The following is a 71,566-nucleotide window of genomic DNA, read 5'->3' as shown; positions in this document are numbered from 1 at the left end:
AGCAGCTTATGTGATTTAAACTAAGGTAGAAGATCATGCCCTTTCACTTACTCTTCTTGTCTTCCAGTATGACCCCCGCTTTGGAGATGCGTTCTGGAACAGCACAAAGTATTCCATGATGACCTATGTTTTTAATATAATGACTAGCTGGGCTATTGTCTGTAATGTGTGGTACCTGCCACCAATGGTCAAAGAGGTACTTATGCTTTTGTATGTTTTGAAAATGCTCATAAAATTTTGTCTGGGAGAAAGTCTGCACTATTACCCACGATCTATTGGCATTATGTTTGCGAATCTTTATTGACCATTTAATGGACAAAGGCCAGAAAGCAACACTGTTGTCTTAAAAGTGAACATAGATTTATGTGGGTTATCTCCAAGCAAAAATTACTCTTGCAGAGATTCAGACATTTCTGCATCATGCTCCCTATTGCTCACAAACAGCTTCTTTACTTGGGTGCTGCTGCCTTGCTTTCCTCTGCTCCCAGAGACTAGAAAAGATGTTAAAATGTGGTTTTATGCTGCTCCTTGGCACAGACCTCCCTTTTTTAGTCCAGAAGTGATATATAGATTCAAGCCTTCTCTTCATTCCATACTGGGGTGCTTCTGCCTTTTGTGTCCCCCCTCTACCTTCACCTGCACAGCTTCTTCCCACTTCCTTGTTTCTCAGCCCTGCAGAATACCCAGCTAATCCTTTGCCCATTGGCTTTACCCCACAACTTGGCACAGCTGCTCAGCCCGCTGCCCCTGGATACCAACCTGATGCGATGAAGTGGCCAAGGCCTTTGCTCCAGCCATGCCCCTGTTTGGTACGGCCTACACCAGTCTCTGCTCAGCCCTAGTCTTGGCAGGGAAGCTGCTGTGGTGCATGTATCTTCAGTCCTCTGCCGTTTGGGCAAACAGACTCCTGTGAACTCAGTAATTCACTGACCCTGGATGCACCAGACCCCAACCCTATTCAAGGCACCCTGTCTCCTCCAAGGTGATCCCATCAGTGTGTTCCCACCTTCATACTGATACTGAAGTACTGGGAGCAGGTGCATCCGCTACTCTGGCCAAACCTGTGACCTCATGCTGTGTGTTGTTTGAGATTACCCCAGAAACCACAGAGCCTCCCACTTTGTTCTTTTCGGCATGGAATGGTGGCAAACCAGGAGGCGTTTCCCCAGGACCAACTGGAACTGCCCTGCAGGTCACATCTGGCTTGGCATAAACCCAAGTGCCTGCTGCCTGACAAAAAGTATCTCTTTAAGTAAGACATGGAAGAAAATGTTTAAGTTGCAAAGTAAATAATTAATTTTATTTTTATTTTTTCTAGGAAGAAGAAGATGCTGTTCACTTTGCCAGCAGAGTCAAGGCTGTCATTGCTGCTCAAGGAGGAATGTCTGTGCTGCCTTGGTAAGAAGTAACACCTTCGAGGTTGGGTTTAAAGCATATTTAGGTATTCTGTATTCTGAAATGTTAGCCTGGAATCTTTTAAAACTTCTTCCAGACTTGCTTTGCTTGGACTGTAGTACATCACCCTTGCTGACTCTGAGTCAGAAAATGTTACTTTATTCCTACAACAGTTCCACTAGAATAAATAAGCTGCTATAGTATAAAAAGAGAAATGGAGCTGACAGGTGGATCTAGCCGGCAGGTAGTATTTGGTGAAAATAAATTATTTGTCTGTTAACTGCTGGATTAAAGGAAAGGCATTGTTTGTGTTGTGTGGTATGTCTTGACAGTACAGATCATTTAGTGTTGTATTGCAAAAGCCAACATTTAGGGTCAAAACTGCTTTGACTCTGTGGTCTAAATATTGTAATGTTTTTCTGCCTTAACCCTGAAGTGAGCTCAAGGCTGTTTCTTTTCTGTATCTTTCAGGGATGGGGGATTGAAAAGGAAAAAGGTCAAAGAGTCTTTCAAGGAAGAGCAACAGAAAAAATATTGCCAAATAGTAATAGAAAGTGGATCTGTGGGAAACAGAAATGTTTGTTAAATGATATTTATTTTATCTCAATTTCCCATGACTTCTCTCCACCAGAAAATGGGCTATTTTTTATACTACATTTGACATACTTCTGTTCCTGTAAGATATTTTGTATATGACACAGCAGGGGAAACCATAAAGAGATAGTATTTTGTATTAAATAAGGATATAATTCTATAAATAGGAAGATTTACAATATACTAATAAAATTCACTTTGAGTGATAAGAATTGGCAATAAAATTACTTAGGTTCATTAAAACACCATTTAAAAAAAATAAAAATCTTTGACTTACCCTGAAAACTTAAATGGCAACTTCTTAACTCATAAAATACCTCTGTTGTTCTAGCCTCTATCAATGACTTGGACTAGCAGTTTTCATGTGAGGCACAGTCACTGTGTTGTTGTGGAGATATATCTCCTGACGTTAGAAGACATTAAGCAGTTCACCAAAATATATTTTCTGAATTGCAAGTTGGAGAGGAAGTGTTGGATGCTGGAGAGAGAGGCAGTCGCTGACTTTCCCCTCCACGTCACAAGACCAGGGATGGCAATGTAGAAAGTTTTCCAGGGTCCCACAGATGAACAGCAGAACAACATCCAGGGCAGCGCATCCCTGATGCCTGGGTGTGTGATGCTGGGATAAATTAGTCACAGACAAGTACAATGTTGTAGAAGAATATATCATATTTTAAAATTATATTGTGTCTTCTGATTTTGCTATATCCCTTTCCATGTCTGTTTGTGTGCTTTACACAAATTAAAGAAATACTATGATGTGACCTTTGTTGTAATTATTTCTGGATAGCCACCTACTTGTCCTACTGCTACTGATTTGCTTTCTGACAAGCCCACCCTCCAGAAATAAATAGATCAAGTGCACTTAAGCAATTTGAGATGGAAATATTTCCATCACCTATAGTATTTCTTTGTATAAAATATTTGCTCTCCTGTTAAGTAGCTCCCACATGGAAGAATCTGGCAGAGATGGAGGACCCATTGTGGTGAGCACAAATACACCCTGCAGAAAGACACGTGCACAGGCACAGCACTACCCAGCCCTGGAGAGCCTAGAAAACAAATATTCAGCGGAGGGGCTAACAGGGGGGGTGATAACTGCCCTGAGGCTGCATGGCACAGAAGTAGCACAGAACTGAGCTCTCCAGTGGCCTGGCATATCATCCCTGGGTTTAGTTGCTACAGGTATGTGAGTTCTCTTGGTGGATCAGTCAGTCCAAATTTTGGTGTCATAGATAAGCAATCAGAGAAACTGCACTTTTAAAAAGCCATTGACCACCCAGGTATGGAGAGTGCTGGCAGTATGTATACAGAGGAAAGCTGCTTCAGGCTGTCCTGTTGGGAAAGACGTCTGCTTGCTCTCCACTGTAGTAAACTGTGCTTCCATGTCTGAAGCTGTTGATTCACTTTCTCAGTATAAAAAATCTGAAGAAAGCGACAGACTATCCTGATACCTGTTAAAGCTCTTTAGTGTGCCAGAGTTTAAAACTGGGACTTTTTCCTTCTGTGTGACTGATGTCTGAGAGTCACTAACAGACACTGCAGTTGTATGTGATGGGTTAAGACAAGTGTTGGGAGCATTCTTCCCATGCTACTGTGTGCCTTCTTCCTGCTCAGAGGCAAAAGGGGGGACAGAACAGGCAAAAGGAGGCCAGAGACAGGAAAAGATGGGGAGATAAAGAAGAACTGTTGGAATAGCAATTTTCTCCTTTGGGGTCTGCTTCTGTAAGAGATGATGTGCCTTTTTTTCCTGTCCTGCAATGCTTCCTCAGCTCACCAAGAGGAGAAGAGCCCTTGGATGTGTGATCCTCGCTATGGCTAGCACTCCTAGTCTTTGAGAATTACATGTCATCTGTTGAGCTGTGGCAGGAGTGGTGGGGTTGTCTGTATTTGCTGTTTTTTGGCTGTCTTGACAAAAGAAGCTAAAAACTCTAAAGTAGGTACTTACATATAGAATATGGAACTTTAAAGCAAATGATGAACCCAAGAACTTGTCAATGACAAGTGATGTGTGCTTTGTTAGCTGCCAGTAAAAATGCCAACGAGGCTTGAAGTAGAGACTACTTTGTTTTGCCCTGCTTTGAAGAAATGTTCCTGATTTTTGGTGGTGCTTTCTTTACCTACCTTCCATCTCCCCCTTTCCTTTCTTTTGATATTCTGTATTTCATTTGGATTTATCAGCAGTGGCCTTGGCAATGGGTTTTAATCACAATTGTACGTTGCCCTTAGAGTGCTGAGGTTGTGGAGGAATAAATTGTTTTCACAAAGGACACCACAGATAAGTGTGTTCTCCTCCCCCAGCGGGAGGGCATGGTAACAGTGAAAAGAACACATTCTCATGATAACACGTGAGTGGGAAGCTTGTAAGCTGCAACTTAAAAGAACTGACATTTGTGTTACTGTTCCTCTTTGCTTATCTTCTACTGGCCTTGCAGGAACCAGGCTTCTAAACTGTTTGAGCTCCTTTTTAACTCTGTACCTTTGCAGGATCAAATGTAGCACAGTCTTAGCTTATTGGTTGGCACAAATAAGCATTAGATGGAAGAGAAATGTGTATTTCGGTGACTCAGGCACTCAAAAAACCCCCCTAAATCACCCATCCCACCCCCCCAAAAGCCCAAACCACCCCTCAAAACCACAACCCACAAACAAAACAACAACAAAAAAAAACCCCAAACAAACCAAAAAAACACCACAAAACCTACCAAGCAAAAAACTACCTCTAAACCTTAAAAAAAAAGCTGTTGGTATAGAAAATGTTTTTTCTTTTTCTGTAGTTGTGCAAGCTCCATAGACAAGATATATCATTGTCTTGCAGAAGCCTGTGGCTCTTCCTAAAGAGCACAACTGTCCTCTATTGTTTACCATTTAAGGTATTTGCCCTTCAACTCCTTACCTAATGAGCCTTGCACTTTTAATTGACTGGGTGGCTGCTTCTCTGAAAAAAAATGAGGGCCTTCTGATATAGCTAATCAGTGTAGGGAAGACTTACTTTGTAAAACATAGCCTTGCCTGTAATTTGGTGCTGCTGGCTAATACCTATGTATGAAGCATCCAAGTGACGCTAACTGTTGCTGTGGCCACAGTTGATGTTGTTAACGAAACTGAAACAAACCAAAGCAGTCCTAGGTGCATTCAACCTGAACTTCTGAGGTGCCTAAGACAGTGGGCCATGAGTTGAAAATAAATGTTTGTTGAAATGAGTGAATAACATTAATCTCTGGACTAAGAGGAGGTTATTCGGACATTACAACTATTCATGTTTAAAATATATTGTGCTGCTCTCCTAAAAGGGTAATGTGAAACAGGTTGTAACTATGCAGTGTTAAAAAAGTGTAAGGGGAGTTTCTGTGTAAATGACAATCATTGCTGTAATGTACTTGAGCCAGGTTTTTAGACAGGTTCTCTAAATGTCCTAGGCCTCAAGAACTTATGTGACTCAAATACAAGATGGGACCACAAGGTTGGAGGTCTCTCTTTATAAATATATGTATTATTTTCTGTGCATATATATCATAGAACCATAGAATGGTTTGGGTTGTAAGGGACCTTAAAAGATCATCTAGTTCCAACCCCCCTGCCATGGACAGGGACATCCTCCACTAAACCAGGTTGCCCAAAGCCTCATCCAACCTGGCCCTGAACACTTCCAGGGAGGGGGCATCCACAACCTCTCTGGGCAACCTGTTCCAGTGTCTCACCACCCTCACAGTAAACAATTGCTTTCTAACATCTGATCTAAATCCACTCTCAGTTTAAACCCACTACCCCTTGTCCTATCACTCCATGCCCTTGTAAACAGTCCCTCTCTAGCTTTTTTGTAGGCCCCCTTTATGTACTGAAAGGCTGCTATAAGGTGTCCCCCAAGCCTTCTCTTCTCCAGTGCTTGGGATTGTCCTGACCCCTGTGCAGGACCTTGCACCTGACCTTGTTGAACTTCATGCTGTTCATCCGGGCCCACCCCTCAAGCTTGTCAAGGTCCCTCTGGATGGCATCCCTTCCCTCCAGCATGTCGACCGCACCACCCAGCTTGGTGTCATCAGCAAACTTGCTGAGGGTGCACTTGATCCCACTCTCCGTGTCACTGCCACAGATACTACACAGTGCTGGTCACAATACCGACCCCAGAGGAACACCATTCATCACTGGTCTCTACTTGGACATTGAGCTGTTGACAGCAACTCTTTGAGTGCGACCACCCCACCAATTCCTTATCCACTGAGTGGTCCATCTGTCAAATCCATGTCTCTCCAATTTAGACGCAAGGATGTCGTGCAGGACAGCCTTTGCACAAGTCCAGGTAGATGATGTCAGTTGCACTTCCCTTATCCACCAATGCTGTAACCCCATCTTAGAAGGCCACCAAGTCTATCAGGCACGATTTATACTTAGCAAAACCACTTTCTAGGTATATAAAGGGATGCCTGAGCACCTACTATTAGGAGCATTGTGTGGATGTGACAAATGTGAGTTATAACAATAGAAATGTTATGGATTATTAGAGGAAATAGTGGTAAGAAGATGTAGTGATAAGTTCTCACATAAGTGAGAACTGAATCGGAGTTTGCTAAAACATCTAATAATCTCTCACTGTAATGCACCTATATGTTAGGATTGACTGCTATAGCTAAAATTCTTCATTTTCTTGACTCCAAATGTCTTTTTCTACAGCTGTGTCTTATCTTCGGGAACATCTGAAACACTCTCCTCTCTCTGACTTCCGCTGACCATTATTCTGCTCGCCATTTTTGGGAGACGCCAGCCTTTGTACGGCCATATATTACAAGAAATGTGCAACGGTTGCCATCTAGTGGCGTCTAGTTAGTGGTTGCAAACTCCCTTGCATAGTTTCTACGTTTCCCTTAATGCAGAGTTGCCCTAAATTCCGATGAATGAGCCTGTTACCTCTCCTACATTTCGAGTAAACCATGAAAACGTAGAAATAACTCTGCATACCCCAAATAACAGATCTTTGATTATCGGTCATGGTGTTCTAAGTTTCAGCAGCGCGTGTCGTGTGGAGTTTCCCTAGGCTGTCTCTTCCTTGTGATAAACCCCAGATATGGGTCTTAACCGCTGAGTTTTTATTTGTATTTTAAAATTCAGTAGAGGTTACAAGCCTGGGATGTTACTGAAGGCAGTACGACACTTGCGTTTGCTGTGATGAGTTTCTTCAATACCTTGATACTGTTTGCTCCTGATCTGGGACTGGGGACATTTTCAGAATAATAAGAGAGATGTTCTTAATTTGTTTTCTACCAGCACGTGCTTCTTTGTGCTGTAGTGAGAACAGTGACCAGTTAGCGCTGAATTTGATGACCCAGCATTTTACTGAAACTCCTCCTTGTGCAGCCTGCCCTGAATGAAAGCGTGGAAAGCAGCCTGGGCAGCTCTTCACCTGGTGTTTGTTTTTAGCCTCAAGACACTCTAAGGAACATATTTTGGCTATCTGTGCAGTCGGAGGCCTGATTTCAAGTGGGCCAGTGGAGATAGGTCACATATGCATTATGGATGGGAGCTCTGGGTCTTCTAGCCTCTCTGCAGGATTTGCTTTTGGAAACGTTTGTGCTGAGGTGAAATACCCATTGCTCAGGCTCTTTTGAGCATGTTTCCCAGCTGTGGCACAGATTGTGGAGATGACCTGTGAGGGGTTCACAGGTTCATTTGGTTTTGGAAAAATAGGCTTAGAAGTTAGTGAACGTACAGTAAAGACAGAGGCCTTCCTGGCTCTTTTCTTTTCTATTGTTGTTGTACGGACAGGAAGGACCTTAGCTTTGTAGCCGTTTCTCCTCTCCCCTCCTTCTCCTTCTCTATTTATTATTCTGTTTAACGATGGCTCCTCAATTAGTGTACCACACTCCTTTGTGAGCAGGGTTCATCGTGATCAATTGTCATCAAGGCTAGCGTTTAGTACATCCAATCAATTATGTTCTATATAATGGCCGTGGTATTGACTGATTTCTAATTTTACAGTATGTTGAGCCCTGTTGAACTCTTTTAATATGATAATTGCTTTACTAATCAGTAGTCATGATTTGTGTGCAACTGCGGATTATTGACATCAGTTGATATCCCTTGGTATTTGTATCTGACTATACAAAAGATGTATGTGGTGAAACTTTTAATATCCACACGTTTGGGGAAAATATTACATCCTGCATATCAGGCTTTTTAGAAACAAGTTATTAGATAATTTAGAAAGGTATATTTCTTCTTTTTCTGAAGACGACTGATTTTTCTGACTGATTTCTAATTTTACAGTATGTTGAGCCCTGCTGAACTCTTTTAATATAATTGCTTTACTAATCAGTAGTCATGATTTGTGTGCAATTGTGGATTATTGACATCCGTTGATATCCTTTTGGTATTTGTATTTGACTATACAAAAGATGTATGTGGTGAAACACATTTAATATCTACACGGTTGGGGAAAATACTATATCCTGGCATGTTAGACTTTTTAGAAAAAGGTTATTAGATAATTTAGAAAGGTATATTTCTTTTTATATGGGATAGCTATTAAATACTACCTTTTAAGTTTATAAAGATATCTATTAAACAGCTTATTTTATAACTACATCATAAGCATTCATTTGTTCATACATTAAATACTGTGTTTATCAATTATATAATAAAAAAAATGGTCATCCTACATTGCTACAGGAACGCCTCCTTTACTCATATAGTTTATAACTTTACATAACATGTAAGTGTGTACGCACATTCAATAAAATAAACTGTATGTTATACTTCAAACAACTGCTTCATTTGTCTTGTGTTTTATTAATATAATTTGACAAAATACACCTACAAGGGATTGTACGGAGATATATCTATATTAAAAATACATTTATGTTAGATTTGAGCTGAGGTTGATTTCCTATCCAGATGCTGTCATACATATTTGGGCTTTAAAGTTATTCTTTGCATGCTGCACCCTCACCCTCTGCCTTGTAGGTGCGACACTGGAATCTGGTGGGTGCATCAAGTGCATACGTTACACTGCACAGCCTGCGTAGTGTGTCAAACGGAGACGGGTGGCTCTCACTGTGGAACCAGGAGGTGGCAGCGCTGTATGTGTGTCTGACACTGCCATGCGGACTAGAACGTTATTAATGCTCTTTTGGGAAGTACAAGCCTTGATATCACTTAAGAAAAAATAAAATGAAAAGGTAAGTTAATTTACTGGATATTGGCGTGTTTTGTCTTTCCTTAAAATACTGGCATGAACAGAAAAGTACAGTATCATTTTAAGTGGTAATTTTGTTATATTGGAAGCTCAATTCATTAAAGAGATCATGAAGTTCCGGAGTAATACACATATATATTTTTCTTTCATTGTTTGTTCTCTCCAAATGCAGCAGAAAGGCAGGCTGCCAGGCCTCAGGTCATGGTGGACAGTAAAAGAAGGTGCCATCCTTGTGGCATGCTCATTGTGTTGATGCCGCAGATTATCGCGTGTCTGCTGGGTTGTCTGTAGCACTTTTGCTCTGAAGATAGTGTCTACATCTCCTCCTGTGCTTGATGCATAGAACTGCTCAGATACTCACAAAACCCCTTCCACATTAACACAGTGGTGAAGGTTTCTAGGTGGTTTGATCAGTTGAGCGCAGATGCTTTTAAGGTCATGAAAGGAAGACTGTTGCTGAATTGCCTTCTGATGCTCCTTTACTGCTACTGAACCAAGCTTTAAGTATGCACTTAAATATTTTGTTGTATAAAGGCTTGCATATTTAGCAACTTGCAGGAAAAAGCACTGAGGCGTCTCACTGAAAAATGTGCAAGCGTATTGCTTGCTAGAAAGGTCTCAAGGTCCTGTTTCCAAGACTAACAAGGAGTCTCAGCTGTTATGCTCCAAGTGATAAAATCCTGCTGTAGATGGGAGGCCAAATGACCACAAAGCCTGTGCTTAGGGTATCCAAATGAAAAGCAGTGGATGCTGAACATTTGCTCCTGGGATTTATTAATATGACCATTGCATTACAGAAGATCCCTCTCCTCCCTCTTCTCCTTCCAGCATTAAAGACTCAGTTTCTCACCGAGTCACCTCAGCATAGGCACTTCTAAGACACTCAAGGTTGTGTGGGACATGTGTACAGTTTCTGCAGCCTGCAGTTGTCTCCACCACAGTGTGTTTCCTGTTAGCCGTTCTAGCCAGAATCCCCTCCATTTCTGCTCCCCTCTGTTAATGTCCTTCTCAGGTGTTCACACGTTCCCCTCGTAAGGAGAAAGTAAGCTCAGAGCTTTTAACTGAGTTTTAATTGTAGCTGGGTTGCCGAACTCCTAGAAACCTAAATTTCTAAATTATGGAAGTTACATTTTTTGAGGTGGGGCATGCCTGGGAGCTGTGTTTATGAAGCATATAACGCTTATGAGCCCTCATCCTTGCTGGAGACAACACACAAGGCTGCAGCTCCATCAATACACACTGCTAGGCTTAAACGGTACATAGAAGCCAGGCTACTTTTATTTTCAGTGTAATAAGAATTGGAGGTCCCTGACAGCAGAAGGTAAAATTCCACTTAGGTCCCCAGACACAAAGTGAAGCTGAAAACATCTGACTCCTGGTACAAAGGGTATCACTTTTTACAGTGAGTTATAGCAAATACAGTGGTAGAGACAAAGCATGACCTGCCTGCAGGCAGAAGACAGAGTGCGTGCAGAATTCCCCCGAGTGGTTTGCTGGCTACCTGCCATTCTTCAACAGCAGAAGACAAAAGGGAGTACTAGCATAACTACCCTGACCCTATTTATTTCCAATAAAAATACAGATATTTACATGAGATAAAACTGTTTGATATTCTGAAGCTGCCTGGCTCCAGTGACAGGAGACAAATGGAAAGCTACTTTTTATTAGATCTGACCTACCAGAAGCCAATAATGCATGCAATAATTTAGCAAAGGGAGAATGTGAGGGCCATATGAGGTGACAACGTCCAGGCTCTCTTCCCAAGCTGGTTCAACAAAATTTCCCTCATCCTGGAAAGCAAGTCTGCAACCGTGTTCCACACTGCCAAAACTCGATACGCTCTGATAATGAAGCGGAATAAAACAAGTGTAGCCAAAGGAACATAAAAATAAATTGTTCAGAAAAGCAGTGTAGTAAGACTGATGAGAATTTTACACATGCTTTTTCTCAGTCTTTGATTCAATCCAACCCCCTGTTAAAATCATGCATTACATTACATAGCTGTGCATATTAATGCAATAAATGTAAACGTATTCTTACTACAGACAGAAAAATACATTAGTAGTGTTTATAGAACAGAAATTATGAATCTTGATAACTTCTCACAAAGTTATGAATCAAACCAAAACATTTGGGATCCATTTGGAGCACCTGGTTTAGATAAACTTGAAGCATATTATTTCAACTGAAGCTTTTTTGGTATGCACTGTACTTTGTGAAATAAACCGAAAAATAAGGATATATGAAAATGTTTTATTTCAAGTTTATCAACTCTGATATATTGTCATGGGATGTTTCTTTCTCATGGTTTGCACTTTTTACTGGAAAATACTCCACTAGAAAGCATGACTACATGTAGCCTTTGTACATAAAATAGGCCTTCAAAAAAATGAAAGCATGGAAAATTGTTAAAACTAGCACTCTTTCTGTTCGACAGTGGAATCACGCTGTCTTACCTGTGCTGAAAGTATGGTCCCAGTGCTGGAAAGAAAAAAGTCCTCCTCTCTTAGAAAAACAGGCTCACTGGTAAAAGTGAGGCAGAGAAGTTCTATGTTCTCACAGGCTATAGAGCAAACAAATAAAATGTAATGATGGAATTAATTTGAAACTACTTTATCAGTAGATAGGTGATCAGTGGTTAACAGCTACACCTTTTTAAAAGACAAAGGCCATTTGGCAAAGAGACCAATCTTTTTTTTTTTTTTTTTTAAATAAGTCAACAGTTTTTGCAGTTAACAGCCAGCTGTTATTTGATAGGAGTGCAAGATATGTGCAAAGGATGAACTTCAGCATGTTCATGATAGGACTTTGCCAGCAGCTCTATCATTAGGAGGAGGCTGTCAGGTTAGCAGGCATGTTTCCTCCCTGCTGTCCCAGCCACAGAAGGTGGTTCTTTAAGCAACTCAAGAACAGAATTGATTTTTTTCCCAGTTAACATTAACGGCTTTGTGAATTATTCATGTAAGCGTGGAGGGGAAACCTGCATGCAATAAGAGTTTCTGTGAGTCCTGCCTCTGTCCTGCTTCTCTTCAGCTGATACAGAATGGCTGTGCCTAAAAGTGACTCCCATCAAAACACCTTTTTGCCAGCATTTTTTCCCCACTGGTGTGTAATGACAGCAGGGATCAAACCAGTCGCCTTTCCCTGCTCTAGAACACAAAAGTTGTAAGAAACTGCTCATTTCCTACTATTTGTTTATGGAGCCTGCGGACAGCAGCAGTAGGTCCAATTGCCAGGCTATTGTGGCAGAAAAGCAATGCCTTCATTCCATGTGATGAATGGTATGAGTAGAGGTCTCCAGAATTTTCTTTTGATGCTTCAGGGACACTGATGGATTTCAGCCCTCTGAGACTCAGGAATTTGTCATATGCCGCCAAGTTTGACATACACTATGCTGAGTCAAGACTTTTTTGCATTTTACTAAAACAAAGGTTAACAATCACGTGGACTAAGTCAAACAAATTCTTTATTTTCTGTTTTCAAGTTTTTGTCAAAAAACACAAAAAGTTTTGCCTTGCACAAGATTATCTGTATGGCAATTCTTGCTTCAGATGGCAATTTTAGATGTTACTATCTAAATGAAGATACTGAAATGTAATGGAGATGAAATCTGTACAACACGTTACTCCGAACACTGTACTGTTTTCCTCAGGAGCTAGACAGCATCCACTGTTGCTACCTGTGCTACATCTGTCCTTTGGATGGGGACTTATGCTCCTCAATGCCAGGTGAAAACAAACAAACCAACCAAGCCTTTGGCCTCTGCCATTTGCACCCCAGATGAAAATTCATGAGCAAGTACTAAATGTCCCATATCACTTTCTGCTTTTGAAGCAACAAACCAAATACAAATTTAAAATAAGCTACCCATGGGTGTATGTGTTGTGAATATCACCTAGTTTGGAAAGTAATGTTCTTTTGATTTATTTCTGTTCCAGACTTCAGGCACTCTTAATTGACTTGGATCCACACACCCCTGTAACGTTTGAAAATCACTTGCAGTACAGCTCTTTGGAGTAGAGACTCTTGCATTAATGTGTGTACAGCACTGACAATCTACTGCCTTCAGTCCTAACTGGGCCTGTCAGGCATGATCACAAACAAACACTTAGAGGGATGAAAACACTGAAGTGCTGGTTGGCAATCTCAGATCTAGCTGGACGATTGTTTCTGTGGTTGTTGTGCCCAGAAGCTTCATCAGGGATCATTCTGTCTCTGCCTCAGAGAAATTACCTCACTAGATAAGGCAAAGAGTGGGAGGAGAGGTGAGATGCCGAGAGCAGAGGCTTGTCCAAGATGACGCAGTGATGGATCCAAAAATAGGAGCCAGAATCCAACGCCCTTGTCCACATGACTCTCCTGGAAATAGCTCTTAAGGCCTTGGAGTCTAATTCAGGGTTTTCCTGGGAACCCAAGCACTCGGCTCTTACATACATTTCTCACTTCTCGAATATGGAGAGGGAAATGAAATGTTCCTTTTCTAGGAAACGCCTATGAAAGATGCATGTGGACATTAGATTGAAGGCCTTTTTCCTGGAGGAAAATGTTCTTCCCTTCCCCAGGATGCTTCGGCAAGGCTGCCATCCCTCTTCTACTTCAGCCTCTTTCTGCTAACACCACTTTCTTGGTATAGATTGTGTCATGCCAAGTGCTATGTGACTGCTGTGCACGGGCCCGGGCAGATAAATCTTTTTCTAGCTGTTTTCCACAAAGTTTTGTTTCTTTTGGCGTGTGCCTAGTGCCTGGCTGGGTGCTCTTGGGGCCGGTCCCTCAGTGAATTCCTCTTCCCAGCTCAAGGCACGACACACAACACAGACGGACCAGGCACACTGCTGGCTGAAGCACAGACCTTGTCTCTTAATTTTTTAGCTGCCCTTATCTACTTTACTGTGCGTAGACCCAGGAACTTTCCCTTTTCTCTGTTACTTCCTGAGCTGCTATTTTTGGGCTTCCTATGGCTTTCCTGCCCACACACTGCCACGAAGCACAAGGTGGGCCGTGGCAGTGCTGCTGCCCTCCCGTCTGGCTCCACAAGAGCCGTTTTTCCAACACGAGTTTTCAGTGTGGATGTGGCCTGTTTTTTGCTGCTTATCGTCCCTCACGCATCACCTCCCAAAGCGAAGCCCCAACTCCCTAGCCCTGCACTTCCAGACGGATGTGTTCGGTAAGGAGCACCCTCTGTTCCCCTTTACAGGAAGATACGCGCTGTAGGAACATCCACTTAAAGAAAATGCCTATAGTTCCCTTCAGCTTCATGCAGGGGCGGGGCGGCGTTGCCACCCCCGCCGCTGCCCTTGCCCGGCCCCAGGCGGGCGGGGCAGGGCGGGTCGGGGGCGGCCGCGGGGCTTTAGGGCGGCGGGTGGCAGCGCCCGCCTTCTCAGTGGCGGCGGCGTCGGTCGCGGCGTCGGGCGCTGCCCGCGATGGAGGACCTGGGGTTGGCGGTGGCGCGGGTGGGCGCGGTGTGGCTGGCGCTGGTGTTCGCCTTCATTGTGCTGCCCTCGGCGCTGGGCGTCTCGCTGGGCATCTCTGAGGCCTACATGCGGGTCCTGGTGAAGACGCTGGAGGTAGGCGGGGGCCGCCGTCCCCTCAGTCCGGCGACCTACCTCACACACCGGGTCGCGCCGTGGGGGGAGTGGGGGCGGCCCGCGGGGCTTGTGCCGCCGCCCCCGGGGACTCCGAAATGGCACCCTTGGTGAGGTGTCGCTCGGGATCGGCGTGGGGCGAGGGGCAACCTGGGGAAGGGGGGGGGGGGGGCTGGGCCTGTCTCCCCTTCCCCCCGGCCCGGACTGCTTCTCTCCGGCGGCGCCTCTCCGCCTAGTGGCGCCGGCGCATTTGTGCCTCGTCGTGAGGAGACCTGGCGGGCCCCGCCGGCCGGGCACGGCTCCCTCCGGCCGTAGGACACGTAACTACTTCGCTGCCGCTGCCTCTAGCCGTGCCCTGGGCGGTGGCGTCCCCCGGCGCAGGCAGGAAGGCCCCGCGGGCAGGTGTGAGGGGATGGGGACGGCCTTTCCCGCCCGTGAGGCCCTGCCCAGGTCTGGGGAGTCCAGAGAAGCGTCTGTCCCCTCGATCCGCCTTGGGGAGTGAGGGCTGAGGAGGAGAGGGGGTAGGTTACGCCCTGTCTGGCATCACCTGTGTCTGTTTGGAGTTCAAGCCCTTAGGCAGGAACCTAAATCCGTATGCATGTAGTGGTTGTGCAGACTCTGGTGTGTGCTCCTTGAACCTGCAGGAGCATGAAATAAACCTTGTCACCTAAGGCTGTACCATGTCCTGGGCGCGGTTGTCTCTGTGTGGTGTCAGCTGTTCCCCACCTGAGAGAAACAGTGCTGGGTCATGCTCTTGGAGGGTATGGCAGCATGCCCAGTGCCTGCAGCAGCAAGTGCTAAGCGTGCTGATGCTCAGAGACACAGACTCCCATCCAAGTCGAGTGTGTCCAGCACCTCTGTTGCTATCTTCCCACAGAGTCGCTGGCACAGTGAGTTTCTTGCAAAGGAACTGTGTTCTGGATGGGCATAGTTCATATGTGTGTGAAAAGGCTTCCTCTGAAGCTCATAGTGGTGAGGAAGAGTGTTTTAAAATGGCTGGTGGAAATGATCCGGTTTAAATCTTTATTGTGCTTTTGCCAAGGAGGAGGGGAACCCAAACCAACAAAACATAAGGAGGAAGAGTCAAATGATGCAAGGCACAGTCTGTGGCAATGCGATATACATCATTATGTGACTATGGAAAGTAGATTTTGTCTAATTTCATCTTTCTTTGAGGTTTTCAGTCAAACCTTGCTCATGTACTTCATTGCCTTCAAGATACTTGGTGTTCATCTAGAAAAAAAAACACACCAGCCACCTAATAAAAATTGCATCTGTTAAATGCATCTTAAGTTAAAATGTTTTAATACTTTTGGTGAGAATGAACCTACTTGAAGTACTTTCTGGGGCCCCGAATGGCGTGGGAATAACTGTTAAGGGTAGAAGACACAGTTGTTAACTGAAAAAAAAATTTTGGATAGCAGAAGCTGAGGAGGCAAAGGTCACACTGGCCTGAGGGAGCAATCCAGATGGCCTAGTAAGATAGTTGTGTTTAGATGAATTGCCTTCACCTGTGATTAACCACAATTTATGTTCTTTATTCTTAGATCATTAATCATTATTTTTTAGTGTCATCAAATGTTGCGACAAGAGGTGACCCAAAATATCTTGGGTAGAAGTATGAAGAAGCAGCTGATTGTATATATTGATGATGGTGACTTGTAAGAGCTCTTCTGATGCCTAAGGGTGGAAATAATGACTCATCTTTGGCATGAAATACTTTCTGGAATTACATGCCATTCATTATGTTAAAAATATATGATATTAATACATAATTATATTGTACATAAATATTGTATAGAAAAATATTGTATGTATATATATAAAAGAAAAGCCAGTGACAATTTGGGAAGTGTTCTGAGGAGAAGAGTCTGGTAAGTTGGACTTGCTGCAGGAGATTGAAGAAGCTCAATCCACCTAGGTAATCCACTTATCTCAGTTTGGCTTTGCTTTGCCTGTGAATTATTTATGCCCTCAGAATACCTCCATGGGGAGAATCCCTGAAAGAAAGTGTTTTGTTGTGAAGTGTCTCCTGTTCCTTGGCTCACAAGTCTGTCTTGGTTAGCAGCCTGACAGAGGCAGGCTGATAGTCTGCCAGCCGGTTCCAAGCAGTGCCTGCAGGAGCCCCTGAAGATACATCTTGCCACACCTGACTTTTCCCTGCCAAAAATCATGGTAACAATAGAAAGTGCTAAATACATAGCTGCTGGCCTTGTGCAGTTGCCCAGCGGTCTGAAACTTCTGGTCTGTTGAACTGAGTATGCAGGCTTTCTTCTGAGAAGCAGTATGTTTTGTGACTGTGTTGAGTCAGAGGATGCTGCAGTCTCGATGGCTGAGACCTTTTCCAGCACAGTGATTAACTTCATAGCTTCTTAAGCTTCCTCTTTGGTTTCCAGCCCTGGATCTCACAGGCAGTCTTCCCTGTCTCTTTCCAGGAGGGTGGGCTCTTGGGCTTGCAGAGCACTTAGGATGGTGCTGCTGCCTTCATTGCCTCTTTGATGAGCTAGATCGCAGGAACTGTCTGCAAAGTGGTGGCTGTTTGTGCACCCCAGGTGAATACCAAGTTGCTTTCCAGCTTTGCCTGTGTATAGCCCACATATTGGCATAGTGGGAGGACACAGTGACTGTGCAGTTTGTTTCCTACACAGCATATATTGTCGGGTAACAACATGTACTTTATTAAAGCTAATCTGTTGTGAGGGTCCAAGTCTGTCAACTTGGGCATCATAGTCCAGGGAGAGTCTACAGTTTGCTGTGGTATGTCTGCTGGTCCACTGTCATGTCAGATGGAACAAGGCATGTGAAAATGAGTCTGTGGCGTTCCGTTGTCATCTAGGCTGTGGTATGGAGCAAGTTGAGAATGATACTGGACTTATGCTTGAATTTTTTCCTGCCAATAAAAATAAATCTGTTCCTGCATGTTTCAGGAAGGCAGAAGCTTGTTCTCAGTGCTGCAAGCATGGTCCAGGAAAAGGGAGGGAAAAGCTCCTTTTAAGAACAAAGTGTTCTTGTACTTTGACTATTGGACGTTACTGACAAGGGAGATCTGTTGGTGCACAATAGCTTTTTCTCTATGTTGGGCTGCCTCAGCAAGGAACAAGTTCCTAAGCAAAATGCAGCATGTACAGACAGCAGTGTTGAGGATGTGCTTCTGTTGGGTTGCATTTGACCCTTAAGTACTGCACTAGGGATAACCAGCTTTATATGGAGTATGTAAGTATATTTTTTTCCCTATGTGATAAGGGGAAAAAGAGCAGAAAAGCATGACCAGCTATGCTAATACGAGAGGAATGCAGTATGGCAGACAGGCTACTTTCTATTAGAAAACCTGCTTCCCCCCATCACATAGTTATTCCTTAAAGTACATTAACTTGCTTCTGAATTGCCTCACCAAACTAAGCAAACTTTTAGGAAATTGCTCACTTCTGCCTCTGGCTTACCTTTCAGTGGTCATAAACGGATCTCTGGCACCATGTTAGCATGTTTTCTTAAAATGTTGAGTTACTGCTACAAAAGCATCTCCAGCAGCTGTTTGATCCTATGAGGAGCTAGTCTGGGCGAGTCACCTGCCATGCTGATGCTTGTGAAATCACTTGCCACAGAAATCTTTACTATTGCTGCAATGCTGGGGACTGCCTCTTGTGATCATCACAGCATGCTGCGTTTCTCTTTGATTTTAAACCTCATCAGATAGTGCCTCTTTACCTCTGGTCTCATTTTTCCTCTTAGTCTGTTGACTCTTTTATAAGCTCTACTATGAGTTGGGGCTGATAAGGCCCCTGCAAGCATGCCATTTGAGCTCTCTTGCCAAGCAGTGGAGAAATCTAGCCTTTCAGAAAGTAATTTGTCTTTCATTAAGACCCATAGAGCAGCCACTACCACAGACCAATCTGTTTCTCAGTTTGTAGAAAATCGGCAGGACAAGTTTAGACTGCGTGCCTGTATATTTGGCAGTAGTGATGAGCCTCCTAAGTGATGATCTCTGATAGATTGCAGCTCACCTTGGTAAGAACTAATTCCAATACACTTTTTTCTAGTCTGCTGGTTTTTTGGGAGTGTGCCTAGCTTCCTGAGACAGTAGGGCTAACTTGTCAGCAGCACTTGTACAGACTGCCCTGCTTGCTCTTTCTAATGGGAAAACATTTCTTGTATTTTTAAACTGTGTGGTGCGTGTTACTTGTGAAATATTAAGAAACAAGCTAGCCTGAGGGAAGTGAAGTTATTGGGTCACACTTTTCTTAAGAAATAGCCTGGCTGTAAACTAACATCACCTTATTGTGTACTTTTGGAGCTAATGGTTTGTTGATGGCTGCAAGTGCTTTGAATGCCCCTTGCCCTAGATCTCTCCAGGCTCTTTGGGTGGTTGGTTTTGCTGGTTGTGCTGTAATGCACAACAGATGCTTGAAGTCATTGGTGTTTTTCATGTCCTGTAACTGATCCATCTGGGTTTAATAACAGCCCCTTGTAACAGAAGCAATTTCTAATAGCTTATTATGCTGCCTTGCAGGGAATGTGCTTTTGCTGGACAAGAGTGTAACGTTATTTGGTATCTAGGAGGTAAAGTCAAAGGTACTTGTGTTGGAGGTAACCCTGGCAATGTGAATGAACCTAAACTTGAGAATAATATACTGGGGGGGGCAGGGAAGACCTTTTGGTGCCTGCAATCAAACTGTAGGTTCTGGCTGTGGAGGGTCAGTGGGATGGACTATTACGTCCTGTCCCGAATATGCCAGGCTGCAGCTTCTTCCCATGATCCACCATCGGAATTGCATGTGGTGCTGGGTATAAGGGTGGGGAAGGGAGAAGAAGAATGTGTAAGCTAATGAATAGGTGAATCATTGTGGGGTTTTGACTGCTTCCTCTAACTCACTGGCCTCTGAAGTAAGCTTTGCTGACTAATGTCATTGCGCAGTGTCAATGAAGGCCTCTATCTGTGTAATTGGTATCCTTCAAGGACTGCCAGGCAGAGGAGAAATGGAGAGCTCTGAAGTGAGAGAGTAACTCTGAAGGCTGCCAGCTCAGATGTTAACAAGAAACACGTCTTGGATATGTGCTTGATATGAATGATGCACCCTTGTTTACAGGGCTTGGACTGGCTTTCGGATAGTATTTTAGCAAATCTGCAGCATAATACTGAAGTAAATTCCTGGGCTGTATTGACCTAGACCCCAGTCCTATGAAGGCCATTATGTATGTTTTCCACAGATTTAATAATAAAGGCTCCTTGCACATAAGTAAGGTTGGTGGAGCTGGAGGTTAGCCTCTGTTAGGGTTGCATCACTAATTAACCCAGCATCTTTCTGGTCAACAACCCTGACCCAAAACTGCTCTCAATTTCACAGTATGCGATCACTGGTATTTCTGATACTGTTGATAAGCAAATGGTGTTCAAAAATAACAGCAGCATTCACTGCTTGCCTTAAATAACAGTTCGTGAAGCTGGTGAAAAGAAGCTGCTTGGCATTTCTGTTGCTGATGCCCTCGGTGTTTTTCTGTAAAGCTGGACTCTGGATACCTTCCACCAGGAAGGACTTGCTATATGACTCGTGTGCAGAAGAATTTGGAAAGCTTCTTGGAGGCAGTGACAAGGATGTCCCATCAGAATGAGGAAAAGATGGCATGGGAGACCACGGAGGATCTTTTGCCCTCCCTTGGAAATGGCTGTTCCTCTTGGTGGTTGTGTTTTCCTCTCCTCCTCATACAAACCAACCCAATAATTGGCATGGAGATTTTGCTGTGTTAAACAAGTAGCATTGTATGGGAGGTGCTGTGAAATCTTTCTGTTGTTATTGAGGTTTGGAGAGCCTCCAAGGAGCAGCACTCACCTAAACTAGTATATAAGCTTTTGCTCTGAACGTGACCTAGCAGTGCCTTTCAGCAGGGGAACACCAGTGATCTAACTCCGTATGACTGCACACTTCAGTCATTGTTAGTAGTTCTTTCCTCTTCTGAATAATTGTCAAGCATTGCTATTAAGCCGGGGTGATGTAAAGGTGATAAATGGGGTGAAAGGCAAAGCTCCATCTGTTAGGGAAACAGGCAAAGTCCCTGAAGTGTTCCTAGTAACTTAGCTTGTGATTGATATTAACAAAGTATCTGTAGGTGTGCTTTCATGAAACACGTCAAGCTTGGCTTCGGAGATAGTTGCCCATCTGGCAACTACCTTATCTGGAGATAAGATGCTTTTGTGATGTCTTTTGTAAATAATATGTGATTTTTGCCTCTGATGTCTAACTGGATCTTTGTCAAGTACTGTATAGGCCCTATATATGTGGGAATTGCTTAATGATGCATAAGTGAAATTGACCTTTTGGCCATTTTGTATAGGCCGTTGACTTGCTGTGTGTTTGGTTTTTTAAGGTGCTGATAAATTAGAAGCCTTTCCTGTGAGAACAAGGAGAGAAACCTTCTCAGGGAAAGGCTGATATGTTTTCCTTGCTTAATCAAGTATGGTATCTTCAGACCGTGCAGTGTGCAAGTAAAGCATCCGAGGTATTTTGTCCTGAGCAGTTGGAATACCAAAATTTCAAATTTAGACCTGTGGTGGTGTTTGTGTAGTTTCTGTGATCATGCTGCTTTCTAACTTTGTGTTAGTTCAATGGGTAGTCTCAGCTGCAGAACTACTTTTAATCTGTTCAGGAGCCTGGTGTTTTATACTCATTCCCCAAACCTGCTTCAGGAATCCCTGCTAAAGACTTAAGTCTGCACCAAGGTACTCGAGACTGCCTGCTCAGCACCAGCCCACAAACTGGGAGAAGCCACTTAAATTTGTGTCAGTGTTACTGATAAGTCATAAATCCAAAAGACCGACCAGTCTGCTTTTGCTCATCTCCTGATTACAACAGAGGGCTATGGCTTATCGGTTTTTTTCATGCTTTTTGATCTCTAATGTACAAACACATTATTTTCCCCTCTGTGGGATGGATCAGGTTACATTGTGATAGCTCTTTGTAGCTTAAAGCTGTGCTTTAGCATAGGAGCCAGCTGAAATGGTGATGGATGGTGCAAATCTCTAGCTAGCAGGAAAGAAGGGAAATTACTCACATCGCTGCATGTGAGTAATCTCTCTTGTTTAACAAACTGGATATAAACAAACTTTTCACTTGATCTAAGTTCAAATTTTGGCTTTGACGATAGTGCCTTTATTTCAGGTGCCTGAGAGTAAGTCAAAAGATTAGCTTAGTGAAGCAAAGTCTTGCTGCTTGGTTGCTAGAAAATGCATTGGTTTTGGAAATATGATGGTTTGAGGGCAAAGGAGTGCAGGGAAGGCTGGACATTCTTCAAGAAGGCAATCTTAAAGGCACAGGAGCAGGCTGTCCCCATGCGTCAAAAGACGGGCTGGTGTGGAAGACAACTGGCCTGGCTGATCAGAGAGCTTTGGCTGGAATTCAGGGAATAAAGGAGAGTTTATGGCCTTTGGAAGAAGGGACAGGCAACTCGGGAAGACTACAAAAGTGTTGTGAGGTTACACAGGAAAGCAATTAGGAGATCCAAAGCCCATAAAGAACTTAATCTGGCTACTGCCATAAAAGACAATAATGTTTCTATAAATACATTAACAACAAAAGGAGAGCTAAGGAGAATCTCCATCCTTTATTGGATGTGAGGGGAAGCACAGCGACAAAGGATGAGGAAAAGGCTGAGGTATGTAATTGTCGTCTTTGCCTCAGTCTTTAGGAGTAAGACCAGTTGTTCTCTAGGTACCCAGCCCCCTGAGCTGAAAGACAGGGCCGTGGTGCAGAGTGAAGGCCCCATAATCCAAGGAGAAATGGTTAGCGACCTGCTACACCACTTAGACACGCACAAGTGTATGGGGCTGGATGGGATCCACCCAAGGGTGCTGAGGGAGCTGGCAGAAGTGCTCACCAAGCCCCTTCCCATCATTTATCAGCAGCCCTGGCTAACCAGGGAGGTCCCAGTTGACCTGGAGGTTAGCCAGTGTGACACCCATCCACAAGAAGGGCCAGAAGGAGGATCCAGGGAACTCCTGGCCTGTCAGACTGACCTTGGTGCCAGGGAAGGTTATGGAGCAGATCATCTTGAGTGCCATCATGTGGCACATACAGGACAACCAGGTGATCAGGCCCAGCCAGCATGGGTTCATGAAAGGTAGGTCCTGCTTGACTAACCTGATCTCCTTCTATGACAAGGTGACCCGCTTAGTGGGCAAGGGAAAGGCTGTGGATGTTGTCTACCTGGACATTTAGTAAAGCCTTTGACACTGTTTCCCACAGCATTCTCCTGCAGAAGCTGGCTGCTCATGGCTTGGAGGGGCATACTCTTCACTGGGTAAAAAAACTGGCTGGATGGCCTAGCCCAAAGAGTTGTGGTGAGTGCAGTTACACCCAGTTGGTGGCTGGTCACAAGGTGTGCTCCCCAGGGCTCAGTATTGGGGCCAGTTCTGTTTAATATCTTTATCAATGATCTGGACGAGGGGATCAAGTGCACCCTCAGTCAGTTTGCAGACGACACCAAGTTGTGCAGGAGTGTCGATCTGCTTGAGGGTAGGAAGGCTCTACAGAGGGATCTGGACAGGCTGGATCCATGGGCTAAGGCCAACTGTATGAGGTTCAACCAGGCTCAGTGCCGGGTCCTGCACTTGGGTCACAATAACCCCAGGCAACACTACAGGCTTGGGGAAGAGTGGCTGGAAAGCTGCCTGGTGGAAAAGGACCTGGGGGTGCTGGTTGAGAACTGGCAGTGTGCCCAGGTGGCCCAGAAGGCCACCAGCATTCTGGCTTGTCTCAGAAACAGTGTGGCCAGCAGGACTAGGGAAGTGATTGTCCCCCTGTACTCAGCACTGGTGAGGCTGCACCTCAAGTACTGTGTTCAGTTTTGGGGGCCTCACTACAAGACAGACATTGAGGTGCTGGAGTGTGTCCAAAGGAGGGCAACGAAGCTAGTGAAGGGTCTAGAGAGCAAGTCCTGTGAGGAGTGGCTGAGGTAACTGGAGTAGTTTAGCCTGGAGAAAAGGAGGCTTAGGGGGACCCTATTCCTCTCTACAACTTCCTGAAAGGAGGGTGTAGCAAGATGGGTGTTGGTGTCTTTTCCAAAGCAACAGGACAAGAAGAAATGGCCTCAAGTTGCACCAGGGGAGGTTTATGTTGGATATGAAGAAAAATTTCTTCACTGAAAGGGTTGTCAATCGTTGGAACAGGCTGCCCAGGGAAGTGGTTGAGTCACCATCCCTGGAGGGATTTAAAAGACATGTAGATGTGGCGCTTGGGGACATGGTTTAGTGGTTGGTCTTGGGCAGCGTTAGCTTAATGGTTGGACTTGATGATCTTAAAGGTCCTTTCCAACCAAACCAATTCTATGATTCTGTAAGAAGAAAGCTGACATAGCGGAATTAAAACTGGTTTGCTGTAGCATCTGGTAGACGTGGGCCCTTATGGATGCCCAAAGGCTCCTGGCCAAGAGGGGAATGAGAGGGGAAGCTGATCTCATCCTTGCTGGTTTTATGAAGCCTGCTTAAATCTCCTGGGAGATCTGGCACCAACAGTAAAACTACCTCAGCTTGAATGACAAGACAGCTATCCCCTGGAATGCTCTGTGCAACCTTTGTACAAGATGCCACACTGGTGTCAAGCTCGTGACTGTGCTCCCATTTCCTGGGAAGGCATGGGTAGAGGGTGAAGGGAACTCTCCAATCTTTGCCCCTGTACCTCCATCTCCCAGGTGGGGTACTGCAGCTTTCTGAAGTTAGGTGAACCTGTGGACCAGAACTCAGACTATTTTGGAAACAGGAATGTGTGCTTCTGAATAGGGAGATAAATGCATCTAAGCAGTAGAAAGTTGCTTGAGTTACATGACCCTGCAGTTTCTATCTGCTTTGGGAATAGTCCACTGCCTCCTTTGCATAGCAAAGCGTCAAAATATACTTACAGTACAGTAGGATGTTGCAAGTTTTTGAGCGTTACAAAGGTATGTCTCAGTAGCTTGTGTCCTCATGGCTTGTGCTGAGGCTCAAACTTTTTGATGCTGTCTAGTGTGAACTCGTAACTGCAGGATTTCTGTAGCAAGAGCATTGTGAAGGAAGTGTTGCATGCTTGTTCCGAGCATCAAACAGAAACTGTTCTTACAGGTTTTGCAAAGCAAAAGGTGGTACTGCTAGATTTTTGATGACCTCTTTAAGAGGAAGATGAAAACTCATTTTCTCAGTTAGTGTATATGGCTGAGACCATTAGCCAAGTATGTTGTTATTCTTCTATGTAATAAGTGACATATCTGCTTACAGAGACTTTAATTTGTGGAATACAGTGGTTCAAGTCTGGTCAGAGAATGGTTGTGTCAATGTATTTGCTGGTCTGCCTGTACCCCCAAATCCATTTAGAAGAGATGTAGAAATGGAGGTATTGTGAATAGTTTCTTCATTGAACAATGTTTCATTTTGCTATTTCCCAGAACTTTTGTGGCCATAACGTTGCCGAGGATGATATGTAGCCAGAAAGTGGAGTTACTCCTACAGGTAAAATTAGTTCCTGGAACAGCTATTGCCTTAGCAGCAGCAGAACTGAGAAAAGCAGTGAATGTATTGGCAGGTAGGTTGTGATTCAGCAAGACTAGTAAGCAGTCCTGGCTGTTCCTGGGAAGTTATGTAGTGGAGATAATGCCGTGAGTCAGGATGCCGTAGTTTAGCATTGGTCTGGGTCCTTTCTGTGCAGACCAGTGAGGATCATACTGAGGACCAGTGAGGATCATTTGCTGTTAAAGCAAAGTATGCCAGGCAGGCTTTGGGGCGGCAAAGGAGTCATAATCATTAACCCAGTAAAAATGAAGCCTGATTGTAGGAGGTAGAAGGGCTATTTAAAAGCACTGTGTGGAACTGAGTCAGCTGAAGGTCAGGAAAGCCTTTTGGCTTGAGATAAAACTGGCTGTAGCCCCATCGGGGCTGGAAATGAGAGGAGGTCTTCTGACATGTGGCTCAGGGGTCTGCAGGGAGCAGAGCTGGTGGGAAGCTTTGACAGTCATTGGAGAGCAGAGCTTACTTTATCACCTATTTCAATCTCATTTTCCCAGCCCACCCACTAGAAAAGAGCAGGTTAACCCCTGTGAACTAGCAGCCCTTCCCAAGGGCAGAGGAAGGGACTGTGCAGCTACACATAGAGTTGGTGATTTGGCCTGTTTCTCTACTACTCAGAACTCTAAAATGCCAATAAATGAGCAGTTATACAGTCAAGGGAAATTACAGTTTTGTTCAGCTTGGAAAGGAGCAGTCCTCTTTGGACTGAGACTGAGCTTAAATGAGACTTCTTATGACTGCAAATGCTGTTTTAGTTTTTAGCCGAGTTAGCTGTGTTCAGGCCTCAGTTTGATTTAACCCAGTTAGGACTTTTTTTTGCTTCAGTATGGTGAAACTACTCTGCAAGAAGACAAGCTGAGTTGTGATGTGTCTGTTAGCTCCGAACAAGAGCTGTGTGCTCAGGGGCTGTTGTCTAGCTCAGCTCCCAGAACTTCCCGTGCAGCCATGACTTGGTGGCTGGTGTGCAAGTAGAAGGCTGACAGAGGCCTATCAGGCTCTTGGTGGCTGTGTATCTGAACTGGAACTGAAACATCTGTGAAGCACCAAGTTGGCTTTCTGAAGACTGACAAGCAGAGTTGGAAGTACTGACTAGCACTGAATGTTTGGGAGTTTTTTTTGATTATTAAATACAGTGTTTTTTCAAAGGAGCTGTGTATAGATTTGTGGACATGTCTGAGGAAGATGGGTGACGATTACCTGGTTAGGATATCCTTTAAAAATCAGAACCTGTCTTTGATTAACTGTTATTTTTTTAGGTGACTTTTATTAAGTGATATTTTATGAAATTTTTGTTTGTGAAATTCATGTTTTCTTTCTCTTCGACAGTGGGCCACTATACGGATAGAAAAAGGTGTCAAAAAGCCACAGCCACAGATGCTAAAGACTCCTGCTGCTAATGGTGAGAGCTCGGGGCAAAGTCAGAGTGACAAGACTAATGTTCTAAAGTAGAACTGAGTCCTTTTCAAATGGAGAAGTTGGATGTGTGTATGAGAGAAGTGCAGAAGAGGTGGGGTCGTTACAAGCTAACTGTTACATCTAATTGTTTTGCAATGCTACTGGCACAAGAACTGTTCCTGCAGAATGAAATGCTTCTTTTACTGCTTTGTACTGAATGGTTGAAAAATCAGGGGATGAGGAAATGAAGGGTATGAAATACCATTAAGTTTAACAAAACAAGGTAGAGCTTAAGATGGAGACTGTCCTCAATTGAGGGAAATTTTTGAGTTACAATGTGAACTTGATTTTTTGTCTTGAAATCTGTCTTTAGGTCACTGCTTACAGGGCTGTTGGTTGGCTGTCTCAGTCCTAACGGCATCAGAGTACACTTAATCTCTGAGGAGATCTGAATGTTTAGTGGACAGCACTTTTCTTTCCCAAGCTCAGTGCTTTTTCTGTTGTAGGACTGCTGGATGGAAGTGTGTGGTGGTACACTTGTTCCCTTTTTTCAGTCTGCTATTATTCACCTTATGCCCCCTGGAGTTACCTCAGTGTTTGCCAGACAAACGTCTTGCACTCGTTATCTGTAGAAAGACAGCTGAAGAGTTGCTTCATATTTCTTCCTTTAGCCTAATTTTGAAATGAGTGATTTTACTGTGTCTTAACCCATACTGTGTGTGTGTTATGTTAGGCTGTACTAGGTCAGAGTTGGCTGTAAGTGCAGGGAGAGCAGTCCGACTTTGCCCAGGAAATAGAAGGCTGAACAATGATTGCAGCCAGCGCTTGGTTTTTTCCTAGTTCCTGACTGCCTTGGTATTGCTATTGATTTGCTCATTTTTGACAGCAACGTCAGCATTTTCTGTGCACTCCCTCATGGCAGCACAGCTGGAAACACGACCAGCTTGCCAGTTAGTAGACAAATTGTTACCTGATTCTATGAATTAGCTCATGTGAACATGATACAGTAATGGGGACTGAACTGTTTGTCTGCGTTTCATCTCCAAAGGAGTATCCTTATCAATATTGTAAACACTGGTATTATACTGTCTGCAGGCCAGGCATGAAACAGGCTCTGATGGTAGCAGATCCAGCTGTCAGTTAGCACCTGTAGTAATAAACTGGAGGTACTGCGCAGCAGCTCTTAAAACAGGTTAAAATTTGTCTTATTTAATTGCTGACTTTAAAGTGGCTGAGAAAAAGTATGTCCCATATCACTCACCAGTGTCCTGAAAGTTGGGAGGTGTTGGGGGAAGGCAAGGTGAGTGATCCTTCCAAATAATGTCAGTGCTCTGCTATCTCTGTTTCACAGGTGGTCAGTGATGCAGCAAGATATCCTTTTTCTTCCTGTAAGGGTGATAGTGTCCCATCATGTCATGGATCAGTGAGAGGGCAAGAGATCCAACTGTGCTGCTTTAGCTGCACAGTAGGAGCTCTTGTCTTCCAAGACATCTGATTGTTCTGGTACATTGTTTTTTCTTCTCTAGAAAAGAAAGGTAAAGGGAGAGAGGACCTAGCTAGTAGATTATGCTCTATGAGCTATGTTTCCTTAAAACTACAAGTACCTATTCCCCCTGTATTTGTGACTGAGGGATGTATAGTGCTAACATTTGCTGTAGTTCAGAACCTGGGCTCATGAGTGCACTCCACTGTCTGGAGCATTAGTGGTAGTAAAAATGGCCTGAGGTAATTAATATGGATGATCGCATGCAGGCTTTGTTCAAGTGGTCTTATGGGGATACACAATTGCAATGGTGGTCTGAAGCACACTTTTTATTGTCCTTCTTATATTTGAAATTAAAATTAAAACCTTTCTACCCTGTAGGTAGCTCTTACTGCAGTAAGATGGAGTCTATTCCTTATTTGAGGAGGGAGCAGAGGAGATGTGGAGTCTGCAGCGCCAAGCTGTGCTCTGTATATTGCTCTTGGGAACTTTTTAAGCATAGGACTAACTGCATTGTAATTAGGAGTCTGTGTTCCTGTATGTGCGTGGAAGTACTTGAGAGCCAGGGCAGGCCTAACAGTGCAGTATATAAGCTGGCATCCCCTGAGGTGACAGAATATGAGCAGGTGGAGAGGCCTAATTGCATTACACAATATTTACTGAGGGAGGAGAAATTCCTGGTGATAATGAATTATGGAGTAGTTGATTAAAACAGGGTAAAGGTAAGTGTGTATGTGTACGCATATGCACATTAAGTGCTGTAGGGGGATGCGTAGCACCTCTTCTATCTTTCCTGACCATCCAGTCCTTACTAGGAGGTGGGTCAGGATAGGAGGGAGCATTGCAGATGCATGCGCCAGGGCAAGTTTTCCTGTTCCTAGGCAGAGCAAAAATGATCCTCCCCAAAGATCTTAAAATCCAGTGTCCCTCAATATGAAAGACAAGAGAGATGATGACTGAGGAGACACCACCTTTCTCTGTAGTAACATATCCAATGTATTTCACATCTGTGTGCAGAAATGGCAGACAGTGCCCCTGTGTTGGTGTGATAAGGAATGGTCCCAAGAAAAATGTTGGCTGGTATAGTTGCTGTGTGGGGAATTACCTGGTGCTGTTACCTCAACATCCCACTGTGTTAGAAGGCAGCATGTTTATGTGCTGTTTATGGTAGCTCTTGACTGAGCAGATACTTGGAGGCTAGATGTCTGTCTCATTGCAGCTGAATAACCAGCTCTCAGCTGTCAGTGTGGGTGTGTCAAAAGGCAGTCCTCTTCAAGTTGGTGGGTTTAAAAAACACAAAAATGCTGTTAAGTCAGAGTTTTAAAAGTGACATCCACTAAAAGAAAAGCTTATGCAAATAACGTGACTATAACTAGACAGTGTCAAATTTGAGCCTGCTATAATTAGCTGACTAGAGTATGGGGCTTGTGCTATGGCACTGAGTGAAGCAGTGAAGCTACAGCTTTTTTGGTTGAGAGTGATGTTTGCTGTACTCCTGCATAATGCTGCCTTTTAGCTGTCTTTGGCAAACTCAGCTCTGCCCATGGTCAAGGGATTAAAGGCCATTAAATGTTCCTTCTGATTACAAGAAGACTAAGTACATCACCTGAGCAGCATGTGTTTAATTCTTATCATAATACCTTATGGCGCTGCTGAGATCTTGGCTCAGAGTAGCTTGTCCCAAGGCTGCAAACCAGCTTGTGCATGGGGGTGTCATGTAACAATAACAGCGCAGGCTGGTGAGGCAAGACGTTACAGCTGTGCTATCTTGGCTGTGCCAGCAGTGTGTTAACCTTGAACCCTGGGCTGGTTTCAGCCAGGAAGTAGGAGCCAGGGAAACCAACTGCTTGACTGATGATGAACCGGGGGCTGGATAAGGAGGAAGAGTTCCCAGTTCTCCTGGGAACTGGAGAGAAGAGTGGTGCTTGTGTGATAGGTGCTGCAGAGTTCCCCTGGCCTGTTTCTTAGCTATGACCTGCCTCCCACCCCAGCAGCAGCATGGAGCAGACAGGTTGGGCTAGCTCGCCTACAGTCCTGGATGTTTCGCAGCTTAGAGGTTTAAGGGACTGAGAGAAAAATTGAACCACAAACTAGAGCTCTAGTTTGGATTTAAAATAGGACACAAGTGTAGTCCATCTGCTAAATGGTTGATGGGATGCATGTTTGTATAATTTAGATCCCAAAGGGCATGTGAGTGTTTGGGTGTGCCATATTAATGATTTATATTTATAAGCTAGTGATAGGACAATGCACTGAGATGGTCTGCTGGTGGAATTGCAAGTTTTGGCTGCCAAGTTCATAGCTGAAGGTGCTAATAGATTTTGTTGCAGTGTGCCATCTCCCTTGCATGTTGTTCTTTAGTGTTTACCTCAGTGATTTGTGGGACTTGTGTCTTGGAGCTTCTTTTGTTAACCCGTATGTGTGCTACAGTGCAATACAAAGATTTTCTGTGTCACTTGTAATTTAAATGTTGTGTGTAATTTGCACAGCAAATATATTCAGAGTTTTGCTGCTGGCAAGACTTGGGATGCAGATTTCTCCATTGTGGAATGTGTATTTATGGGAAAGTGTGTAGTAGCTTGAAGCAGTTGGGTGCTTCCTCCTTTCCCATTTTTTATCTTGACATGGAAGCAGAGAGATTATGCAATTTGTCAGAGGGTGTCTGACAGTGGCAACCTGAACTTGGACCTCTAATCCTAGTTGAGTGTCTCAGGGGATGGTTGTTCTGGTTAAATGTTATTCTAGATTTCTTCAGTCATCAATTTCTGGAGCCAGACTTGCTTACCAGAAAGCAGCTACTTGATCTTTATATTTAGCTTATGCTATTTGTCCTTGCCTTTGAAACCTCTAGTGAGAAATTGGTACTTACCAGACCATAAGTATAAAAAACAAAAAGTGGGGAGGAGAGCAAATACTTGCTATTTGTACTGCAATTCTGAACTCTTCAGGTTTCTCTTCTATTGCCAGGCATTATGTAGGCAGAGTTAAACTGAAGCATGACTGTTAGTGCCGAACTAAATTTTATCAAGGCACCTCTAGACACAACTTTCAGTGTTTTAGAAGGTTTTTCTTTGTTGAGTTAAACTAAAATAAAAAATAGTGTGGTCCTGTCTGCTTATAGAAGAGTTGTGCTATGAGGGGAGGGAGGTGCATTTGGCTCAAAGCTGGTCCATACACAGGTGTCAGGTAGCTGTTGTGGTAGCTGTGGCAGGTAGCAGTAGAACATGTCTCAGCTGAATGTGGCTGTGGGATGCCAGAATGTCTGACAAGAGATAGGAACAGGGAAGCCCTTAAATACAAAGAGCACCAGGAGAAGGGAATGGAAAGGCCAACGTCTCACTTGGTTTCTTCTGGAAGCATAAAATGGTCTTGGGTAAAGTTACTGAGATGAAGACTTCTCAGATGATAGGGAAGGGTTTGCTTTCTTGCTTCATCTTCAATAGGCAAAAGAACTTGATACATTTGCTGCTCAAGATGTTTGTGTGAGGAAGGAGAGCTAGAAGTGCACCCTCAGCAAGTTTGCTGATGACATCAAGCTGTGTGGTGTGGTTGCTACTCTAGAGGGAAGGGATGCCATCCAGAGGGACCTTGACAGGCTGGAGAGGTGGGCCCGTGTGAACCACATGTAGTTCAGCAAGTCCAAGTGCAAGGTCCTGCACAGGGGTCAGGGCAATCCCAAGCACAACTACAGGCTGGGCAGAGAATGGCTTGAGAGCAGCCCCGAGGAGAAGGACTTGGGGGTGTTGGTGGATGAAAAGCTCAACATGAGCTGGCAATGCTTGCTTGCAGCCCAGAAAAGCCAACTGTGTCCTGGGATGCATCAAAAGAAATGTAACCAGCAGGTCAGAGCAGGTGATTCCGTCCCTCTACTCCATTCTTGACATCTCACCTGGAGTACTGTGTTCGGTTCTGGGGCCCCCAACATAAGAAGGACATGGAGCTGTTGGGAGTACAGAGGAGGGCCACAAAGCTGATCAGAGGGCTGGAGCACCTCTCCTGTGAGGACAGGCTGAGAGAGTTGGGGTTGTTCAGCCTGGAGAAGAGAAGGCTCCAGGGAGACCTTCTAGCAGCCTTCCAGTGCCTGAAGGGGCCTACAAGAAAGCTGGAGAGGGACTGTGTTTACAAGGGTGTGTAGTGATAGGACAAGGGGTAGTGGATTTAAACTGAAGATTTATATTAGATACAAGGAAGAAATTGTTTACTGTGAGGGTGGTGAGGCACTGGAACAAGTTGCCCAGAGAAGTTGTGGATGCCCCCCTCCCTGTTCAGGGCCAGGTTGGATGGGGCTTTGGGCAACCTGGTCTAGTGGAGGATGTCCCTACCCATGGCAGGGGGGGTGGAATTAGATGATCTTTAAGGTTCATTCCAACCCAAACCATTCTGTGATTCTAAGTGGCCTATTGAAGAGTACACTGTGTTCAACTACCCATCTGATCTTGCTATCATAGAAGGGGATCTGACAGTAAATTTGTCTCATCGAGTAATGCAGAGCAGTGAGTGACTTGGAGGATTACTGTTAGTGTATAGAATTATTTCCTCATATGGTTACCATTTCCTTCCGAAGGTATCATTGAAAGAGATGAAACGCCTATGGAGAAAGAAATCGCGCGTCTGCATCGAGTGGACTTTGAATTCTCTGACATATTCTACTTCTGCAGAAAAGGGTTTGAGACCATTGTGGAAGATGAAGTCACCCAAAGGTTTTCCTCTGAAGAGCTGGTCTCCTGGAATCTCCTCACAAGGACTAACGTTAACTTCCACTACATCAGCCTGAGGCTGACTGTTGTGTGGGTCATTGGGGTTATAGTGCGTTACTGTTTGCTGCTGCCCCTACGGTAAGCTCATGGGTCCTGAGGGATTTTCTCAGTCTGGGAACATGTAAATGTGTGTTTTCTTGGGAAACTTCATCTCAGCTTTTTTAACCCCAAAGCAGCATTAGTAGATACAGAAGTTGAACAGCTTAAACTCTTTTGAATGGTTAAGAAGCCATTCAGAACATTTTTTTTTTTCTTGCCATTTACTGTGGATAATAGGTTAGGGCTAGTGGTCATCTTTTCTGTGAATGCTTCCCATAAGTCATTTATATCAGCAACATAAGTGTAAGCTGGGCAAGCTCTTAACTCCCTGACACTATATGCATTGGGGTGTCTGAATCTGCTGCCTTTGCTAGGCCATGACTTTGAGCAATGTGTCAGGGAACTGTTGATTTAAAGAACTGGGTATGTCAAGTATCTGAGGAATAACTGAATTTCTGCAACCTCTTTCCATTTTAAAGGGGAAAATTATATTAAAATGAGCTTTACCACTTGTTTTGATTTAATGTCTATTTTGTCTGTAGCTTTACCCTTGCTGCCATTGGGATCACCTCAATGATTGTGGGGACAACAATAGTAGGACAGCTGCCAAACAGCAGGTAGGTACTGTGTGTGGTGTGAGAGGGACAAACTTGCCAAGTTGCATTGTGCAAACAGCCCAGGATTAGAACTGGACAGATTTTACAAGTGATAGACTACTGGCAGTCCACCCATAAACTTGTGGCCTTGCTTTTAGTGGCATTTGGAACTTGGGCTGAGGCTGGCTTCTTGCCAGGCTTGGCACTGAGGTTGGTTTCTGGGCTCCTCTTGCTGTCATGAGAGACTAAAAGGGAGTGTTGTAGGGCAGATAATGGTGCTGGGATAAAAAGTACTCACTGAGGAGATGACAGTCTTGTCTACGTAAGTGAGACCAAAGGTATTGCCTAAGCTGCTGTAGCAAGTGAGTGAGAGAGCTGGGAGTATCCCTCTGTGCTCCAGAGTACCAGGAAAATTTCAGCCCTGAGTTGTGTTGAGAAGGCTGGAGAATATTGTGTATGTTTAGCTGCTTTTCAGGATGCTCCAGATGCCTGTGATTTCTTTCAGTGTGAAAAACTATCTGAGTGAAGTGGTCCACCTCACGTGCTCCCGCATCCTTGTCAGAGCTCTGTCCGGTACTATCCATTACCATAACAAGTGAGTGAGCTGATGTTATGATAGCAAAAGTGTGTGTGTATATTTCTACATGTTTGAGTATCCCATTTGAAATGGGACAGCTCTTTTCCTGACTTGCAGGTTAATGTCCCACTAGATACTGACTCACCTGACAGCTTTATGCAATGGTTGTGAGTGTGATGTGCTTAGTGCACTAGTCTAACAAAAAAATTATGTAATTGCAGGGAAAACAAGCCTCAGAAAGGAGGAATTTGTGTTGCCAACCATACATCACCGATAGATGCGATCATTTTGACAAATGATGGATGCTATGCAATGGTATGAGATCAATGATGACCACAGCAGAGGGAGAGAGACCAGGAAAGGGAAAGATTGTGGGATATTGGTTGTAGAGTTCAAACTTAACTTTCACAGTAGAGATGTTAACTTGAGCACTAATCAGCAGGGAAAAGTATAAATTGTGTTGGATTTGGCCTACAAGTTACATGCTGGTGAAGTTGTTCTGGCAGTGTCAATGCTAGGCTCTTCGTCTGATGAAATGCTTGAGATATGCTTCCATGTGTGCATTTAGATCCTTTCAAGTGAATGCATTTTAATGGTTTTTGTGGGCACTGCCCAATCCTGGTTTGCAGTCTCCAGTGTCTGGGTTTTTTTAAGGAGGATGCAGAAGAGGAAGTTCTGCTTCTCAGGCGTCTCATATGCTGATGTGCTTTGGGTTTGCAGGTTGGCCAGGTTCACGGTGGGCTAATGGGAGTTATTCAGAGAGCCACAGTCAAGGCCTGCCCTCACGTCTGGTTTGAACGCTCAGAAATGAAAGACCGCCATCTAGTGACAAAAAGGTGAGATGTAGGTTGGAGCAGCGGATTGCTGTGTGGTGCCTGAGAGAGGCCATGCCCAGGTATGTAATCCCCGAGGAGTCTTTACCAGTCAAAGACCCAGATGAGGAATTAAAGCTCTGGAAAGACGGAAGCCCAAGAAACTGAGGTTGCAAAGGGAAACAGGGAACTTGGAACCCTGGGATCTCGAGAGGGCAAAAGGCTGACTTGCAAAAGCATCTTCTTTTAGCAGGAGCCATATCTAGCTGTCTTATAACCAGCAGTCATCATTTGGAATAAATGCTAATCACAGAGATACAAGGTATCTGTAATTCCACATTACTATAGGCTAGAATGATGCGGAGTATTGCAAATTGGTAGAGGTAGGTAGGAGTGGAAGCAATCAGTGGCTCAACAGCAGTCCTTGGAGTGAGTTATAAGGGTGGTATGCAGCAAACCAGATCATTCAGAATGACCTGAATATGCTTGCTTGTGTGGGCTTTGGTACAGTAGACCAGTCAAAATGTCAGGTTCCCAGGTCACTGAGGAAGGCTTGGAAAGCTTATATAGGGTGAAAAATGGTTCAAACCAAAGATTCTGGTAAGGTCTGCATTGCAGCAGACTGTCACAAAACATTTCATTTGGGTAGCCGTCAGCATAATTAATATCTGATGAATTCAGATACACATTTTGAAAGGATGTGAAGATACTTCACATTCTGGGACTTTTTGTTGAACAGAGATATTGATTGGAAAAAAATGAGCTTTCTGTGACAAACTCTCAACTTCATTTGAAATTGAGCCACTAAAAATAACAAGCTTTGCTTGTTTGGCTAAGGGGCAAAAATGTGTCTAGTTATAAAAATGAGCTGCTTAAAAGGCAGTTTTCTGCAGAATGTCACCAAAAGCATACCTGTGAACACTGTAGTACAGTGATAGAAATTCTTCCTAATTTCTAAAGAACTTTTAGGTTAATTTTGACAGATTAACTACTTCACCACCTCATTGGTCTCTGCACAGCAGGACAGCTTTGCCAAGTCATCCAAGTGTTATTCAAGTAGTGTGAGCTGTAGGCATTTAGGAGTCATCTTTTTAAGAAATCTTCTGTTAAATAAGCAGAGTCTGGATGAACCATTGCACAAACTTTTTTCTCATGTAGGCAATTTTGTGCAGGTTGAGTTGAATGAGTTAATTGGACTGACTTAATGGCGTATACTTGTTGGTTTCCCTAATAATCATTAATAAAATAATATGGAGGAAAGAAAACAGGATGTTGCCTCAGTGTAATGCACCAGAGGCCTAGGGGATGGATTGCACAAAGCTTCAGGTTTGTCAGAAACAGAAGAGCGAGTACAAATTAGTGTGCAGTAAAAGGCTTTGGTTTCAAATAAATGTGTTATACGTAAAGATATTTTTAATGCACCCGACTGGGGAAAGAGCAGAAAGGAGCTGTTTTTAATCTTTCCTTCTGCTTCCACAGACTCAGGGAACATGTGGCAGATAAAAGCAAGCTCCCGATCTTAATTTTTCCAGAAGGTAAGAAGCTCCTTATCACCATTCAGTGTAGAAGTCACCCCTGTTCTCTTTTCATGGCTTCTGGTGCTCAAATGTATCTTCACCTCTGACTTAGATTTTATTAGGGCATTCGTATTTTTCATGTTTAATATGAGATTTCACAAAGACAACAGAATACTGTCCCTGGCTGTTGGTTCTCCTGGCAGAAGCCGTAGGCAGAAGAATGGGAAGATTGTTTCTTTTGCCTGTGAATATCAATTCACTGTCCTACAGATCTAACCTCAGCCTTGTGCGTTTTGTCTCGCATATGTTCTGGCTTCATACAGGGAGTCAGTCACAAGACAAAGAATGAAAGCAAGCATGGGAGAGATGCTTAAGTTACTCATACAGGGCCTGCATTTGCTCCTCAGTGAGTGTTAGACCTGTATGTTGATGTAGTGTTGCTACTGAAATGTGGTAGGCTGTGTGAAATAATGACTTTAGTTTCTCTTCTGGACAGGCACCTGCATAAACAATACATCTGTGATGATGTTCAAGAAGGGGAGCTTTGAAATAGGAGGGACAATCTATCCTGTTGCAATCAAAGTAAGTGGAAATAGCTGGCTGCTGAATTTCAAAGTTTGGGATCTGTTTTTGTCAGGGTGGTAGGAAGCTGTCTTGCTACAGCTGCTAATGAAAGCACAGTAGCTCTGGCTGTGGATGACTCCTACAGTACAAGTGACTGAAATGAAAGTGAAGTCTTTCAGCCTATGGAGCCTGGCTGGTAGGGCCTGGTGGGGTCAGCTTCTTCCTCCAGAAAGATGGAAGGAAAGGAGATCCAGCTAGTCCTTCCCAGTGCTGAAGGGAAGAGAAGCGTGCAGCTCTCAGCAGACTTAACTCTTTTGACTGTTCGGGCAAATGAGTGACGTCTGCTGCTAGTTCTGTCTTGTAATCACAAGCAGACCTAGTAAGCACAGGCTAATTTTTCTAAAGCTTCATTCTATGCAAACATATCAGTTGTGAATTTTCTCTTACTCTGGCGTGTGGCTGAAAGCATCTGCTTTAGATCTGAGACAGGCTGTGATGGTCTGTGGGGAAATGGTTTTATTTTTTTTTTTTTTGTGATCCCTTACAGTATGATCCTCAGTTTGGAGACGCATTCTGGAACAGCAGCAAATATAACATCGTGAGCTATCTGCTGCGAATAATGACCAGCTGGGCCATTGTTTGCAATGTGTGGTATATGCCACCGATGGTTAGAAAGGTAATCTAGCATGTGGTTGACTGATCACTATTTAAGAACCTGACTGTCTGCAAGTGCATCTTTTTACTCTTTCCCCAAAACCCCGTGTCTCCAAATCAGAGTTTTATACTAGATTTCTGTTAGTGTTGACTTTGATGTATGATTGGACTTAGCTTTTCCTGATGCAGCTTGATACCATCAGCAGAACATCAAATATGCAAAAGACAGCAGTAAATATAGTGCTATTCACAGTAGCAATGCTGCTAACGTTCCATCCTGTTGGAGCAAAATTCCCCCAATTTCAACAGTTCAGGGGAAAAATAAGATAAATTATTGTCCCATTGGAACATCAGATTGTGTTGGCATGATAAGGGATGGATTGTTTGGCAGCGAGGTAATTTGAGGTGACAGATAAGAAGTGCTTATAGAAATCTGTTTCAATTCACTTCTCTCTGCTTTGACTATGGTGAATTTATGACTCTTGAAGGAAGGTGAAGATGCTGTTCAGTTTGCGAACAGAGTGAAGTCAGCCATTGCTCGCCAAGGAGGACTGACTGAACTTCCCTGGTGAGTGATGCCATCCTTGTTAGACTTCATGGACTATCTGTTAGTTTGATTGAGAACTGCTTCCTCCCTTAGCTTTGTGACAGATAATGTTCAACATAACTTTATTCCACTCAGGAGAAAAACAAGGGAGTAACTTCACATGCATGTATGTGAAAGTAAAAATAAAAAAGATGCATAAAGTCTTTGGAGTGTATACCTCTCATGCAATGAGTTTCGCCTGAAGGCTTGATGCTTTTGAAGGGGGCCCCTTCATGGTTGTTTCTCATGTTAAGACTCATGCTGAGATTAAGGAGCAGAAGTGAAGCTACTTGGCAAAACTGACAAACTAAAAAAAGTAGAACATGGGGCTTGAGGCTTTCTGCTCTTACTTTCTCATGTCCTACCTCACTAAGTAGCAGCCTAATGCCTAGACTTCATAGGACTGTATGAAACAAATTTGAGGGCAAGATTCAGAAGAAGAGAATGGGCAAATGGATTCAACTGAGGCCCAGCTGGCCCTTTGAATGATGTAAGGCAAGAGACAATTATGGTGTTACACAAGATTGACTTGCCTCTACAGTCTGGGCAAATAGCATCCCAGATTGGCAGATATCTATGGTAGATGCAACCCATTACTGACATGAGTAGGTTGTTTTAATGGGCTAGACTAAGTTTGGACTGCATAAGCATTATGGCTTATGTAAATGTGTTAATAAACATGCTTAAACTTGGATGTTCTAGAAGTTCTGAAGAAAAGCCATCTTAATCTTTTAGGTTAAGACTCCAGAGTTGACTAAGATTGTTATCAAACTATGTATTATATTAACTATAGTGGTAACAACCGTGATGGGTTACTTTTCTCTCTTGCTGTGTTCCAGGGATGGAGGTCTGAAACGTGCAAAAGTCAAAGATACTTTCAAAGAAGAACAGCAGAAAAACTACAGCAAGATGCTAGTGAGAAATGGATCAATAGGAAGTCAGCCTGCAGGAACAGAGTCAGACTGAATGGTGGTTCTTGAAAACTAATTTTGCACAACCAGCCTTAGCAGGAATAATGTTTTTTTTTTTTAATTTTAAAAAAAGAAACAAAAAAACCCCCTACACCATAAACTGGAGCAACAAAATCCCTCATCATGTGTATGCATATTCTCTGTATGGCTGGTGCAGAGCCTGCTAAAAGCAGTGTCTCTATCTCTCTGCCTCCCTTTTTACTCTTCTCACTCCCCTGTCCCTCCCCATCTTCATGTGATGATGCACTGCAGCTCCTGGTATTCTGGAGCTGAATGTGTGGAGAGTTAAGAGACAAAAGGAAAAGAGCACCACAGTTTTTTGGAGTTTGTAAGGATGAAGTGAAGTACACCGAACAGATGCTGTCAGGACACTGGTTGTGAAGATACCTCTTGTTCATGGTACTTTGAAGCTTTAAACATAACAATCTTGTCTTTTTTTCCTGTTGCTCACAGACTTTTAGTTGTAGTTGACTTAAATAACTTGTTTTAGGATGTTGTCAGAACTGTAAGATTGACTCTCTTGCTTAGCTTGCACCTGGATGTGCAAGGGGGGGAAGGGTCTTTAGCCCTGAAAGGATGGGAAGGGAGCTGCCTTGCCAAAAGCACAGTTCACAGACCATGAGGGATTTGGTGGCCTTATAACCTGGTATTACCTTTATTGAGAACTGCTACCTGAGGGAAGATAAGGAGCAAATCCTCAATCTCCCTGTCCACTGCTACTGTCAAAATTGCTTTCCTGAGATCTGGAGCTGTAAAGGTAAGATACAATAAGCAACTGGATAACATAGGCTGTGACAGATGAATTTCTATGAAGTGGGTTTTCAAGACTACCCTTCTGCAAAAATTTCTGCTAATGGCTTAAAGATCTCAAGAGCCACTCCAGAAACACATTTTGTGTTGATCTGGGCTAGCAATAGATATCACAACTGTACACATAGGATCCATAAGTCACCTATGATACAAGATGTGGCATGTTCAAATCTGCAACATATTGCTGTCTGAATGTAAAGAGAAATAAATTCTATATTTCTAATGGGTCTTGTGTGGCATTTGTACTCTTCTCTAAATGTGTGTAAAGAAGTTATATTTGCTGAAAACTTAGTTAGGGTCATGGAAACTTCAAACTTTGACATAAAGGACCAATTGTAGTTGAGCTCTTACCTGATTTCTAACCTGACTTTCTTCCTTTTTTTTTTTTTCCCCCTCAGACTCTAAGGAACATATATGGCTTAGTGTTTATCCTTTCTAGAGTAGGAGTGACTCATCATGCAGACTGAACTGGAAATGACAACATGAAGTCACATCAGGGAGAATCAACTAATGAATCTATAATTAACTGGAAAACAACTGTGAGCTTCTAGATTTGTAACAGAGTTCATTTGTAAGTAGTCTATTCCTGTAGCAAAGAGATTTTCAACTTAATGCTGGAAAAAAATTACTGTTCCACAGCTGATACTCAAGTTTAAAAATCTGTTAGAACATAGTCTCTCAAAAACGGTTCCAGATCTGTTTTCCATTATCCCTCAGCCTGTGGACTTAAACAAGGACAAATATAATTATTCATTGAATATTATATAGGCATGCTGCATATCATCCTTTATCTTGGAAATGTGGTTGTGAAGCATGTTAGAGGTATGTGACCTTGGAAGAAAATGTTGGGAAGAGGCTCTTGGAGAAATGCTTTCAGGTTTAGCATGGCAGGCCTTTAAGAACAAAATTGTTTATTGAAAGGGTTAGAATGATAAGATGAGATGCAGCAAAGGTTTTTTTGCTTAATGTGAACCTAGTTCAACTTTGAACTGAGTTCTGTTATTACTGTTAAGGTGAACTAGTGATGCAAGCTTTGGGCTAATGAATGTTTGTCATAATTTATAGATATTAGCTGTAAGCCTGAGCTTTCCTGGATTGCACTCATGGTAGGAAGCTTTGTAGGGACAACTTAACCTTTTAAAAAACACCTGCATGCGTGCACATGCATGCACACAAAATACAACTTAGGTAACACATTTAAAAATTATATATAAATATTGATGTGTAATACATAGAATATTTCTTCTAAGGTACAGATTGTGATGTATTTCTCTGTAGATGGAATAAAAATTGTTTTGGTGAAGGCTTAAATATATGACTTCTAAGAGAATTGTCACAGTCAGTTTATGGGCTGATGTCCCTCTGGTTTCCTTGTGCTTTTGGAGTTGATGATCAGTAGTTAAACTGCAGTGTTTTTTTCTTAACTGTGTTCACTGGGATGCCCTGTTAGGTGCACATGTTTACAGCAACAGGATGGTGAGCTTTGGGAAAAGTGCCAAAGACCTGCAGTTTGCTTCTTTCTTAGGGCAAAACTGGCTTATGAATGGCACTAAGGACTGCATGAGTATATCTGTATGGCCATGAGAAGAGGCATCACTCAGTTCTTAATTGCTGCGTAAGTGGAGAAGATGTAGGTGAATGAATAAGCTGATGAGGTTTCTTGAACCTTGTATGAGTTGCTTGCACATCTTTACTAAGCAAAGTGTTGTCTTGTTCTTTGACTTCACCAGACTTGATAGGTTTTTGTCATTGTATCCCTATATTTCTCTTCTCTGAAAATGTTCCTAACTGGCTTTGGGGGGAAAAAAAACCCCATCTAGTTGGTTTTAAAGATGGTGATGGAATCCAATTCAAATGTCATCAATTCTTTTCCTATTGCTGAAATCTACATGCTATTTCTGCCTTGAGCACAGTGGGTATAGCCAAGGGCTCTGTTTGTATCCTGTTAAGTTGCTCTGTCTCTAATATTAAACATATGCAGGTGATCATTATAGGAAACTCCTGCTTGACATGGAGACTAACGAAGAGTCTTTGGAAACTTTTTATGAAAAACTCAAGATTGGCTCTGGAATCTCCTGGGCCAAAATCTAAGTTATGTTTTGTCCTGAGATTTAAAGTACTTCAAAATGTCCTTGTCCTCTACTGAACAGATTCATAGAGGTTTCTCTAAGATTTAAGTTAGTTCCACCTCCCCCCCTCCCATTATCTGCTGAAACTTGTAGAAGACTTCAAGCACCATGCTGACAAATTTATGTATTCCTGCTCTTTGTTTTGACTAGTACTTTTGAAGAATTGGACATTCCAGATATCCAGTCTGCAAATTCTTGCTTGAGGAATGGAAAGGATTTTAGGCAGTATTGAGGTCTTTAAGGAAAGAGCCAAAGAATACCCTAAAGCCACATAACTAAGATGAAAGCAGACTTCAGCTATGAAATCTTGTCCGGGGTACTCCTAGAAGGTGGTTCCTAGTTACTGATTTTTTGTGGATGTTGGACACACACACAGCTGTTGGATAAACAGAATTGATCAGTACTAGCACTAAGTAAGCTGGATTTTATATGCATTTGTGCCTCAACTTAAACAGCAAGCTCTAATTGAAGTTGTGGTATAATATGGTGTTTCCAACTATGGCTTGGTTTGGAAGGGACCTCTAAAGGTCGTCTAGTCCAACACTCCTGCAATGAGCAGGGACATCTTCAACTAGATTGGGTTGCTCAGACCCCTGTCCAACCTGCCTTGAAAGTTTTCAGGGATGGAAACCTGTTCCAGTGTTTCACCACTCTCACTGTAAAAAAACAAACAAAACCAAAAAACCCTCAAAAAAACTAGAACTGAAACAAAATATCTTCCTTATCTAGTCTGAATCTACTGTCTTTTAGTTTAAAGCCATTACCCCTTGTCCTAAAAGTCTGTCCCCATCTTGCAAGCCCCTTTTAAGTAGTGAAGCCATGATAAGGTCTCCCTAGTGCCTTCTCTTCAGGCTGAACACCACCAACTTTCACAGTTTGTTCTCAGAGGGATGGAACACCTCTCCTATGAGTATTTTTATGGCCTTCCTCTGGACCTGCTTCAACAGGTCCATGTCTGTCTTATGCTGAACACAGTGGGGTCTCACCAGAGCAGAGAGGCAGAATTGCCTCCCTTGATCTGCTGGCTGTGCTTTTGTTGCAGGTTGGCTTTCTGAGCTGCAAGTGCACACTGCTGGCTCATGTCCAGCTTTTTATCCACCAATACCTCCAAGTGCCCATCCAAAGGGCTGCTCTCAATGCCTTCATCCCCCAGCCTGTATTGATATAGGTTGCCCTGACCCAGGTGGAGCTTGCACTTGGCCTTGTTGAACGTGATGAAGTTCACATGGGCCTACTTCTTGAGCTTGTCCAGGTCTGTCCAAGTGGCAGCACTCAGGTTGATGTCACTGCAAATTTTCTGAGTGTGCACTTGATCCTACTATGTCATTGATTAATGGATTGAGAGCAGCCCTGAGGAGAAGGACTTGGGGGTGTTGGTGGATGAAAAGCTCAAAATGAGCCAGCAATGTGTGCTTGTAGCCCAGAAAAGCCAACCATATCCTGGGCTGCATCAAAAGCAGTGTGACCAGCAGGACAAGGGAGGTGATTTTGCCCCTCTACTCTGCTCCAGTAAGACACCCCCCCCCCCCCCCCCCCCCTTGGAGTGCTGTGTCCAGCTCTGGGGCCCCAGTGTAAGGACATGGAGCTGTTGGAGGGAGTCCAGAGGAGGGCCACAAAGATGATCAGAGGGCACCTCTCCTGTGAAGACAAGCTGAGAGAATTGGGGTTGTTCAGCCTGGAGAAGAGAAGGCTCTGGGGAGACCTTCTAGCAGCCTTCAAGTACCTGAAGGGGACCTATAGGAAATCTGGAAAGGAACTGTTTACAAAGGCATGGAGTGATAGGACGGGGGGGAGTGGCTTTAAGCTCAAAGAGGGTAGATTTAGATAACTATTAGGAAGAAATTGTTTACTGTGGAGGGTGGTGAGGCACTGGAACAGGTTGCCTAGAGAAGTTGTGGATGCCCCATCCCTGGAAGCATTGAAGGCCAAGTTGGATGGGGCTTTGGGCAACCTGGTCTAGTGGAGGGTGTCCCTGCCCGTGGGAGGGGGGTTGGAACTAGATGATCTTTTTAAGGTCCCTTCCAACCCAAACCATTCTGTGATTACTGAAGATATTAAGCAGTACTGGTCCCAGTAGTCCCCTGAGGGCCACCACTTGGAGCGTGGATGTTGGCTAGTACATACTGCAAAACATGGATCTCAACAGCAATTCCTGAGCATATGCAGTTGGACTAGGAAGCTTCTAAAAAATCTTGGGGATTTTTAATATTAACTTGGATGACAAACTAGCTGTTCAAGCCTAACACTGAGGGTGAACTCTTGATTTTGTCACAGCTGTGCTTTTTGGTACTGTTGCTCCTGAAGAACGTGTCCATACCATTACCAGCTCTGATTTGTTCCTATCCAGCATAGTTTTTTTTTTTTGTTTCCCTGAAATGAACATAATAAAAAAAACAGAAATGTGACCTGAGGAGTCAAGATACAGACTTCAATGATTGTTCACTGTCTCCATCTTTTTATTAGATTTTCTGAGGCTGTTTTTTTCCCCTGATTTGCTGGATAAAATCCATACAAATGAAATACAAGCACAGTCAGTAAATAATAATGAAAAAGTAAATTCATTTTAGAGAAGCCAGTGAGTGTAAGACATCATCTGGAATGATGGTGAATTTTTTTTTTTTCACAGAACATGAAGCTATTACAGTCTAATATTTTGGCTTTTAGGCTCTATAATGGTTTGTGTGACCTCTTCTTATCCTTTGGCTAATAAGAAAAATGATACTGTTTTTACATACAAGACTGACACAAGATATGATGGTTCCGTGGATAAGATCGATACTTCTGCTAAGTAGCATGCAATGGGCAAGTGCTTGGGTTAGTTTTCCAAATTGCAGACTGGTGATGGGACCACCTTTGGAGTAGGGTGGTATGGAGTTGTCCCACAACACAGTGAGGAGGCACAGAGAAGTCTCCCTGCCAGCTTCCTACCTCTCTTTTGTGGGCCAGGCATGGCACAGGGGTGGAAACTCAGCTAGAAGTAGCCAGGTTGCAGTTTCTGCATCTCTAGTGGGAAGGGCCACCTGGCCTGGACCTGTGTTGCGGCTTAGCCCCAGCTGGTAGGTAAGCAACACATGGTAGGTTGCTCACTCATCCTCACTGCTGCTCCCCCCCACCTCCAGGTGGGATGGAGAGGAGAATCAGAAGACAAAGGTAGCACTCATGGGTTGGGATGAGGACAGTTTACTGGGACAGCAAAGGAAGAAGAAAATAACAACAACAATACTTAGAATATGCAAAGTGGGTGATACACAATGCAATTTGCTCACCCGACCCAATGACCACACACCACAGCACACTCGCACCACTCCTCCCCACTCCTCCTCCCTTTATATGCTGAGCATGTTGTCATATGGTATGAAATATCCCCTCTGGCTAGTTTGGGTCACCTGTCCTGGCTGTGTCCCCTCTTAGCTTCTTGTGAAAATCAGCTCTCTCCTAGCTGGAAACTAGGACATTATCCACCCCTTTTTCTATACCATCTATGTCATGCCCAGATGCTACACTGTCCAATTAATCACCACCACTTTTCCTGGTTTTGAGATATGTGTATATATATACACACATACACAGATATCATTCCCTATAGTGTATATGTCATCCCTCTAAAACAACAGTTTTGTTCATTTCGTTCATGACTTTGGGCTTCATCTGTTGTAACAGTCTTTCAGGGCAGGAGAGATGGTGTGTGCTGTTGGGTTGTTGCAGGCAGCATCCAGAGCTTGTAGCTGATGTATCTGGCACAGTCCATGTTCACAGTCTGCAGGTTGAAGATGTCAATCTTGAGGAAGTTGCTGGGTGTTCATTGCTGAAGCCAGTTCTGGTTTCATCAAAGTTCGTCCTTCATTAATTTGGATGATTCTTACTGTAATACCATTGATACAGCATATTACAAATGCAGTAGTGATGATAATTAACATCATACAATTTAATTTGCTGGCTATTCTCACCCAAAATCAAATCCCTGTGAGGTACACGTTGGAATTCCCCATCCTTCCATGTCACCCACCAAGTGCACCCAGGTCCTCGAGCAAAAGCCATCCTGTGGATGGGTTTGTCTTTGCCTGAAGCAGGGCTAACCCAGACTGTTTTCCCCAACATATTCTTTATGTGAACTACAGGAACTTTATCCCCTTCTATAGGATGCAAAATTTTTGATTGAGCAGGGCCAGCTTGATTGGTAGACCCCCCTAGTGTTAACTAACCAGGTGGCCTTTGCTAAACGTGTATCCCAATGTTTGAGGGTCCCACCACCCATTGCTCTCAGTGTAGTTTTTAGCAGTCCATTGTATCATTCCCTTTTCCCAGAGCCTGGTGCATGACAGGGGCTGTGATAGACCCACTCAATGCCATGCTCTTTGGGCCAGGTGTCTATGAGGTTGTTTTGGAAATGAGTCCCATTGTCTGACTCAGTTCTTTCTGGGGTGCCCTATCGCCATAGGACTTGCTTTTCCTCACTGAAAAAGTTCTTCACTGAAAGGGTTGTCAAGCATTGGAACAGACTGCCCAGGGATGTGGTTGAGTCACCATCCCTGGAGGTATTTAAAATGTGCGTAGATGTGGCGCTTGGGGACATGGTTTAGTGGTGGACTTGGCAGTGTTAGGTTAATGGTTGGACTTGATGATCTTAAAGGTCTTTTCCAACCAAAACAATTCTATGAATACCCCCTTTGGCTAGTTTGGGTCACCAGTCCTGGCTGTGTCCCATCCCAGCTTCTGGTGAAAATTAACTCTATCCTAGTCAAAAACTGGGACAACCTGGCCCCACTGAATTCCAGAATGTTTCCAGTGCTCCCATCAGTAGCAGTAACTCCTCTGTCGTGTCCTTATGCCATAGTAGTGAACAACTCACAGGCTGGACTGTACCTAATTTTTTCTCACACACCAGATGACATTCTGTGTGCACAGCGTGTCTTGGTGACCTAACTTTGTTGGGATTTTAATTTCAGAGAGGGCGTGAGAGATTAATAACCCTTAACTTCTCTGAATTGCTCTGCCATGTGATGTCTTGACACTATTGCACCAGCATAACATGGTTCATTTGACTGGAGTCATGCCAGTTTAAAACAAGAATGGATCTCAGGAGTGAGGTTTTTAGCTATACCTTGAACGCATGTCCTGTCTTAGTACTTAAGCTTTTAAGTCCTGACAATTCCAGAGTTGTCTCATGTAAAAGCAAATTTGCTTTGGAACCTTGAGGCCATTGCCTTAATCCAGCCACATAGTGAGTATGTTGCAGGAAAGATACTTCCTTGCAAAGTAGTCCCATCTTTCAGCTGATGATTGCATGAAGGTTTATTGGGTTTTGTGGTTTGTTTGTTTTCCCCCCAAGTTACACCCTTGTGCATTAAATTGGCTTGCGAGGTAACTTATAACCATATCTTTCTACAAAACAGTGGAAATGTTCTTGCTTTGGGTAGTGAAGAGAGTTTCTGGGATGAGCTGGTGCTGAGCTAGCATGAGAGTGGAGCACTCTTGCCTTTTACAAGTCTTCCTTGATGCTCTTGGAGTTCTCGAGTGAAGGGGATTCTTACCAGAGCACTGCCACCTACAGTTTGGGTCCCTGTGTCAGTGTTAGGCTAGGCATGCCAAGACTTTCTGCCTCTGAAGTGACTTGTTGACATGAGTCAGAGCTTTACTGAACAATGGCAGGTTTTTATGCATGCTTTGCTCATCAGGACTTCCCACCTTTCCATATTTTTGTCATGTGTTTGTTGTAGCCCAGTTTGCTGTTTTTGGTTTTTTTTTAAAAAAGGTTTTCTGGCTATGCAATTTCATGCCTGATGGATTTTTTGTTTGTGGGTTTGTTGTTTGTTTTTTTTTTAAAAGGAAGGCACAAGTTTTGTCACTGAAGAATTATGTCTGTATGTACTTTCAGTTTTGTTTTTCTCATATTGCTTGCCTGTGGTCTCTGTCTCTCTACCTCCATTCTCACACAATAGCAAGTCACTGTCTCCTGCAATTAGTTACATAGAAGAACAATGAGATTGGCCCTGTGTTCTCCTCACTTCATCCTAGGATAATGGATTAGCCCAGATGCTTGACAGCATTGCATAAAGTGAGCGTGATGGAGTGCAAACCCATGCGGGGACAGCTCTAGCACAAAACAATCCTTGGATGACATACTCTTTTCTTCCTCATGCTTCGTCTGCTGCAATGGTTCCACTTAATTGTTGTTCTGTGTAAGTTGGCTGCCTGGGCAGGGATTAATCCTTTCCAACAATTGCAATCAAACTTCCATTTGTACACTCAACTCCTAATGCTGGGTTTGTGCTTAGGGGAAGGGATGGGAATTCAGAAGCATGGTTTCTTGTCAGCAGCAGCAATTTCTTCCTTGTATTGCTGAACAATGATAATGATGATACCTTTTGGAGAGGGAGAGGAAGAATCTTGTTTAGGAGGTAGTCAGTCCCCAAGTTAGCCATATGAAGAAACCAGTGATCAACTGAAGTCCCAAACCCACCTGTTTATTTAGTTGGGCTGGCTTAGACTAAAAGTTAAACATTTTGTCTGGGATTTGTGGGAGGGGTTGGGGAGTGAAGGAGGATATTTAGGCTTCTAAGGTTGTTAAGTGCCTGGTGGGTATTAGATGTTGTGTTGGGATGCCTAAAAATCTTGTGTCTTAATCTTCAGGTGCCAAAAGATCTTTGGAAATTGTCCTTGACACCTTCAGAAAGGTAGCACCCAAAAGTAAGTCTTCAAATCTATTAAGTTCAGAAGTAGCACAGGCTGGGACTAGTTCTGTGAAACTATACATAACACATAAATTAAAAAGAAGACATGACTGGGAAGGGAGTGCAGTTACAGGTTTTGAAATAACTTGCTGCTCAGAAAACATAGTGCTCAATCCAGACTACATCCTTAGTTTGTACTCATCTCAATGTCTTTGGAGCTGGGCTGGGCAGTCTAACGACCATCTCTTCATGCACCAAAGGAGCAAACCCTTTGCTTGTGTTCAAGCTTGAAAGGTTGTCCTCACAGTTTTGAATGTGTTTTGGTTGGTATTCACCTGTGCTCCCACTTCAGTCAGTACAAGATTTACTGTTACAGGATTTAGCTCAAAATAAACATTGAGGATGGCAGCAGTGTTTGTCTTTCATCCCGCTCCTCCCTTGAAATCACATGCACTCATTTATCTCTTTAAGAAAACTCATGGGGAGTTGATAATCAGTGCTATCTCAGAGCTAGGATTTCCATTTTCCACAGGCATGTTGATTTCTAGTCCTTAAGTTATTTGAACAGGGTGTTTACTGATATATTTGGAGAGGTTTTCGAAGCACACTGAGAGGACTGGACTGGTGTCCTGGTTTCTGCTGACATAGAGTTAATTTTCTTTCTAGTAGCCAGTATAGTGCTGTGTTTTGGATTTAGTATGAGAATAATGTTGATGATAACTCACCAATGTTTTTAGTTGTTGCTAGGTAGTTGCAGTGTCTACACTAAGTCAAGGACTTTTCAGCTTCTCACACCCTTCCAGGTGCACAAGAAGCTGGGAGAGCACAGCCAGGACAGCTGACCCAGACTGGCCAAAGGGATATTCCCTACCATATAATGTCATGCTCCATATATAACTGGGGAAGTGAGCCGGGAGGCAGATTCGCTGCTCAGAAACAGGCTGGGCATTGGATTGGGGTTTTTTTTCCCTTTCATGTGTGGTGACCAATTGCATTTGTGCATCACTTGTATTATTATAGTTGTAATTGTTGTTATTACTATTGCCATTATTCTTCTCTTCCTTTGTTATCCTATTAAGCTGTCTTTATCTCAACCCATGAGTTGTTAGGTGGTTTTTTTCCCATTCTCCTCCCTATGTCCTTGGGTGGGGATGGGTGAGCAAGTGGCCGCGTGGTGCTCAGCTGCCAGCTGGGGTTAAACCAGGGCAGTCCTTTTTGGCACCCAACGTGGGGCACAGAGGGTTGAGATAATGACAGATCTGACCAGAGCGTAATAAAAAAGTTGTTATATACCAAGGATTACATAATACCAGCAATGCTTCAATTCACAGCAGTGTCTCCTGCTAGCAGTTCCTGTGTCCAGCCCCTTTCTCAGGATTTGGATTGGAAGGCACCTCTGGAGATCTTTAGCACCATGATCTGCTCTTAGCAGGGATGACAGTACAGATATAAAAGGTCCCAGTATAAAAGTTGTTATACGCATTCATTATATTAGTTTAATTGTCACTGGTCCACTGGTCACAATGTTGTTTTATTTGTTCACAGTTGTTCTCAGAGTTGTGTTATGTAAACCTTACTTGCTGTATATACTAGTTATCAGTGCTTATGTGTGGATTGTCACCTCTGGGCATTGGATTAAGGTTATCTCTCTGCTGTTTGGTGTACTACCGGCTTATGGTATGATGAAATCATTGATAGTTAGACTAAGGATGAGATTTGAACCCATGTGTGCCATGGGAACCCATTTGTCAATAACGAATACTATGACGAGGACTAGAGGGGCTGTGCCTCCAGCCAGGTGGAGGAAAGGGACAACCGGGTTTCTTGGACTGTGTGGATGCGATGGCCTGGCACATCAGAGCCACCTCTAGTAGACACTGGTGCACAGTGTACCCTAATGCCATCAAGCCATGAAGGGGCAGAACCCATCTGTATTTCTGGAGTGACAGGGGGATCCCAACAGCTGACTCTACTGGAGGCTGAAGTGAGTCTAACTGGGAATGAGTGGCAAAAGCACCCCATTGTGACTGGCCCAGAGGCTCTATGCATCCTTGGCAAAGACTGCCTCAGGAGAAGGTATTTCAAGGACCCAAAAGGGTACTGGTGGGCTTTTGGTATAGCTGCCTTGGAGTCAGAGGAAATTAAACAGCTGTCTACATTGTCTGGTCTCTCAGAGGACCCTACTGTTGTGGGGTTGCTCAGGGTTGAAGAACAACAGGTGACAGTTGCTACCACAGTGGTGCACCGGGAGCAATAACACCCCAAGCGAGACTCCCTGATTCCCATCCATAAGCTGATTCGTTGATTGGAGAGCCAAAGAGTGATCAGCAGAACTCACTCACCCTTTAACAGTCCCATATGGCCAGTGTGGAAGTCTAATGGAGAGTGGAGACTGACAGTAGACTGTCGTGGCCTGAATGAAGTCATGCTGCCACTGAGCTCTTTCGTGCTGGACATGCTAGAACTTCAATAGGAACTGGAGTCAAAGGCAGTCCATGCCACAGTTGATGTCGCGAATGCGTTTTTCTCAAGCCCTTTGGCAGCAGACTGCAGGCCACAGTTTGCTTTCACTTGGAGGGGCATCCAGTACACCTGGAATCAACTGCCCCAGGAGTGGAAACACAGCCCCACCATTTGCCATGGGCTGATCCAGACTGCACTGGAAAAGGGTGAGGCTCCAGAACACCTGCAATACATTGACAACATCATTGTATGGGGCAACTCAGCAGAGGAAGTTTCTGAGAAAGGGAAGAAAATAATCCAAATCCTGCTGCAGGCTGGCTTTGCCACAGAATGAAGTAAGGTGAAGGGGCCTGCGCAGGAAATCCAGTTTTTAGGAATAAGGTGGCATGATGGGTGGCATCAGATCCCGATGGATATTATCAACAAAATAGCAGCCATGTCTCCACCAACCAACAAAAAGTTGACACAGGCCTTCTTAGGCGTTGTGGGTTTCTGGAGAATGCACATTCCGAATTACAGTCTGATAGTAAGCCCTCTCTACCATGTAACCCGGAAGAAGAATGATTTCAAATGGGGCCCTGAGCAACAACAAGCTTTTGAACAAATTAAACAAGAAATAGTTCATGCCGTAGCTCTTGGGCCAGTGCGGGCAGGACCAGATGTAAAAAATGTGCTGTACACCAGCCAGGGAGAATGGCCCGACCTGGAGTCTCTGGCAGAAAGCACCAGGGGAGACTCGAGGTCGACCCCTGGGGTTTGGGAGTCGGGGATACAGAGGATCCGAGGCCCGCTACACTCCAGCGGAAAAGGAGATATTGGCAGCCTACGAAGGGGTTTGAGCTGCTTCAGAGGTGATTGGCACTGAGGCACAGCTCCTCTTGGCACCCCAACTGCCGGTGCTGGGCTGGATGTTCAAAGAGAGGGTTCCGTCTACACACCATGAAACTGATGCTACGTGGAGTAAGTGGGTCACACTGATCACACAGCATGCTCAAATAGGAAACTCCAATTGCCCAGGAATTCTGGAAGTGATCACAGACTGGCCAGAAGGCAAAGATTTCAGAATGTTGCCAGAGGAGGATGTGACGTGCTGAAGAGGCCCCACTGTATAATAAACGGCCAGAAAATGAGAAGCAACTTTCCCTGTTCACTGATGGGTCCTGTCGCATTGTGGGAAAGTATGGGAGGTGGAAGGCTGCTGTACGGAGTCCTACATGACAAGTCACAGAAACTGCTGAAGAAGGTGAATCGAGTCAGTCTGCAGACGGTTTGCAGAGGTGAAAGCCATCCAGCTGGCTTTAGACAGTGCTGAATGAGACAAGTGGCTGATGCTAAACCTCTGTACTGATTCATGGATGGTGACAAATGCCCTTTGCAGGTGGTTACAGCAATGGAAGCAAAGCAACTGGCAGCGCAGAGGCAAACCCATCTGGGCTGCCACATTGTGGCCAGATATTGCTGCCGGGCTAGAGAGGCTGGTTGTAAAAGTATGTCACGTAAGTGCCAATGTACCCAAGAGTCAGGCCACTGAGGAACATCAAAACAACCAGCCGTGGATCAGGCTGCTAACACTGCAGTCGCTCAGGTGGATTTGGACTGGCAACATAAGGGTGAATTGTTTAAAGCTTGGTGGGCCCATGACACCCCCAGCCATCAAGGAAGAGATGCGACATATAGGTGGGTTCATGATCAAAGGGTGCACTTAATCATGGACACTATCTCACAGATTATTCATGAACGTGAAACCTGTGGTGCAATCAAGCAAGCCAAGCGGGTAAAGCCTCTGTGGTATGGAGGACGATGGCTGAAATATAAATATGGGGCGGCCTGGCAGATTGATTACATCACACCCCAACAAACTTGCCAGAGGAAGCGTTATGTTCTTACAATGGTGGAAGCAACCACTGGATGGCTGGAAACATATCTCGTGCCCCATGCCACTGCCTAGAACGCTATCCTGGGCCTTGAAAAGCAAGTCCTGTGGTGACATGACACCCCAGAAAGAATGGAATTAGACAGTGGGACTCATTTCCAAAACAACCTCAGAGACACCTGGCCCAAAGAGCATGGCGTTGAGTGGGTGTATCACAGCCCCTGTCATGCACCAGCCTCTGGGAAAATGGAATGATACAATGGACTGCTAAAGACTACACTGAGAGCAATGGGTGGTGGGACCTTCAAACACTGGGATACACGTTTGGCAAAGGCCACTTGGTTAGCTAACTCTAGGGGGTCTACCAATCAAGCTGGCCCTGCCCAATCAAAACTTCCACGTACTGTAGAAGGAGATAAAGTTCCTGTATCCTGTAGTATGGAACTTTATATGTGCAAAATCTCAGACCATGAACTGTGTAGATACATTTTACCACTTTGAATCCTCCATGTTTCATGAAAAATGAGTATGCCTTTAACATGTGCATGGTGTAAAATAACCGTGCTCCATTTTCACATCTTGCCTGATTGCTTGGGAAAAAGCTCCTGGAAATCTGCATTACATCATGTTCTGATCACTCTCCTAGATAAAGAAAATTCTCAAGTCATTGGGGCCATTGAGGTTCATTAGCAACTCTTCTAGCTCTTTAGATGGACTAGTTTTGAGGACACAATTAATTGTAAATTTTCTTGAAAAACAATAAAAATTGCATGTAATTTAGTAAAAACAGATCCACACACTTCCCATATGGCCTCAGGGTTTATGCCAATGACATTCAGATTCCTAATTTGCACTGGAATCTCTTGAGGCTTTAGAGTAAGAAAACAAACAAACAAACAAACAACCTAACCCCTCCCCCCAAAAAACCAAAACTGCAACCCCTCTGTTACGTGCACCAATAATTTAAAGACAGCAATGGTGCGAGTAGTAGATAATCAGATACATAGGGAAATGGGGAATTTCATACTCTAAGGTTATTCAAATCTGTTCGTAGCAAATCAGACCTTGCGCCTCTGATGGGCTCTGCATGGGGTGTTGGAGTTTTACAGTAATTGCTGATGGCAGCACCAGGAACTGGTAACTGTGCTGCTTTGGGATACTGCTACTCTCACTTTGGGCTTTACTTTCTAGGAGCAGATAATACCACGTGGCTCCTCCTGGTGGAAATACACACCAGCTTCTTGCATAGAGTTTGAGTTTGATCTGGATAAATCATAGTAAACTCGTATTATAGAAATCCAGTTTAGGAAGCCTAACTACAGGCTTATTGTCAAAAAGACAAAATTATTTACTTAAGTCTGTGCTATTCAGCTTTGCAGGGTTTAAGTGGCTTAACAATTTGGGAACTTAAACTGGGTTAATCTTTGCTTGAGGTAGCTTTATTTGCCTTGCTACATCACCAATTGAAATGAAATTGGGTAAAGATAGAATCTGTTTAAATGGGCCCACTGATGCGTAGTGTTGCATTTTAGCCCTCTCTGCATAGGGGTGCCTTCCTCACAGCAAGTTATGTTAGTCCTGCCAATTCTCCAGGCTTGTTGCTGTCCTTGGATTTTCCATCAGTAAGAGCCTTCCTCATCTTGTCTGCTGTTATGTTCTGGCTGTTCATGGAGCATCTTTTCCTGTAGGCTTGAAAAAAGAGAGATCAGTAAATAGATAAAGAATAAGGTTGCTTGTATATGTCACTGTGTTTCTTTAAGAAGATGGACTCTGTAGGGAGTAAAACTCTCAGCCATTAAGAAAATTGCTATTTGAATTGGTTGTGACCCAGAGAAAAAGCGGAAGAAATACATCCCGGGATGCAATAGGAGAAGTGCTGTCTTGAGAATGCCCTTCATAGCCCTGAATTTTTTTTCATGGGCACGTGATGACAATTCCAGCAGACCTTGTTACAGCTTACAGAATTCCCTTACTGCAGCATCTCAGACAGCCTTCTAATTATGTGCATTTGTGTGTGCGTTCTTAAATGAGAGTGGTTATTTCACACTGTTCTCTTAGCAGAAAGGTAAAATAAACTCTTAAGGATACTGTTTCAAGGAGGTTATTATGCTATTGAGCATCATGTTACTTTGCACAAGGGTTTGCTCATTGTTTTCAAACTGTCTATAAAGGATGCTTTTTATGAAGCTGCATATGAAGTAATGAACAATTTTTTTCTCCACTTTTTTGCTTTAAAGGTTTTAGTTCTAACACTTTCAGTTCTTGAAATTAGAGAGGTACAGTATTTAAATAGGAAGAATTTTTTTTAATGGTAAAAATACTAATGTCCAGATTTAGCTTAGAAATCAGAATTATCTGCAAATATGCAAAGGGAGTGAGGATTAACTGTGTTTGGGCAGTTGAATGCCCAGGTTTGGATTCTCACATCTCTTAGGTATGTGTGTCAAGATTTAGTGTTAAAAGCAGTAATGTTTTGTCTTCCATGATTCAACTACAGCATAATTGTATTCCTTTTCCAGGTTCTTAAAAAAAACCCCTAAGTGTAATATGACTAACATAAAAATAATAATAGGACAAAAAAACCCCTAACACAAAACCAAAACCCCCAGACACACACAACCCAAAAGCCTGGGCTATGCTGTGACATCAGAGTTTCAACACCACAAACAAAATTGGAGGCACCCGATCTTGCAAAAGTTGCATACTTCATTTTAAGTCCTTCCACAGCTGCTGTTATGTAGTTTACTGCAAGTCCTGGCAACACTAAGTGTGGCAGTATAGTAAGTAAGTATTGCATCATGATTTTTAGGTAACCAATGGAAAGAGGAAGCTGTCTATAAAGCCAATGGTAGAGCCTCACTACATGGGCAGAAAGCCACTGTGTAGGAGGCTTTTGGCAAAAAATGTACTTGGGCTGTAGCCAGAGAACTGGGAAACTCAGTCTCTGCAGGTGACTCCTTGAAAGGTATAGTCCTGTCTTGCGAGCAAGCTATGGGAAAATTGGTCAGGATGAACAGGACCCAGGAAGGCTAGATTTTTGTGGATGTATGAAATTGGATCTCATGGTCTGGCGGGCGCATACCCACTGCATGCATGCTGCAAGGATGAGCATTCAGTCACCATCCACTGTGTCAATACTCCTGTGTGGCTGGGGTATGCAGAGCTGTGGAGCATTGGTAGGTTCAACTCAAAACAGTTCATCGTGCAGTAGCTTTGTGTCTCCAGACAGCTATGGAGCATACATTGCATGCGTGAAAATATTGGCAAACTTTTCCTTCACATTTTGAGTTTTCACAGGGAAGAGGACAAAGCTTCCTGAAATGCTACAATTTTGTTTTTCATTTGGTGGGGGAAAAGCAGGCTCAGATGAGAGTGGTGGCAGGGTGGATGTATACTACTGTCTCTGTTGGTAGCCAGAAATCTGTTCTAGAGACTCAGAGCTGTCAGTTGTCATTTGAGAGGGCAAGATGTTTAACTGATGCAGGTGACAGTTGGATGAAATCCTTTCCTTGCAATATAATTGTATGCTGCTTAAAGTCCCTTTTCTTCTTGATTTAAGATGATGAAGGGAAAGTAGGCTTGCTCAGTTTTCTGTAGCTTTGCATGCACCATATCTTGTAATTAACCTTGAATCTGCCTTCTGAGACACATTGGTGGGATTTCTGCACTTTAAATGACTGAGTAGGAAGCTGATGAGGAACTGCTGTTGGGCACATTTGGTCTCTGGTCCTTTTGAATCCCTTTCAATTGGAAAGGAGCTAGTGTTTTACAGCACAGGCAGCTAGGGGCCAGCACCAGCTCACTTTTGCATTTGCCTGACAAGTGTCTTCCTCGGCGGTGCCCTAAGCAATAGCAGCTCGTCTATATGGTGCACTATTTGCATACTCTAACGAGATGGGCTATAATTGGCCTTCATTGATTTTGTTTTCATTGAGCTAAAATAGAGTCAGAGCTTCTTAGGCAAGAAGAGCTGATTGATTTGTGGTAGGATTCAGGACTATTCAGTTGAAGAAATAATTAATTATGTTCTTATTTAGCAATTGTCAGGGTCTAAGTTTGCTCTTACCTTTCAAGTAGACAGCACTGAATTTTCTCTCTAGACTGAGTCTTTCCTTCTAAAAGCTGGGATAAAGTGCCAACATACAGAAGACAGTTGACAGGGAATGCTCAACTCATTTCCTTCTCTAACCCTTCATTACCACTACTTTTTTTCCCTGCACTGCCTCCCTGCTTATCCATATGCATGCCATTCTTCTTTCATGGTGTTAATTGATCAGCTCCATTCCCTGGCAATTTTCTTTTAAACAATTCCAAGGAAAGATCTTTTCAACCAAAAGTTGGAAAACAAAAGAAAAAATAATTGTTCACGTCAGAAAATGTGAATGGTAACATGCTGTTAAATTTTTCTGATTTTTTTTTAAAGTCAAGCTCTTGCTCAAATGAAATGCTTTCTTGTATTCAGTGTAGGTGTTGAATAAATACACCTGTGTAGCTCAGGAGCTGGGGTGTGTTGATTGCATGCTGTTATACACTCATAAAGTTCAAACAGTGGATATGTTTGTGTGCGAGTGAGTGAGTTATGGTCTTGCCGAAACTGGAAGGGTACTTGTCCTTCCTTGTGCTTTTCTTATGAAGTATCCATTTAATTAAATGTTAGCACTGTGTCTGTGAGCAGACAGTGCTGTACGGCAGAGGCAGATTTTATGAGCTGTATCACTAGAGTTGAAAGCAAGGTTATAATGGCCACATACAGGAAAGTTAGCATTGGCAACGAAGATCATGTTTAGGACGTTTTCTCCTTATCTTGTGCTTGCAGCATAATATGGTGACAATGTTTGCAAGTGCTTTTTAAGTGGTGGATCTTATTACAAATATAATGTTAAATGGTAATGAATTGAGTCCGAGCACTTTCTTGTGCTGCTGCCAGGAATGCGGACCTCAGTAAATACCTTGCACCAAGCAAGTAAATGACAAAGGAACTCCCTAGACAAACAACAACCAAATGGAAGAGATCGTTCTTTGTTACAAATTAGTTCTTAAATAGAAGGGTCTTCACCAGCTTCTCCGAATGAAGCCTCCCCACTCAATGAGTGCACTGAAATAGACACAATTGCCAATAATAAGTAGGATGCAACCCCTGAGTGGCCTCAAGTCCTTTGCGGTATGAGAGTTGTAGGGATGGGAAAACCAGAAAACTACTGAAAAAATAATAGGAAGTGAGGTTGTTTTGGCCACTGGCTCTGAGTAAAGGGCCAGCCTAGCTCTGAGGGGAACCATCCAGCATCTCTAGTCTTTGCTGGGCAAGTGTGTTGGTTTTGCGTGGCAAGGTTTTGGTAGCAGGGGGGCTACAGGGGTGGCTTCTGTGAGAAGCTGCTAGAAGCTTCCCCTGTGTCTGACAGAGCCAATGCCAGCCGGTTCCAAGACGGACCCGCCGCTGGCCAAGGCCAAGCCAATCAGCGCCTCTGTGATAACATATTTAAGAAAGAGAAAAACAGTTAGAGAGCGCTTTTGCAGCCGGAGAGAGGAGTGAGAAGATGTAAGAAACTCTGCAGACACCAAGGTCAGTGCAGAAGGAGGGGGAGGAGGTGCTCCAGGCGCCGGAGCAAGATTCCCCTGCAGCCCATGGTGAAGACCATGGTGAAGCAGGCTGTCCCCCTGCAGCCCATGGAGGGAGGATGAGGGGGTGTAGCGATTCCACCTGCAGCCCGTGGAGGACCCCATGCCGGAGCAGGTGGAGACACCTGAAGGAGGCTGTGACCCTGTGGGAAGCCCACGCTGGAGCAAGCTCCTGGCAGGACCTGTGGATCCGTGGAGAGAGGAGCCCACGGCAGAGCAGGTTTGCTGGCAGGACTTGTGACCCCGTGGGGGACCCACGCTGGAGCAGTTTGCTCCTGAAGGTCTGCACCCCATGGAGGAGACTCACGTTGGAGCAGTTCGTGAAGGACTGTCTCCCATGAGAGGGACTCCACGCTGGAGCGGGGGAACGATGAGTCCTCCCCCTGAGGATGAAGAAGCGGCAGAAACACCGCGTGAGGAACTGACCGTAACCCCCACTCCCCATCCCCCTGTGCCGCTGGGGGGGGCGGAGGTTGAAGCCGGGAGTGAAGCTGAGCCTGGGAAGATGGGAGGGGTGGGGGGAGGTGTTTTTAAGATTTGGTTTTATTTCTCATTCCTCTAGTCTGTTTTGCTTAGTAATAAATAAGATGAATTCCCTCTCTAAGTTCGGTCTGTTTTGCTCGTGATGATAATTAGAGAATGATCTCTCCCTGTCCTTATCTCGACCCGTAAGTTTTTTTTTCATTGTACCTTTTCTCCCCTGTCTAATGAAAGAGGGGAGTGATAGAGCGGCTCTGGTGGGCACCTGGCCCTCAGCCAGGGTCAACCCACCACAGCAAGTGAAGTCAAAGTCTGTAGGCTAACTCCTGCCCACTGTACTGGAAGACAAACAGCACTGCTGCAACAATTGTGTCTCGAGCACACATGGGCAGTGTTGTTCAGATGGAGGAGATGCCTCTAGACCCTCAGCTTGGGTATGTTCAGAGGGATGCAGTTTGGTCCAGTAAGGCTACCTCTGCATGAGAGCTTGTGGACATCTTATGGAAACTGCCATGGAAAAAATGCAAAATTCCTCTTCTTATGTGCTTCGCAGGAAAGAAAGAATTGAATTTGGAAGGATCTTAGCAAAAATACAGTGTTAGAACTCAACTGTGTTAATATTTCTCCTTTCTTCCCCTTTCATTTCCAAAGAAAAGCAGGAGGAGAAACACCTCAATACGCAGAAAAATCTTCTTCCCACTCATCAGTTTTCTTCAAAAAATTATGAAAAGATAGAAAGAAAGTAGATTCTGAGGTTTTGTTGTATTTTTTTTATTATTTTGGAAGAAGAAAGGTGTTTGTTTGCATGGGAGATCTCTTAGAAAACTTGTACCAGATTTCTTTAGCAGCTTGAGGAATATCATTCCTACTCATTTACATTTCCTAGATGTGAGCAAACTTCTTTAGTCCTACTGTATGGAAGGAACTCACACAGAGAGAGGGAAAGGACTGGAGGCAAGGTTCTTTAAACTGATGTCAGAATGGATTTTGAATGCCATCTTACATCTGAAAAGTTTCCAAAATGGTGATGAAGTCACAGCTAGGTAATAGCTGCATAGGATCCAGGCTGTGTAAGCTCTCCTGTATACTGCTGGGGTAAGTAGCCATCTCTGGATAGTGTGTAGAACCCCTTCTCCAAGCCCTACTGCCCACGCAGATCTGTGAGCTGTCTATGCTCCCCAGCACTAAAAATGCTCTTGCTTCCTTGCTTGCTACCTCACATTTTGGTTAAATCATCTTTTACTACAGGTGGTGCTTGTGGACTACACATACACACACATACCACGACCCTGTCTGGATGCCTGTCTTGCCCTGGCATGAAGGGTCCCAGACCCTCTGACTGTTTTGTGGCCTGTGCAGCAGCTTCCATGTTAGGAACTGCACTTTGACTGGGATACAAGGTTATGTGGGATGCCTTGGAGGTTGGAGTCTGAAAGAAAGAAGAGTTTGGGGGCAAAAGGAAGCAGGAGGAGACAGCTGTGTGATCTTATGGTGGTAAATCAAAGTCCATGCAGACTAGCATGTTCGTTTGAATTGGACACTCCCATTACATCATCTAAGTTATTCTTTTTTTGGCAGTGCTTTTCTTTAAATAATGCTCTATATTACTCTGGATGGTCCTGTTTTGAGAGCTTAAGGTCACAGGCTTCACCATTTTCATAGAGTTGTTTTTTCTCTTCTCTTTGTTACTGACCTGTTTTAAGGAGCAGAGGTGCATTGCATTACTTTTTTCCTGCAGAATCTTCCGCTGTAAAGTTGAGATGGTTCATTGTAAAGTACCTTTTAGTTAAAAAAGTGAATAGGTGCACTATACCATAAGGCAATTAGCATCACTTTGTGTCTGAATGTTTTCTAGTAGTAACTTAAGTGTATACCTCCTGGGATTTCTGTGATTTGTGCTGCCATCTTGCTATTTGTTCCACATCAGAGGTCACAGGTCATTTCAGAGCAAGGAAGGCAGGAGCTGGACTATTTTGCACATGTGCTTTCTAGCTTTCATACACCAGAAACCTGAAGGCACTTCCTGCCTACTTTCAGTTTACCGAAGGCAGTTTTATTCACTGCATATGATCTCTTGGGTCGGATTCTTATATATTTCTGCCTTGGGACAGAGGTAGCACATAGGGCAGACCAGTGCATTTGTAAAGGTTACCTGGTTTTGTCAGTATTGTGAAATGAACCTGAATACCAAGTGCTCAGTAAGAGTTTTCCCTTTGCTTTCAATGAAAGCAGGAAGAGGCCTTAAACCTGCTTAAGATTAAACATGTGTTTACAGGCCTCTTAAACTTCATGTGTTTAAGGTGGACCAGAGCTTCAAAGACTTGTCATTTCTACTAGACTGATTGCCTTGAAAAAATGAAGAATTTTCTATGCTGATATGCTCTGGATAATGAATGATCAGTATAGGAGAAGATGAGCACCTTGGGGGTTATAAGGATTATTGGACTGCCTACCCTGGAGCTTCGGCTATTGCATTGTAAAGATAATGAATGATTAATTGATCTCATACTTTGTACTTAACTTAATTGGTAGCAGTGCTTTGGCCGCACCGGCTGCTGCAGCAACCTAGCCTTAGAGGATATACTCGTTCTGAGTCAAAAACAAAAAAAGAGTGAGGGGGCATAGAACAGGGAACAGAAAGTACCACCTCACTGGCCCACGTAATTGTTGTGGTTAAAACGGGAGTAAGGGGAAGAGCTGGGAAAGGGGACTACAGCAGGAATGCTCCCACTGGGAAGATGTGGAAACTCCCCCTGTCTGGAGAGAGGAGCTTGCATTGCATCATCCTCCCTTACCTGCTGAGGCCTCAATTTTTCACTTTTCAGAAGAATGCAGGAGTATGTTAAATGTCTGAAGTTTCTCTCATGTAATATTGCTGTACCAACCTCTGTCTAGAAAGAGGCTGACCTAGGTATCTCTCCTGGGTATCTGCTCCTTTACAAATGAATTTATTGCAGTGAGCCCCAGCTACAAGGGCTTGTTACTGCTTTTGTGTTATTTCCTCTTCCTGGCATTACTGCTTAGGTGTTCTGTGTCCTTGGTGGATTATTAAGCCCTGTACTCCTGTGTTTCAAGGGATGAGTTACAGAAATAAGTGGCTGTTAAAAGAGGCAATTGGCCACAGTAAGTCCATGTTAGACATGAAGTTAGTTCCCGTTAGTGTTGCTTTTGTCTTTCTTTGTAACCAGTAAATCCTTATTTTCCGCTACTGTTTGTGTGGTATGTAAAATAACTTGTCAGGTCTAAAGGGAGCACTGGCAGCTGTGCAGCTTTAATCTTGTGTGCAACAAGGGAGAGTCACAATCACATTTTGTCTAACAGTCTGCCAGAAACCATCACACATTCATTTCACAAAGTGGAAGGAAAAAGCTCTGCAACTCCTCAATGTAAACCAGGGAATAAGCTGTAGAACTACATTGTCTTTGCTCCTTCCTGATGAAAGGAGAAAGGAACCTATAATGACTTGCATCAGAATACAATGCTGGAATAGATGCTTTCTGAGTTGTACACCCGTCATCTTGCCAGGTGAACCTTCATCTTGATGGAGGTGGTGGTAGTAGCATATAATGGTTAGAATTGTTCCTCTTGCTGCAATTTCTCACTAGTTTGGAAAAAAATGGAAGTAAAGCTAGTAAATCTGCACTTGAAAATGAAAATATGGGCATTACATTGTGGATAAATGGTTTGATGGGTAGAGTGTGAACTTGCCAATACTTCTGCAGCACTCTGTGATCAGGGTACTGACTTGGGCAAAAATCCCTGGAGCAAAGAAGTACAGCTTTCAACTAGATTTTGAAAAGGACAGATGTCTGTTATTAGTGGCCCAGAGATGTGAAATCCCGTCAGTGGGAAAATAAGTCAATTTTCTAATGTACTGTTTCTGCTTTTGCAACTTAGAAATAATTGCCAATATAAGAGTGGAAACAGATACAAATGAGTATGCTGTGGTGTTAGAAAATGGAGATTATGTTAATCTTGGTATGAAGAGTCCATGTATGTTAATAATGATCAAATAAAATTGCTCATTAATAATCATCATAAGTAATATTGATCTCCACAGCACTTTCCACACAGATGCTCCAGAATGTTTTATGAACCTTTGAAAATCACAGCAAGATGAGGTAAGCAATTTTGTCTAGCATAGGCAGTGGTGGGAGTAAATGAAATCTGGGGTCATAATGACGCGAAAACTTTCAGTGAACAAAGCTGAGTTGTCCTGAGAAGAACTGAGATATCTTGACTTGGTCTGATGCATGAAGATACGTGTGTGAAGAAAGTGGCTCTCTTCTGGGTTAACTGCAGTTGGAGAACTGCAACAAAACTTAGTAGCTCTGTACACTGCTTCTGCTGCTAAGGAGCAACTTCTTTATACTGTGAGATGCCCTCAGAAGATAGCAAGTATTGTGTATTTCATAGCAATAATGTGTGAAAAATCTTTTAGGTTGGTTTTCTGATTTGTTTCTACTTCAATTAACTTTTTTAACTGCATGTCTTGTCTCATAAAATGATGAACACTTTCCAATTTATTGAAACAGTGGTTCTATAAAAGAACAATATGCTTGAGCAACTCTTTGTACTGATACATCATCATCAACCTTAGCAATGAGTGGAAGAGAGATAGAGCTGGTTTTGGCTCCGCTGAAAACATTTGTAGATTTTATCTGGAACAGATTTTATTAAAATTGCAACAAACTTTATAAAGCCCAATATACGCTTCATTAAGGGAACATTACCTTACAATTATGATTAATTAGATTAAACTTATGAAAGTGTGTTATTTGTTCAAATCAAAAGGGTGGCGGGGAAGAATGATGGATGATGAAAGAGTGTGATAAATGAAGAAAGCAGCTGAACTAAATTGAATGTGTATTCATCCGTTTTCACTTCATAACTAATGATAAATTGAGCATGTCACATTTAACAATACATGTCTGAGCTTAAGCACAGTCCCAGCTCCTGTAGTCTAATGTCTTTTGTCAGGTAGCTGCATTCAGGGGACGTGATATTTTGTTTGGAGAAACCTGCGCAGTTCATTATCTATCTGTCCCTGCAGCTAAAATCACAAATGAAAGCTCCTGCTTTCTCTTGAAATAAATTCACGGAAGTCTCAATTAGGACAGAGTTGTCTAGGAAGCAGAATCTGACTGTGAAGTGTTAATTTGACTCAAAAAGCAACTGATGTATAGAAAATTGTGTGTTGTTGGCAAGAACACAGTTTGGGATAATTGCAAACTTGAACAAGCCTGTGAAGGTCAGAGTCTAACTCATGGGCTCACAGTCACTTGTGCAGCCACTTGAGAAAGATGCCATTCTGCACCAGCTGAAATGTCTGAATTTGGCCCGAAAGACTCAGGGACTTTGTGTGGGCAATGCCTGGGTGCCTTGGGATGGTTTGTGAATGATGGTTTGTTCAGGCTTCTGAACTTGTATCATGTTTTCTTCTGGGTTAACTGTTTTTTCCTTCTGTCAGTCAGCCTAGAAAACAGTCTTTCCTATGGTAATCAGCAGTTCTGCTTCTATTCTTGGGTGTAATAGATGTGAAGCAGGATGACAGCAACAAGTGACTACTGGGGAGAGGATCTTAATTCTATCACTGAAACGAAAAAGGAAAACATTTTGTTCTGGAATCACTAAAAGCTTTGGTCAAATTTCATATGAGAAATGTTGTTTTAGCTGACATCATTGTTCCATTCCTGTTCCAAAACTATTGGAACATGTTAGGCCAAATTCAGTGATGATGGATTGAGCTGCTGAACTACACCGCAAATGAATTTTGGGCATGAGATGTTTAGCATTTCCAGGAGTAGTTCAGCTGTGATCCTGCAAATCCTTGTGTGCTGTAGACCAAAGAGTGAGAAAAGGTTGTTGTATAGTTTTAAGGAGTAATAGGAAGCAACTGCAGAAGAGGTGAATGCATGAAATAACAGCTGTGGTCCTCCAAAACCAAAACGGAAGAAAGTCCTGCATCTCTTCAGAGCACTGGGCATAAAGAGGTGTGCTGTAAACAGATAACGAATGAAACTGGGGAGATAAGCATGGTCATAAATGTCACGTATTGTGGTAGCCAAATTGTGTAGGGAAAGGGCAGTCTCTTGCCTGTCTCAGGTAATTAGGAGGGGGTTCCTTATTGCTTTAGTGCAGGATCAGAGACCCCTTTTGCTCCCTGCATTGTTCCTAAAATGTTACGTGTACCCTGCTTGCAATCAAGTCTCTTGACATGGGAACTGCACTCTGTGTCCTATCCTTGTCCCTTGCTACGAGCACCCTGTGGAGTTTGAATGACAGTTATATTTTTGAGCCTCTAAGTCAGGAGTGGACCAAACCTCATTCCTGTACGGTGCTGCCTGTAAGACTGGATATTAAACAGTTTCCGGGCAGTTAAAGTAATTTAAGAAAGCTAGTGAGATTTAACTTTGCCAGCATCTCTAAATTTAATGACGGGAGGAAAGGAGTACGAATATGTAAAAGTTAAGAAAAAACTAAAGACTATCAAACAAAGGGAAGCAAACTGTAATGTTAAACTTTTCAGTCAGTTTTAGTAATGACATTGTTCCTCCCTAGACTTAACGCCAGTGTTTTAAGTGGCCTCAGGTGTCCAGGTGCTTTGTGGTTATGTGCCAGACATCACACCTGGATGGGATGGATGTGAGGCAACTTCTGTGAAGTTGTTTCTGCTTTTCCTTTATCTATTTCCCAGGAATGCTGTAAAATGTTTTTGTCTATTTGACTAAGGAGTGCAATAGAGAATTTCTTGGTGTGTAAAGAACTAATTTATTTACACCTGTAACTACCACCCATAAAACCAGAACCTGATGGTGTCAAACTGTTAAAGTCTTATCCTTTGGGAAGGCTGTGATAACACACTTAACTACCTAATAGGAGTAGGATTCTGATTAAGTGATGGACTTTGTAGTGAAATTAATTCTGCAGTTGAATTGTATAGTTACTGGCAACAAAAATTTAAGGAATGTAATGGAAGTCTTGTGAAAATTAGCAATTTTATTTATCCCTCATTCCATGAATGAATGGGGGTTTTATGTATCGGACATGTGAAGAGCTAACTTTGTGCCTATCCCTGGCTGTTATTAGTAATGCTTCTCAAACAATAGTTTATGGTTCCCACAGAGATATTTCTGACTGTGACCTGATTGATTAAGGTGGATTTTTTGAGAAATGGTGTATAGTGTGAAGATATTTAAGACCCTAGGAGGTAGAGGTAAGTGGACCACGTGGACTGTTTTAGCCATCTGAAGCTTTAGTATCAATACCTGATTTTTACTGTGAGGCTAGATTTGGGTGAGAAAGGAGGGTGTGAGGTGCTGGGCTTCTTTTTGGAATATTCCCACAGGCTCTTTGGGTTGTGTGTCCTTAATGCAGTGCACTTGCACCTCTGTATTGCCACCTCTGCAAGACCCTTCCCTGTGAGCTCTGCTCTGCTCTGCTTAAGCTGCTGCATTCCCTTGTAGAAAATCGTGAGTTGACTGAGCACGATGAGAAGGTGACTCTTCTGGAGGAAATGCTGCAGACTGTTCAGCCACCTTGAGGAGATCACTCCTTCAATGTACCACCATTTTGGGTGGCCCATTTGGAGACTCCTTGAAAGGAGAAGGCTGAGTACTTTCTGGACTTCAGACTTCTCCAAGGCTTTTCAGTGCGAGCTCCTGTGAAATAGAGGTACTGGAAGTGACTCCCTTTTTAAAAGGTAGCATTTAATCTTTAAAAAGCTATGTAGGCCACCCTTCCCCCATGGTTGGGTAGGAGGGGAAGGCGCAGAGGAGAGACTGGTGCAGGAATCATTAAAGTGAAATGTGAGTCATGTTCATTAAAGGCAAGCTAGCAGAATGTCTTATTAGTGGCTGCGTAATGATTAGAGCTTCCTGTAATAATGATGATGGCGATTCTACTATATGAATTGAACATTCATTCTAAGTTAATTCACATCCTTTTAACTAATAAGTTATTTAAAGGAACAAAAAAAAAGAGAAGTCCTTTTTAGTTCATAATTTGAATAGACTAGTCAGAAGAATACTGAAATAGCAACCCCTTCTCTGTGCTGGGGAGATTCAAACACTAATCTTTATCTAAATTTTGCAGTGAAGGCATACTTATATTTATTTATTCGTAATTCATTGCATCTTTCCTAAGTACTAGACCTTTTCCCATTGGAGATTATATATGGGTTCACTAGCAACATGTTCCTAGTTGAGATGACGATAAAGAGCTTTATTTTGATGTGAAATTATTTAAAGAGAACTTCACTTTGATTTTTGTTATTCTGACACATGGAAGAGAGATGAATGATTTACTATTTGCTTTAAAAACATCTCCATTTTGAGCAAGAATTCATGGTCTACAAATATTTTTCATCAGGAAAAAGATTTAAAAAGAGGAAAATTGTTTATTGTATATAGGACATAAAAATGAGAATAGCAAGATGAAAAGGAGGGCAAAATGTTTAGTTTATATATTGAAGGAAAACTTTGGTGGTGGCAGCTGTGGCTTTGTGGTAGTCTCTCAGCTGGGAGGAAAACCTGTGGTTAAGGCTGTTTAAAGATAGCCTGGGGGGGTAAAAAAGCATATGAACTGCCCCGGCAGACTGGAAGATCAATACAATAAGTTAATCAGTCTTTTGTGCTTGCAGCTTTGGTCATTCTGGAGGTCTGGACCCATTAGCAAGTTGAGGACTTTAGAAGTTGTGTTCCATTGATACCAACTTCTGCATGTTTGCAAATTCACCTGAACAATTAAAGGTCTTTGAGTTAATAAAGTGGGTTTTCTCATAATTTTATTCAATACCTTTGCCTTGTGGTCAGAATAGGTATGTCAAAGACAAGTTTTGGCATAGCTAAGATACAAACACTGTACAGTGTTTCAATTGTGAATGCTGCTTAGAAGTAACAACTGAATTCCTACTATGATTTCCCTTCTGATTAAAGGATTACATTTATTAAAATATTTCTTGCATTGCCATGCATTTCAAGATTAAACTATTCAAAACCTTGTCTCTGAACAGTATAAAAACTTGGAGGAATTCCAGATTGTGTGAACTGAGAGGTTCAAAGTGAAGTTCAGATTAATATAATTGGGATGAGCCTGGACAATACATTCTGATGCCTTTGTATGTTCAGGTTTGTTCAACTGAGTTCTAGCATATAATAGCCTTTACAGATAAGCTTCTGTGAAACTGCAAACACATAGGAATTGTGAATATCTTGTCATAATTTACTCTTTAGGTTGTGCTCTTGTTTCTGACATGCAATCTAATCTGCAAAGCCCTTAGAGTTAATTCTTATCTTCTATTTGAGTCGTCGCAGGTATCTGCTGTCTTGTGTGTTATTCACTTGATAACGAACACATGGTTATTTGAGATGTAGCTCAAATTAGTTTGGAGAACGTTTCCTTTTGGATGCTGTAGCAGATTCTGGAGGAGAGCAGCCACGGAAGGAAGGCTGGCTGCCGACAGGTCTGTCTTGGAGGCCCCCACAGGCTGAGGGAGCTGTCCAGCATTGTTTTCTATACGCATTTTGCAATGGTGATTCTTACAATATTTTTTTTCTTTCCTTAAGATGAGAGCTTTCCTGTTTTCCTCTGCAGAACTACAAGCAAATCCTTACTGCAGTCAAAGACACTCTGGAATAGCAGCACTGGAATCCACCCCAGATCAGGCTTGGATAATCTTTTAATAAAATAGCAAGTACTACCTTAAAATACTCTGAAATGCTAGCACCTTACTATGTTATGATGCTGCAGATGATATTCTCACTTCAGGGTACAACTAACTTGAAATAATCTCTACAATATGGCACTCTCCTCATCCATAGCCCTGAGAAAAAAGTCACTTGAAATTTCTGATAGGTAGTAAGCAAACAAATGTTGGGTTTTTAGGGTTTGGGAGTACACTGCTAATCACCAGTGAGTAATTTGGAGACAGAGGCCTTTGAAAGAGAAATATTTTTTTCCATCTTAAAATAGTTTTTGTTCACCTGCTTCTTAAAATTGAGTTGTCTTCAGACTCTGTCTTTATTTAGTTCTTCCTGCATAGCATCTAACATAGGGGACTATTTGTGGTAAGGTACTAACTTAAGTAGTTTCTGAATGCCTCTGATAATCTTAGTGGTTTGCATATGCTTGGACATAGGTCTGAAAAACATGATATATTGCACAAAAGGTTCAGCATAGTTAATAATCTTGAACTGAAATATGACAGAATTTTATGAATCTGTTGGTGAATGGTGGAGCCTAAATTATGCTGGGTGAAATACAGAGATCTGGCAGCACACTCTGCAGTTTTGAACTTCTGGGTAGGCTTAACTCTTCTGATCTTAAGCCATGGTGCCTCCCTCAAAAGTGTTTATGTGCTTTCGTCATCTTCACTGATGACAATATCCAAAGAGAGTTATCATGTATTGTGATATAAATATCAAAGGATGCTGGCTGTTCTAACCCCAAACATATCTGAAGTAGAACATGTGGCAAGGCCTAGTATATCCTATCTAGTGCTTTCATGCTGCAGTGGAAGATAGCTGGATGTTAGGAAATGAATCAATAGTCAGGATGCTAATGATCAAAAGGAATGTTCAAGGACCATAATTAGTGATCATCTGGCTTTATTTTTTAGCCAACAAATGTAATGTTCTGATGAAGATGTAGTTTAATTAACCTGATCTTAACAGTATCCAAAAACCTCGTCATTCAAAAATCAGTCATGCCCTGTCATCTGTCTACAGTGATGTTACCATCAGTCTTGTTTGCTGTAATCTTCCTATGTTGACTGTGAAAATTGCATCTGGCTTTACTATGAAATTCATGAAGAACTCTGCTTTTGAGCAACTGTCAAAAGAGCTTTTTATCCTTCCAACCTGAATATTCATGTATTTACATTTAGCTCTGTGGGGAGTCACTTGGGAAAATGGGATTTTCTCCTCCCTCTCCTCTTACTTTCCTCCTTCCACTGCCTTTCCCAACACTCTCCTTTACTTCCACCTCCCTTTCATAACCTCATCTAGATACCTATTAGCTCTCTCTTTCAGTAACACTGCTGTAGCTTCCACGAAAGTGCTTTTTAATGTAGGAGATGTACTTCAGCCATAACACCAGGGTCACTTTCTGAGTAACATTTTATGGGATTGATTAAACTTTAACACCATAACTGTTGACTTTATAGGCCAAGGAAGAGACACTGAGTGCTAAGCTCCGGATAATTTGTGCTTCACAATTTTTAAAAATCAAATAGAGATAGAGTTTAATGTATTTGATAAAGTAGCCCTCTATTTTTTCCCAGTGTCTCCTATTTTAAAAGACCCACAACATTGAACATGAAATAATGTCTTTAACACTAATGAAGTAAAGTTATAGTAAATAATGATATTTAAAAAAAAAAAGGTGTTTAGCTGTATGGGAAGAATATGAGAAAAGGTTTAATTTGCTCTCTCCTTGGCTTCAAACGTGAACACCTCATATTTTTTGTTATTGCTAGAAAGTGAATGAATGGTGCTGTTGGCTGAGAGTTGACGTTGCAGAAACATGTCGTTCCTTCTCACTGCAGATTCTCTCCTTGCGGTGACTTTGGTAGGATAGAAAAAATGGCGGTTTGCTAAATTAACAGAAGACCCTCAGCTCTCCTTAAATTGCTTTTTTCAGTGCTCATGGGCGTTGCTGCTGAGAAATTGCTGGATGGTAGTGCATCTCACTGTGTACCAAGAAGAAAGATGAGTATGAAGGAGTACTTGATGGATGAGTGTGACTGCAGATCTGAGGACAGTTCCCAGGTTGGCTGCAGTCTCACATGACTTTAAGCAGATCATCTGTAATCTCCTCATCACCACATCTGTCAAGTGGCTAACAGAGTACTTATCTGCCAATATTTCCCTATTTTTTTTTGCCTACAGGTAACTCCTCTGGCTGGAGCTGACACACTTTTCCTAATTACACTGGTACATTTGCCTAGCAAAAGGGAAGTACAGTTGTATTTTTCTGTGGAGCCTGGTGAGTTAAATCCAATGCTTGATTGACCTCAGATAGGAGGACACAAAGGTTCAATTTCATCCTGTCTGGAGACCCTGAGGACATACCCAGGCTGCTAGGATGTGCTGCAGCTTATGAGACTGGTGCTTCCCTGCACATTTTTACTCTGTTAAAGCAAGTTAGTGCAGGGATGTCAGATAATGCTGCGCAGATCCATATTATGAGTATGAGCTTCCATTGGGGTTTCTGGGCCTCAGATAATAAATGATAGTTAAAAGCTCTTAACGAATCCCTTGAAGTATTCAGGCTGCATCATGGTGAAACCCA

At 43.2% G+C, this 71,566-nt stretch overlaps 2 protein-coding genes across 2 annotated transcripts in view; both read left to right on the top strand.

Annotated features, from left to right (window-relative positions):
- The window catches only part of LOC104639615 (glycerol-3-phosphate acyltransferase 3), an 18,614-nt gene extending 16,505 nt beyond the window's left edge, over positions 1-2,109 (top strand). The window contains exons 10-12 of the mRNA XM_010307748.2: positions 68-196; positions 1,319-1,398; positions 1,867-2,109. Coding sequence (XP_010306050.1) covers positions 68-196; positions 1,319-1,398; positions 1,867-1,981 — 324 coding nt within the window. The 3' untranslated portion in view covers positions 1,982-2,109. The remainder of the gene's footprint in view (positions 1-67; positions 197-1,318; positions 1,399-1,866) is intronic.
- A 12,398-nt stretch (positions 2,110-14,507) lies between these two features.
- On the top strand, positions 14,508-40,268 carry LOC104641749 (glycerol-3-phosphate acyltransferase 3). The gene is made up of 12 exons (XM_075751291.1): positions 14,508-14,742; positions 26,609-26,681; positions 32,725-32,995; positions 33,499-33,573; positions 34,058-34,147; positions 34,351-34,444; positions 34,850-34,965; positions 36,421-36,476; positions 36,955-37,040; positions 37,570-37,698; positions 38,165-38,244; positions 39,102-40,268. The coding sequence occupies exons 1-12, from the start codon at positions 14,599-14,601 to the stop codon at positions 39,226-39,228; spliced, it is 1,341 nt and encodes a 446-aa protein (XP_075607406.1). The 5' UTR covers positions 14,508-14,598; the 3' UTR covers positions 39,229-40,268.
- The last annotated feature ends 31,298 nt before the right edge of the window (positions 40,269-71,566 follow it).

Source organism: Balearica regulorum, chromosome 4 (assembly GCF_011004875.1).
Source record: "Balearica regulorum gibbericeps isolate bBalReg1 chromosome 4, bBalReg1.pri, whole genome shotgun sequence".
Taxonomy (NCBI): Eukaryota; Metazoa; Chordata; class Aves; order Gruiformes; family Gruidae; genus Balearica; species Balearica regulorum.
This window is presented reverse-complemented; position numbering and strand designations above follow the sequence as displayed.

Coding starts and splice junctions, on each gene's coding strand:
- LOC104641749 (XM_075751291.1), top strand. CDS start 14,599: ATGGAGGACCTGGGGTTGGCGGTGGCGCGGGTGGGCGCGGTGTGGCTG. Junction 33,574..34,057: donor GGACAGCTGCCAAACAGCAG/GTAGGTACTGTG, acceptor GATTTCTTTCAG/TGTGAAAAACTATCTGAGTG. Junction 34,445..34,849: donor ATGATGGATGCTATGCAATG/GTATGAGATCAA, acceptor TTGGGTTTGCAG/GTTGGCCAGGTTCACGGTGG.